The sequence below is a fragment of the Oncorhynchus nerka genome, linkage group LG3 (assembly GCF_034236695.1).
Source record: "Oncorhynchus nerka isolate Pitt River linkage group LG3, Oner_Uvic_2.0, whole genome shotgun sequence".
NCBI classification, from domain to species: domain Eukaryota; kingdom Metazoa; phylum Chordata; class Actinopteri; order Salmoniformes; family Salmonidae; genus Oncorhynchus; species Oncorhynchus nerka.
In genome coordinates, this window is record NC_088398.1 from 80,932,115 (window position 1) to 80,990,007 (window position 57,893).

Sequence of the window (57,893 nt, forward strand, 5' to 3'; positions counted from 1 at the left end):
TTAGAAGTAAATACAGGACTAAATGTTAGCAGTAACTGTTGTCCTGTTAGCCACCAGACTAAATGTTAGAAGTAACTGTTGTCCGGTTAGCTACAGGACTAAATGTTAGCAGTAACTGTTGTCCTGTTAGCTACAGGACTAAATGTTGGCAGTAACTGTTGTCCTGTTAGCCACCAGACTAAATGTTAGCAGTAACTGTTGTCCGGTTAGCTACAGGACTAAATGTTAGCAGTAACTGTTGTCTGGTTAGCTACAGGACTAAATGTTAGCAGTAACTGTTGTCTGGTTAGCTACAGGACTAAATGTTAGCAGTAACTGTTGTCCTGTTAGCCACCAGACTAAATGTTAGCAGTAACTGTCTCCTGACCCCTCCTGTCTCAGCCTCCAGTATTTATGCTGCAGTAGTTTATGTGTCGGGGGCTAGGGTCAGTTTGTTATATCTGGAGTACTTCTCCTGTCCTATTCAGTGTCCTGTGTGAATCTAAGTGTGCGTTCTCTAATTCTCTCCTTCTCGCTTTCTTTCTCTCTCTCGGAGGACCTGAGCCCTAGGACCATGCCCCAGGACTACCTGACATGATGATTCCTTGCTGTCCCCAGTCCACCTGGTCATGCTGCTGCTCCAGTTTCAACTGGCCTGGGCCCTAGGACCATGTCCCAGGACTACCTGACATGATGACTCCTTGATGTCCCCAGTCCACCTGGCCATGCTGCTGCTCCAGTTTCAACTGTTCTGCCTTACTATTATTCAACCATGCTGGTCATTTATGAACATTTGAACATCTTGGCCACGTTCTGTTATAATCTCCACCCGGCACAGCCAGAAGAGGACTGGCCACCCCACATATGCTCTCTCTAATTCTCTCTTTCTTTCTCTCTCTCGGAGGACCTGAGCCCTAGGACCGTGCCCCAGGACTACCTGACATGATGACTCCTTGCTGTCCCCAGTCCACCTGACTGTGCTGCTGCTCCAGTTTCAACTGTTCTGCCTTATTATTATTCGACCATGCTGGTCATTTATGAACATTTGAACATCTTGGTCATGTTCTGTTATAATCTCTACCCGGCACAGCCAGAAGAGGACTGGCCACCCCACATAGCCTGGTTCCTCTCTAGGTTTCTTCCTAGGTTTTGGCCTTTCTAGGGAGTTTTTCCTAGCCACCGTGCTTTTACACCTGCATTGTTTGCTGTTTGGGGTTTTAGGCTGGGTTTCTGTACAGCACTTTGAGATATCAGCTGATGTACGAAGGGCTATATAAATAAATTTGATTTGATTTGATTTGAACTGTTGTCCTGTTAGCCACCAGACTAAATGTTAGCAGTAACTGTTGTCCTGTTAGCCACCAGACTAAATGTTAGCAGTAACTGTTGTCCTGTTAGCTACAGGACTAAATGTTAGCGGTAACTGTTGTCCGGTTAGCTACAGGACTAAATGTTTAACTGTTGTCCTGTTAGCTACAGGACTAAATGTTAGCAGTAACTGTTGTCCGGTTAGCTACAGGACTAAATGTTAGCAGTAACTGTTGTCTGATTAGCTACAGGAATAAATGTTAGAAGTAACTGTTGTCCGGTTAGCTACAGGACTAAATGTTAGCAGTAACTATTGTCTGGTTAGCTACAGGACTAAATGTTGTAACTGTTGTCCGGTTAGCTACAGGACTAAATGTTAGCAGTAACTGTTGTCTGATTAGCTACAGGACTAAATGTTAGCAGTAACTGTTGTCCGGTTAGCTACAGGACTAAATGTTAGCAGTAACTGTTGTCTGATTAGCTACAGGACTAAATGTTAGCAGTAACTGTTGTCCGGTTAGCTACAGGACTAAATGTTAGCAGTAACTGTTGTCCTGTTAGCTACAGGACTAAATGTTAGTAACTGTTGTCCGGTTAGCTACAGGACTAAATGTTAGCAGTAACTGTTGTCTGATTAGCTACAGGACTAAATGTTAGCAGTAACTGTTGTCTGGTTAGCTACAGGACTAAATGTTAGAAGTAACTGTTGTCCGGTTAGCTACAGGACTAAATGTTAGTAACTGTTGTCCTGTTAGCCACCAGACTACATGTTAGCAGTAACTGTTGTCTGATTAGCCAGGACTAAATGTTTAACTGTTGTCCGGTTAGCAGGACTAAATGTTAGCAGTAACTGTTGTCTGATTAGCTACAGGACTAAATGTTAGCAGTAACTGTTGTCCGGTTAGCTACAGGACTAAATGTTAGCAGTAACTGTTGTCCTGTTAGCTACAGGACTAAATGTTAGCAGTAACTGTTGTCCAGTTAGCAACAGGACTAAATGTTAGCAGTAACTGTTGTCTGGATAGCTACGGGACTAAATGTTAGCAGTAACTGTTGTTTGGTTAGCTACGGGACTAAATGTTAGCAGTAACTGTTATCTGGTTAGCTACAGGACTAAATGTTAGCAGTAACTGTTGTCTGGTTAGCTACAGGACTAAATTTTAGCAGTAACTGTTTCCCAGTTAGCAACAGGACTAAATGTTACAGTTAGCTACAGGACTAAATGTTAGCAGTAACTGTTGTCCGGTTAGCTACAGGACTAAATGTTAGCAGTAACTGTTGTCCTGTTAGGACTAAATGTTAGAAGTAACTGTTGTCTGGTTAGCCACCAGACTAAATGTTAGCAGTAACTGTTGTCCTGTTAGCTACAGGACTAAATGTTAGCAGTAACTGTTGTCCAGTTAGCAACAGGACTAAATGTTAGCAGTAACTGTTGTCCGGTTAGCTACAGGACTAAATGTTAGCAGTAACTGTTGTCCGGTTAGCCACCAGACTAAATGTTAGCAGTAACTGTTGTCTGGTTAGCTACAGGACTAACTGTTAGCAGTAACGGTTAGCCACCAGACTACATGTTAGCAGTAACTGTTGTCCGGTTAGCCACCAGACTAAATGTTAGCAGTAACTGTTGTCTGGTTAGCTACGGGATTAAATGTTAGCATTAACTGTTGTCCGGTTAGCTACAGGACTAAATGTTAGCAGTAACTGTTGTCTGATTAGCTACAGGACTAAATGTTAGCAGTAACTGTTGTCCGGTTAGCTACAGGACTAAATGTTAGCAGTAACTGTTGTCCGGTTAGCTACAGGACTAAATGTTAGCAGTAACTGTTGTCTGATTAGCTACAGGACTAAATGTTAGCAGTAACTGTTGTCTGATTAGCTACAGGACTAAATGTTAGAAGTAACTGTTGTCCGGTTAGCTACAGGACTAAATGTTAGAAGTAACTGTTGTCCGGTTAGCTACAGGACTAAATGTTAGCAGTAACTATTGTCTGGTTAGCTACAGGACTAAATGTTAGAAGTAACTGTTGTCCGGTTAGCTACAGGACTAAATGTTAGCAGTAACTGTTGTCCTGTTAGCCACCAGACTACATGTTAGCAGTAACTGTTGTCTGATTAGCTACAGGACTAAATGTTAGCAGTAACTGTTGTCCGGTTAGCTACAGGACTAAATGTTAGCAGTAACTGTTGTCTGATTAGCTACAGGACTAAATGTTAGCAGTAACTGTTGTCCGGTTAGCTACAGGACTAAATGTTAGCAGTAACTGTTGTCCTGTTAGCTACAGGACTAAAAGTAACTGTTGTCCGGTTAGCTTAAATGTTAGCAGTAACTGTTGTCTGATTACTACAGGACTAAATGTCAGCAGTAACTGTTGTCTGATTAGCTACAGGACTAAATGTTAGTAACTGTTGTCCGGTTGCTACAGGACTAAATGTTAGAGGTAACTGTTGTCCGGTTAGCTACAGGACTAAATGTTAGCAGTAACTGTTGTCCTGTTAGCCACCAGACTACATGTTAGCAGTAACTGTTGTCTGATTAGCTACAGGACTAAATGTTAGCAGTAACTGTTGTCCGGTTAGCTACAGGACTAAATGTTAGCAGTAACTGTTGTCTGATTAGCTACAGGACTAAATGTTAGAAGTAACTGTTGTCCGGTTAGCTACAGGACTAAATGTTAGCAGTAACTGTTGTCCTGTTAGCCACCAGACTAAATGTTAGAAGTAACTGTTGTCCGGTTAGCTACAGGACTAAATGTTAGCAGTAACTGTTGTCCTGTTAGCTACAGGACTAAATGTTGGCAGTAACTGTTGTCCTGTTAGCCACCAGACTAAATGTTAGCAGTAACTGTTGTCCGGTTAGCTACAGGACTAAATGTTAGCAGTAACTGTTGTCTGGTTAGCTACAGGACTAAATGTTAGCAGTAACTGTTGTCTGGTTAGCTACAGGACTAAATGTTAGCAGTAACTGTTGTCCTGTTAGCCACCAGACTAAATGTTAGCAGTAACTGTCTCCTGACCCCTCCTGTCTCAGCCTCCAGTATTTATGCTGCAGTAGTTTATGTGTCGGGGGCTAGGGTCAGTTTGTTATATCTGGAGTACTTCTCCTGTCCTATTCAGTGTCCTGTGTGAATCTAAGTGTGCGTTCTCTAATTCTCTCCTTCTCGCTTTCTTTCTCTCTCGGAGGACCTGAGCCCTAGGACCATGCCCCAGGACTACCTGACATGATGATTCCTTGCTGTCCCCAGTCCACCTGGTCATGCTGCTGCTCCAGTTTCAACTGGCCTGGGCCCTAGGACCATGTCCCAGGACTACCTGACATGATGTTGATGTCCCCAGTCCACCTGGCCATGCTGCTGCTCCAGTTTCAACTGTTCTGCCTTACTATTATTCAACCATGCTGGTCATTTATGAACATTTGAACATCTTGTCCACGTTCTGTTATAATCTCCACCCGGCACAGCCAGAAGAGGACTGGCCACCCCACATATGCTCTCTAATTCTCTCTTTCTTTCTCTCTCTCGGAGGACCTGAGGCCTAGGACCGTGCCCCAGGACTACCTGACATGATGACTCCTTGCTGTCCCCAGTCCACCTGACTGTGCTGCTGCTCCAGTTTCAACTGTTCTGCCTTATTATTATTCGACCATGCTGGTCATTTATGAACATTTGAACATCTTGGTCATGTTCTGTTATAATCTCTACCCGGCACAGCCAGAAGAGGACTGGCCACCCCACATAGCCTGGTTCCTCTCTAGGTTTCTTCCTAGGTTTTGGCCTTTCTAGGGACTGCCACCGTGCTTTTACACCTGCATTGTTTGCTGTTTGGGGATTTAAGGCTGGGTTTCTGTACAGCACTTTGAGATATCAGCTGATGTACGAAGGGCTATATAAATAAATTTGATTTGATTTGATTTGAACTGTTGTCCTGTTAGCCACCAGACTAAATGTTAGCAGTAACTGTTGTCCTGTTAGCCACCAGACTAAATGTTAGCAGTAACTGTTGTCCTGTTAGCTACAGGACTAAATGTTAGCGGTAACTGTTGTCCGGTTAGCTACAGGACTAAATGTTAGCAGTAACTGTTGTCCTGTTAGCTACAGGACTAAATGTTAGCAGTAACTGTTGTCCGGTTAGCTACAGGACTAAATGTTAGCAGTAACTGTTGTCTGATTAGCTACAGGAATAAATGTTAGAAGTAACTGTTGTCCGGTTAGCTACAGGACTAAATGTTAGCAGTAACTATTGTCTGGTTAGCTACAGGACTAAATGTTAGAAGTAACTGTTGTCCGGTTAGCTACAGGACTAAATGTTAGCAGTAACTGTTGTCTGATTAGCTACAGGACTAAATGTTACAGTAACTGTTGTCCGGTTAGCTACAGGACTAAATGTTAGCAGTAACTGTTGTCTGATTAGCTACAGGACTAAATGTTAGCAGTAACTGTTGTCCGGTTAGCTACAGGACTAAATGTTAGCAGTAACTGTTGTCCTGTTAGCTACAGGACTAAATGTTAGCAGTAACTGTTGTCCGGTTAGCTACAGGACTAAATGTTAGCAGTAACTGTTGTCTGATTAGCTACAGGACTAAATGTTAGCAGTAACTGTTGTCTGGTTAGCTACAGGACTAAATGTTAGAAGTAACTGTTGTCCGGTTAGCTACAGGACTAAATGTTAGCAGTAACTGTTGTCCTGTTAGCCACCAGACTACATGTTAGCAGTAACTGTTGTCTGATTAGCTACAGGACTAAATGTTAGCAGTAACTGTTGTCCGGTTAGCTACAGGACTAAATGTTAGCAGTAACTGTTGTCTGATTAGCTACAGGACTAAATGTTAGCAGTAACTGTTGTCCTGTTAGCTACAGGACTAAATGTTAGCAGTAACTGTTGTCCAGTTAGCAACAGGACTAAATGTTAGCAGTAACTGTTGTCTGGATAGCTACGGGACTAAATGTTAGCAGTAACTGTTGTTTGGTTAGCTACGGGACTAAATGTTAGCAGTAACTGTTATCTGGTTAGCTACAGGACTAAATGTTAGCAGTAACTGTTGTCTGGTTAGCTACAGGACTAAATTTTAGCAGTAACTGTTTCCCAGTTAGCAACAGGACTAAATGTTAGCAGTAACTGTTGTCCTGTTAGCTACAGGACTAAATGTTAGCAGTAACTGTTGTCCGGTTAGCTACAGGACTAAATGTTAGCAGTAACTGTTGTCCTGTTAGCCACCAGACTAAATGTTAGCAGTAACTGTTGTCTGGTTAGCCACCAGACTAAATGTTAGCAGTAACTGTTGTCCTGTTAGCTACAGGACTAAATGTTAGCAGTAACTGTTGTCCAGTTAGCAACAGGACTAAATGTTAGCAGTAACTGTTGTCCGGTTAGCTACAGGACTAAATGTTAGCAGTAACTGTTGTCCGGTTAGCCACCAGACTAAATGTTAGCAGTAACTGTTGTCTGGTTAGCTACAGGACTAACTGTTAGCAGTAACTGTTGTCCGGTTAGCCACCAGACTACATGTTAGCAGTAACTGTTGTCCGGTTAGCCACCAGACTAAATGTTAGCAGTAACTGTTGTCTGGTTAGCTACGGGATTAAATGTTAGCATTAACTGTTGTCCGGTTAGCTACAGGACTAAATGTTAGCAGTAACTGTTGTCCGGTTAGCTACAGGACTAAATGTTAGCAGTAACTGTTGTCCGGTTAGCTACGGGATTAAATGTTAGCAGTAACTGTTGTAGTAGTCTGGGTACCATGCTACATCATAAAGTATACAGGAAGTTGTACGAGACTGAGATTGGGTAAAACTTTCAAACTAATTGCGAAATACATCTAGCCACAAACCACTCATTGATCAGAACATCGATTCACCTTTAATGAGGTGGGATTAATTAGATCATTTTATTAACAGAGAGCAAGCTCACACTTTCAAAACAAGACTTTATCAGAAAGGACCCTGTTGAGAACATTGTAGTATCTGGGATCTACATCTGTTTATATTAGTTACTGTGCTGTTACTAAGCAGTAATGCATTACGGCAGTGTTACGTTACTACACCTAATAGGAAATGCACATGAAAGCAGTGGAGTTTAACTATGCAGAACTGACTGAAACTCTTTCAAGGTATTTCAAGCCTAAGCCAATTGTCATTGCAGAACGTTTCAGATTTTACCAACGTCACCAGAGTCAAGGGGAAACCGTGGCTGACTACATCCTTGCTTTGAAAAGGCTGGCAAGTACATGTGAGTTTGCACGATTTCTTGATGATGCTCTCCGAGACAAGTTTGTATGTGGTCTCACAGGTGAAGCATATCACAGAAGGCTCCTGTCAGAGAAGGACCTGACCTTTAAGAAATCCTGTGATATAGCACCTGGACTCGAGCTTGCCCACAGGGATACTATTGAGCTATCGGGACATGCAGAACATCAGAAAGGTGTTCACAAGGTCAGTGATGCACGTGGTGGAAAAACCTCACAAAAGTCACACTTTTTTCAGTCCCGTCCTCAAGGTTACACAAGAACAAAGCAGCCCACATCTCAAAGGTCTAAGCCAAGTTGCTACAGATGTGGGGGAGATAATCATCAGCACAGTGAATGTCGATTCCAAAAGGAAAAGTGCCACAATTGTGGAAAGGTTGGACATTTGCAGAGAGTGTGTAAAGCCTCGAAACGCACGGCAAGAGCGCACAAAGTGTCAGACGCAGCACAAGAAGAGGAAGGTACAACTGAAACAGTAGTGGAACTGTTCACAGTGTACACAGCTCAACAATTAAAAGATGGAATCTATCTCAACATGGAGTTAGCAGGAAAACCAGTTAAAATGCAGCTGGACACCGGAGCGTCTGTATCCCTGGTTCCAGAGAGACTCTACAAAGAAAAACTGAAAGAGTGCCCTCTTCAGCCCGCGTCCATCCGCCTTTCTTCATACACTGGTGACACTATTTCTGTGTTAGGGCAGATCCAGGTACCAGTCCGGTATGAGGGGAAGGAGTGGACGCTACCGCTTGTCATTGTTAAAGGAGAAAAATCAGCCTTGCTAGGCAGAAACTGGCTACAAAAGATCAAGTTGAACTGGGGAGAAATCTTCAGTCTGAGAAATGACAAACCAGTGAGTCAGGCTACACTCACTAACATGCTCGAGAAGCACAAAGAACTTTTCAAAGATGGCTACGGTGAAATACAAGACTTCACAGCAAAAGTCAGAGTGCGTCCAGTTCCCTATGCTCTTAAGGAAGCAGTAGAGAAGGAACTGGACCGCCTACAGAAGAATAACATAATAACGAAAGTAGCGAGGAGCGACTGGGCCGCTCCGATTGTTGTAGTCCCAAAGAAAGACAAGACCGTCAGAATGATGCGGTGACTACAAGGTCACAGTAAATCGCTGCATACTACCAGAGGAATATCCACTACCAAACGCTGAAGATCTGTTTGCCACTCTAGCTGGTGGGAAGGTTTTCAGTAAGCTGGACCTGGCATTCGCTTATCAGCAACTGAAGCTGGATCCGGAGTCAGAACAGTATCTGACCATCAATACACACAAGGGGCTATTCAGATTCAATCGCTTGGCCTATGGAATCTCGACAGCTCCAGCGATATTCCAACAAACAATGGATCAGATCTTGGACGGTATAGACCATGTTGTGTGCTTCATGGACGACATCCTCGTGTCAGCACCAACCATTGGAGAGCACCTTGTAGTGCTGGACAAAGTGATGTCAAGACTGGAGAAATACGGAGTGAGAATGAAACGCAGCAAGTGTGAGTTCCTCCAGGACTCAGTGGAGTATCTCGGATACAAGATTGATGCACAAGGCCTGCACCCAACCAACAGCAAGGTGGAAGCAATCGTAAACGCTCCAGCACCCACAAGTATCTCAGAGCTGAGGTCATTTTTGGGGCTCCTGAACTATTACGGAAAGTTTGTGGCAAACTTGTCCACATTGTTGCATCCGCTTCACCAACTGCTGCAGGCCGATACAAAGTGGAATTGGTCCCCACAATGCGAAGGAGCATTCAAGACTTGCAAACAGCGTCTGCTAAAGAGCAAGTGGCTTGCCCACTATAACACAGAGATGAAGCTGAGACTCGCGTGTGATGCATCTCCATACGGAGTAGGAGCCGTCATCTCACATGTTCTACCGTCAGGTGAAGAACACCCTATTGCATTTGCATCAAATTATGCTCAAATTGAGAAGGAAATTGAGAAGGAAGCCCTGAGCATAATATTCGGAGTGAAGAAGTTTCACAAATACCTCTACGGAAGGAAGTTCCAACTGCTGACAGATCACAAGCCTCTGTTGGCCATCCTTGGACCAAAATCAGCTATACCAACCCTTGCGGCACTTCAAATGCAACGTTGGGCTCTGATATTGTTAGCCTACGACTACGAGATTGAGTACAGACGATCCAGTGATCACGCAAATGCCGATGCACTATCGAGACTACCGTGCAATAGTGACTCCGACAGTGAAGATGATAGAGCAGTCTTCCAGATCTCTCTCATTGATGAACTGCCCATATCTGCTTCTGACATAGCAGAGGAAACAAGGAAAGACCCAGTGCTTTCCAAAGTCTTGGACTTAACATTAGGCGGTTGGCCAACCTTCATAAATGACGATAACCTTCGTCCATTCATCGACAAGAAAGACCAGTTGTCCACTGATCAAGGGTGTGTTCTGTGGGGATCAAGGGTGGTGGTACCTCACAAATTCCAGAGGAGACTGCTATCTGACCTGCATGAGGGACATCCAGGGATCACTCGAATGAAAGCACTCGCTTGCAGTTATCTGTGGTGGCCTGGACTGGATCAGGACATTCAACAGCATGTAGGCCACTGCTCACCTTGTGAAGCTGTTCGCAACAAGCCTGCGGCTGCACCTCTTCATCCATGGTCCTGGGCTGCTACACCTTGGGAACGCATCCATGTGGATTACGCCGAAATTGACAAGCAACACTTCCTTGTTGTCGTCGATGTCCATTCCAAGTGGATGGAAGTGTTCCCTACTCAACTGACCACAGCTGAGAAGACCATCAATCTTCTCAGACACCTGTTTGCATCCTTTGGACTAGTCAAGGAGCTCGTATCGGACAATGGCCCCTCCGTTCACGTCAAACGATTTTGAAATGTTTCTCAAGAACAATGGGGTAAGGCACATCCTGTCACCACCTTACCATCCGGCATCAAACGGAGCAGCGGAGAGAGCCGTGCAAACCTTTAAGAAGGCCTGGACTAGACTCGAGGTTCAGTCTGTGCCCACCCACCAAAGGCTTCCCCGGTTCCTGTTTACTTACCGTAACACCCCACACACAGTAACGGAATGTACACCAGCTGAACTGTTTCTGAAACGCCAACCACGTACCCGCCTGACATTGTTGAAACCAGACTTGTCAAGCACTGTGGCAAAGCACCAGCTACAGCAGAAGAAAGCTCATGACAGACACTCAAAGACTGTCAGAGAATTCAAAGAGGGAGAGAGGGTGATGGTACGTGATTTCAGACACCCCAAGCGCCTGTGGAACTCAGGTGTGATCTTGCAACGCAGAGGACCTTTGACTTACCAAGTCCAAATTGGTCATCGCCAGGTCAACGTTCATGTGGATCATCTGCTACGGTCCAACGCCCCAGCAGAGATATGCCGAGAGAACAAGAACAATAACGACCCCCAGGACTATTCTCCTGACTGTGGACGTACGGGAGAGACAGAGCCTGACCTTCCACCCGAACCTGGCCCACCACAGGAAGCCCAGGAGGAGCGGAGATATCCTATTCGACAGCGAAGGGCACCTCAAAGGCTTGACCTGTGAGTTGAACTGGTTAAGGAGGTAACGGACAGTAAAACAAACACTTTTAATATGTCCTAGATAAAAGGGAAGAAAAAGGACATTACCTGGGTTAGTTATTAGGACACAAACTCCATCTTCGGGGCAGAATAATCCCCTGGATTTGTGCTGGGCTCTGAAAAGTCTGCTTCGACCCAGTAGTTGAAAAATGTTTAAGAATGCATTGTTCAGATATTGCATTAGTAGTTACCTAACATATTTACCTTGTTCTCTGGGAGTTAAACACTATGGTTGGAGGAGTGTAGTATCTGGGATCTACATCTGTTTATATTAGTTACTGTGCTGTTACTAAGCAGTAATGCATTACGGCAGTGTTACGTTACTACACCTAATAGGAAATGCACATGCGCACTGGAATGCCGGGAACTGTAGAGCACGAGGGGTTTTTGACTAAACGACAACTAACTGTACTCCCGTCTCCTGCCTGGTCATTTCTCCACAACACAAATATTACAAACATTAGGGGTCATGCTGAAGTACTAATTGCTCTATATTGTTGACGTTTGCGAAGATTAAACTGTGTTTTCACAGGCCACTCCTACAAAGGTTGGTCTTTGATTAGAATCAGCCAGCCAGTCAAGCTATATATCATCCTATGCAAAAGACCTGTGACTAATATAATTAAACAATATGAGAGACCGGCTAGCTTAATGAGAAACGCCAGGAAAATGAATGAGTCAGAAACAAATTCATTTGTAGTTTCCCGATGATGCACTGTGCTCATTTGGCCAGGAGACAGTGGCAAGCAGGCAGGGTACAAACAAACAAGTCCCTGTGTCCGCAAATCCCTGGGAGCCTTCTCGTCAACCACACCAAATCCCTGGGAGCCTTCTCGTCAACCACACCAAATCCCTGGGAGCCTCTCGTCAACCACACCAAATCCATGGGAGCCTTCTCGTCAACCACACCAAATCCCTGGGAGCCTCTCGTCAACCACACCAAATCCATGGGAGCCTTCTCGTCAACCACACCAAATCCCTGGGAGCCTCTCGTCAACCACACCAAATCCATGGGAGCCTTCTCGTCAACCACACCAAATCCCTGGGAGCCTCTCGTCAACCACATCAAATCCCTGGGAGCCTTCTCGTCAACCACACCAAATCCCTGGGAGCCTCTCGTCAACCACACCAAATCCCTGGGAGCCTTCTCGTCAACCACACCAAATCCCTGGGAGCCTCTCGTCAACCACACCGAATCCCTGGGAGCCTTCAACCGTCATCCCTGGGACCACACCAAATCCCTGGGAGCCACCTCCTGGGAGCCTTCTCGTCAACCACAAACCTGGGAGCCTCTCGTCAACCACACCGAATCCCTGGGAGCCTCTCTCACAACCACACCGAATCCCTGGGAGCCTCTCTGGGAGTCAACCACACCGAATCCCTGGGAGCCTCTCGTCAACCACACCAAATCCCTGGGAGCCTCGTCAACCACACCTCTGGGAGTCAACCACACCGAATCCCTGGGAGCCTTCACCGAATCCCTGGGAGCCTCTCGTCAACCACACCAAATCCCTGGGACAACCACACCGAATCCCTGGGAGCCTTCTCGTCAACCACACCAAATCCCTGGGAGCCTCTCGTCAACCACACCGAATCCCTGGGAGCCTTCTCGTCAACCACACCGAATCCCTGGGAGCCTCTCGTCAACCACACCGAATCCCTGGGAGCCTTCTCGTCAACCACACCGAATCCCTGGGAGCCTCTCGTTAACCACACCGAATCCCTGGGAGCCTCTCGTTAACCACACCAAATCCCTGGGAGCCTCTCGTCAACCACACCAAATCCCTGGGAGCCTCTCGTCAACCACACCAAATCCCTGGGAGCCTCTCGTCAACCACACCAAATCCCTGGGAGCCTCTCGTCAACCACACCAAATCCCTGGGAGCCTCTCGTCAACCACACCAAATCCCTGGGAGCCTTCTCGTCAACCACACCAAATCCCTGGGAGCTTTCTCGTCAACCACACCAAATCCCTGGGAGCCTCTCGTCAACCACACCGAATTATGATGGAAGTTACGCTACGCTACACTGCCCTTAGAGCCAAAACGTGAATAAATCAAAAAGTACACCTCCAATCTGGATGGTTTTTTTTTGCACGCTATGGGAGCTGAGAGGTGGGGAGCTGAGAGGTGGGGAGCTGAGTGGTGGGGAGCTGAGTGGTGGGGAGCCTTTTTTAATAATAGGGCTATGGCTTACTTTTTCGAACATTCTGTTAAAAATCGCATAACATTTCAGCGTCCTGCTACTCATGCCAGGAATATAGTATATGCATATGATTAGTATGTGTGGATAGAAAACACTCTGACGTTTCTGAAACTGGTTAAATCACGGCTGTGACTATAACAGAACGTGTGTTTCGTCGAAAAGCCCAAGGAAAACTGATCACCAAAAAGTGGAAAAAATATCAATGCGCCACTTGCATGTATTGTCTATGGCACAGCAAAATGCATGGCTCCGAGATTACAAGTCCTACAGCTTCCACACGATGTCGCCAGTCTTGGCAATTGCCTGGGGGTTGTTTCTTGGTCAAACGAAGAAGAGAGACCCCTTACCATCCGGTGTACGACAGGATGTTTTGGAAGAGATATTTCCGACCATGATTTGAAGACGTGGAGCTATTGAATACACATCGCCCCGTGATCAATTTGATAGATTATTAACGTTTACTAATACCTAAAGTTGGATTACAAAAGCATTTTGAAGTGTTTTGTGAAAGTTTATAGGGAACTTTTTTAATTAAAAAAAATGACGTTGCGTTTTGAAACTGTTTCTTTCTGGATCACACAGTTTTCATAGATGGATATTTTGGGTATATATGGACCGATTTAATCGAGAAAAAAAAAGGACCAATTGTGAGGTTTATGGGACATATAGGAGTGCCAACAAAGAAGCTCGTCAAAGGTAATGAATGTTTTATATTTTATTTCTGCGTTTTGTGTAGCGCCGGCTATGCTAATTCTTTTGTTTAGGTCCCCTTCAAGTATTTCGGGGTGTTGCATGCTATCAGATAATAGCTTCTCATGCTTTCGCCGAAAAGCATTTTAAAAATCTGACTTGTTGGCTAGATTCACAACGAGTGTAGCTTTAATTCAGTACCCTGCATGTGTTTTTTAATGAACGTTTGAGTTTTAACGAGTGCTATTAGCATTTGGCGTAGCGCATATACATTTCCTGATGGCTGGGTGGGATGCAGACGTCTCAGGGGACGCTAAGAGGTTTTAATAGAGGCCATCAAAACTCAATTTTCTCACACAATTACATCGCCTGTAGTGTAGCGCAACATGAGCTCATGGGCTCTCATTAAGTGTTTGATTACATTTTCCATTACATTTGCATTGATGTCAGAGTGATCAGAGGGACAATAGAGTGTTGTGTAGCAGACAGTTAGTAAGTTTGGTAGTCTACTTGTAGTGTCATAACACTTAGTACTTATTTATGTAATAAGAAAGACTCGGAATACAAGCAATTGAACTGGAGCTTCACATTTACTCAAACTAGTTAGTACCAGAATAACATAGAACAACACTGCGCATGACCAAGGGTGCTCCATCCTTAAAGGGGACATCAGTAATTAACAGAACATAACATTCCTTCTCTTATACAATCAGAGTTACTTTTACCAAACCACAACTGAAACATTTCCCAGAACTTGTTGTAGTTATTTTGCATCTTTTAATTTGAACTTGAACAGTTAGTTTTTGTTTGTTTGTTTATAAGTCTAGTCTGTCTGGTGGACGGTGCCTTCGTTCTGGGTAGCGCCTCGGATTGTCTGGAGGCTCCTGAACATCCTCAGTGCTTTTACCATTATAGCTTCTGCTATAGCAGCACCTTCATCAACACGTTCAGTTCTTTCAGCCTGGGGTCTCTTTACTGCCCCACCGTCCTCTACAGTTCCCTGTGTGTCACTCTCATGAGCTCTCTGTGCCTGTTCTCTCTCGATTGTTGTGCTGTTTTCCGTGGAATGCATTTGGTTAATGTGACGCCGCCAGATTATGTCTGGGCTCACTTGAACCTGGTAAGTTCTGGGTCCCGTTTGTGTGTGTACGGCCCCTCTTGTCCATTTCCCTCCTCTTCTGTAGTCTCGCACCATCACTTCCTGTCCTGTTTGGAGATGGCGCTCCCGGCCACTGGAGAGCATCTTGGCTTGTTTGTTCAGCACTTCATTACGCCTGTTTGGCTTCATGATGTCCAGCTGTGTGCGGAGAGGCCTCCCGAACATCAGTGCGGCTGGGCTTTCATTTGTTGTGGCATGTGGGGTGTTTCGGTAGGAGGCCAGGAACTTGGCCAGTTTTGTTTGCAAAGTCCCTTCGTCTCGTTTTGCTGCACGGAGTACTTACTTTAGGGTTTGCACAATGCGTTCTGCCAGCCCATTGGTGGCAGGGTGGTATGGAGCTGAGGTTGAGTGTTTGATTCCATTTACTGACATGAATCTTGTAAACTCGTCACTTACAAAAGCTTGCGCGTTGTCACTTACCAGCTGCAGTGGCAAACCGAACCATGCAAACGTTGTTCTGAGACACTCTATCGTCTGAGCTGAGGTGGAGGAGTCAGTGCAAAACACCTCTGGCCATTTGGAATGGGCATCCACTATAACCAGAAACATGTGCTTTTCAAAGGGACCAGCGTAGTCCACATGAATTCTCTGCCATGGCTCTGCGGGCCATTCCCATGGGGGGACTGGGACAGGAGCAGGCATGTGAAGGGTTTCCAAACATCCGCTACAGTTCTTCGCCATGTTTTCTATCTGTTGAAAGAAAGACTCGGAATAAAAGCAATTGAACTGGAGCTTCACATTTACTAAAACGAGTTAGTACCAGAATAACATAGAACAACACTGCGCATGACCAAGGGTGCTCCCGCCTTAAAGGGGACATCAGTAATTAACAGAACATAACACTACTAATGACCATCAGCAGAATCAGAGCTTAGAGAAGCCTAGTTACTGAGACTAAATGGTCACGTGGAATTTGACTCCGGTCATTTATGTATTTATTTATTTCACCTTTATTTAACCAGGTAGGCTAGTTGAGAACAAGTTCTCATTTGCAACTGCGACCTGGCCAAGATAAAGCATAGCAGTGCGACACATACAACAACACAGAGTTACACACGGAATAAACAAAACATACAGTCAATAACACTCGTGACTGCCGGTACGGCTGTAATATGTTCACCATAACAACTTTAGGTGCACCTTGTGCTGGGGACAATAAAAGGACACTAACCATTTTATAAATTGCAGTTACAGATGAAATCTCCAATAAGCCCCCTATGGTGAATGACTTGTGACGAGAGGCTTGTAGAATCATGATTCTTTGGAGTTCCTGTTCATCGTTTGTCGGTAGGGGTCCTGCATGCTATGGGCATCACTGACTGAAATGAACAAAATTTGTTTAAATATTTGCTCTATTGACTTAACAAGTCAAAAATATCACAGTCAGTGAAAAGAGCCAAACTCCCCATATTTACCAGTTGGTAGCTGGGGACTCCGGTCTCTTTCCTCAGCTACCCAGTGGGAAGCAACAGTGGCAAGCAACAGTGGGAAGCAACAGTGGGAAGCAACAGTGGCAAGCAACAGTGGCAAGCAACAGTGGGAAGCAACAGTGGGAAGCAACTCGATACAACACTGGTTACACTGGTCATTCAGGTTCCAGATGTTGACCAATAATACACATTTTTTCACCCTCACACATCGAAATATTATTTTACAAGTTTTTAACTAGCATCATGCTGCTGTTGTCAGCTAGCCAGCATAAACTAGCTAGCTGGGAAGGGCGCAACACGACGACTGACTAAACTGATTGAAACAAATGAATTCATCTCCACTAGACTCTCAGCTGTGCGACGTACTGTAAGTCATCAGTTTGGGCACAAGGCGTGTTCTTATAGCCTCTCCCCTTTTTATATCGTGCATTTTCTGCAGTTCTTACTTTTGCCACTAGATCTGCCAATTTCTAAGGGTCTGTATTCCCAAAGTGGGCTTTTGTGCAGTTAGCTGTCAGATCTCAGCTGTTAGCAGTTTCCTACTGCCGTTAAAAACGGATGACCGACATAATCTTTTTTTGAGTCATTACTGAATTATTTAATGTAACAAATTTAACATTTAACCTTGTAAAGAATTAGACCTGACATTTTGCGTGAAACGTTTCCCGTATTTTAGAGACTCGCCGTTTATAAATGTTACGGAAATATGTAAATCGTAGTTCTAGTCCGTACTGTACAACAACAGTGAGGTAAATCGTAGTTCTAGTCTGTACTGTACAACAACAGAGAGGTAAATCGTAGTTCTAGTCTGTAGTGTACAACAACAGAGAGGTAAATCATAGTTCTAGTCCGTACTGTACAACAACAGTGAGGTAAATCGTAGTTCTAGTCTGTACTGTACAACAACAGTGAGGTAAATCGTAGTTCTAGTCTGTACTGTATAACAACAGTGAGGTAAATCGTAGTTCTAGTCTTTACTGGACAACAACAGTGAGGTAAATCGTAGTTCTAGTCTTTAGTGGACAACAACAGTGAGGTAAATCGTAGTTCTAGTCTTTACTGGACAACAACAGTGAGGTAAATCGTAGTTCTAGTCTTTACTGGACAACAACAGTGAGGTAAATCGTAGTTCTAGTCTGTACTGTACAACAACAGAGAGGTAAATCGTAGTTCTAGTCTGTACTGTACAACAACAGTGAGGTACCTCGTAGTTCTAGTCTGTACTGTACAACAACAGAGGTAAATCGTAGTTCTAGACTGTACAACAACAGTGAGGTACCTCGTAGTTCTAGTCTGTACTGTACAACAACAGAGAGGTAAATCGTAGTTCTAGTCTGTAGTGTAAAACAACAGAGGTAAATCGTAGTTCTAGTCCGTACTGTACAAACTGTACAAACTGTACATTGTAGCATGGGACAGTAGCATGGGACAGTGGAGTTAACATTGTAGCATGGGACAGTAGAATGGGACAGTGGAGTTAACATTGTAGCATTGGACAGTAGAGTTAACATTGTAGCATGGGACAGTAGAGTTAACATTGTGGCATGGGACAGCAGCATGGGAAGTAGTATGGGACAGTAGAATGGGACAGTAGAATGGGACAGTAGCATGGGGCAGTATAGTTAACATTGTAGCATGGGGCAGTATAGTTAACATTGTAGCATTGGACAGTAGAGTTAACATTGTAGCATGGGACAGTAGCATGGGACAGTGGAGTTAACATTGTAGAGTCGGACAGTAGCATGGGACAGTGGAGTTCACATTGTAGCATGGGACAGTAGCATGGGACAGTGGAGTTAACATTGTAGCATGGGACAGTAGCATGGGACAGTGGAGTTAACATTGTAGCATTGGACAGTAGAGTTAACATTGTAGCATGGGACAGTAAAGTTAACATTGTAGCATTGGACAGTAAAGTTAACATTGTAGCATTGGACAGTGGAGTTAACATTGTAGCATGGGACAGTGGAGTTAACATTGTAGCATGGGACAGTGGAGTTAACATTGTAGCATTGGACAGTAGAGTTAACATTGTAGCATGGGACAGTGGAGTTAACATTGTAGCATTGGACAGTAGAGTTAACATTGTAGCATTGGACAGTAGAGTTAACATTGTAGCATGGGACAGTAGCATGGGATAATGGAGTTAACATTGTAGCATTGGACAGTGGAGTTAACATTGTAGCATTGGACAGTAGAGTTAACATTGTAGCATTGGACAGTAGAGTTAACATTGTAGCATTGGACAGTAGAGTTAACATTGTAGCATTGGACAGTAGAGTTAACATTGTAGCATTGGACAGTAGAGTTAACATTGTAGCATTGGACAGTGGAGTTAACATTGTAGCATTGGACAGTAGAGTTAACATTGTAGCATTGGACAGTAGAGTTAACATTGTAGCATGGGACAGTAGAATGGGACAGTGGAGTTAACATTGTAGCATTGGACAGTAGAGTTAACATTGTAGCATGGGACAGTAGAGTTAACATTGTGGCATGGGACAGCAGCATGGGAAGTAGTATGGGACAGTAGAATGGGACAGTAGAATGGGACAGTAGCATGGGGCAGTATAGTTAACATTGTAGCATGGGGCAGTATAGTTAACATTGTAGCACGGGGCAGTAGAGATAACATTGTAGCACGGGACAGTATAGTTAACATTGTAGCACGGGGCAGTATAGTTAACATTGTATTATGGGGCAGTATAGTTAACATTGTAGCATGGGGCAGTAGAGATAACATTGTAGCACGGGACAGTATAGTTAACATTGTAGCACGGGGCAGTATAGTTAACATTGTAGCACGGGGCAGTAGAGATAACATTGTAGCACGGGACAGTAGAGATAACATTGTAGCACGGGACAGTAGAGATAACATTGTAGCACGGGACAGTAGAGATAACATTGAAGTACGGGAAGTAGAATTAACATTGAAGCACAGGACAGTAGAGATAACATTGTAGCACGGGACAGTAGAGATAACATTGCAGGACAGGACAGTAGAGATAACATTGTAGCACGGGACAGTAGAGATAACATTGTAGGACAGGACAGTAGAGATAACATTGTAGCACAGGACAGTAGAGATAACATTGTAGCACGGGGCAGTAGAGATAACATTGTAGCATGGGACAGTAGAGATAACATTGTAGCACGGGACAGTAGAGATAACATTGTAGCACGGGACAGTAGAGATAACATTGAAGCACGGGAAGTAGAATTAACATTGAAGCACAGGACAGTAGAGATAACATTGAAGCACAGGACAGTAGAGATAACATTGTAGCACGGGACAGTAGAGATAACATTGTAGGACAGGACAGTAGAGATAACATTGTAGCACGGGACAGTAGAGATAACATTGTAGCACGGGACAGTAGAGATAACATTGTAGGACAGGACAGTAGAGATAACATTGTAGCACGGGACAGTAGAGATAACATTGTAGCACAGGACAGTAGAGATAACATTGTAGCACGGGACAGTAGAGATAACATTGTAGGACAGGGCAGTAGAGATAACATTGTAGCACGGGACAGTAGAGATAACATTGAAGCACGGGACAGTAGAGATAACATTGTAGCATGGGACAGTAGAGATAACATTGAAGCACGGGTGTCACGATCGCTGTCGTCGTGGAAATGACCCCACCAAGGTGCTGAGCGTACATTTATTTTTATTTACAAATGTCGCCAACAAAAACAAAGAACAAGGAAACGACCGTGAAGATAACTTAGGCCATAATGCCATTAGCAAAGACAACTACCCACAATTACAAAAGGAAAAAAGGCTGCCTAAGTATGATTCCCAATCAGAGACAACGATGGACAGCTGTCCCCGATTTGAGAACCATACCAGGCCAAAACATAGAAACAATGAACATAGAGTTTCCCACCAGAGTCACACCCTGACCAACCAGACATAGAGAATAAAAAGGATCTCTACGGTCGGGGCGTGACAACGGGACAGTAGTTTACAATGATACTTGTGAACTTGAACACTTCGGGGCAAGACAGAAAGGATGGAGAGACAGTTAACTACGTAGAACGGGACAGTATCATGGGACAGTAGTTTACAATGGGACTTATGAACTTGAACACAGAGTTGACAATGTTCCATTTCACTAATAACAACAGATAGAAGGGTTTAATCTGTACACCTGTGATATTTACAGGACTGGCTCAGTGGTGACAGATCATTTTATTGTTGGACTGGTAAACATGAAGACGGGTCAGAGCTTACCTCTATCAGAGGCCGGGGATCTCGGCAGGCTCGGGCTCCAGCAGGTTGTTTGATAGCTGGACTTCCTCGGTCTCACTCAGCAGCGCGTAGATGGGCTCGATCTGTTCGTTGAAACGGGTCACCAGACTCATCCTTCTCTACCTCTGTCTGACAGAACATACAGCGGAATGTCTCTGAACGGTGGGGGGGGGGGGGGGGAGAAAAAGAAAGATGGAGAGAAACTTAAAGAGAGAGGAGAGAAAGAGAGTGTGAAGGAAAGAGATGGAGAGAGCAACGTGAGTTTCAGGGGTAATGGTGTAGCTCAAAAGAACAGATACAATTTGCTCTCATTGTCGAGAGTGACATCTCTCCTCAGAGGGAAAGCTAGTCATTACTGCCGCAGGAGTGGAGAGAAAGGAGGGAGAGAAGAAGGGAGGGAGGGAGAACTAAAAGGATAGAGAGGAGAGCTGACATGAACCAACTCTGGCTGACAAACTGAAAGTCCCTGCAAAAAGAAAACAATTCAATTGAAAAGCTTAAAAGAACAACTTCCAAATTATGCATCAGGAGAGTATTCCTCACAGAGCCAGACAGACAGCAACACAGCCAGACAGTCTGACAGCCAGACAGCCTGACATCCAGACAGCCTGAGAGCCAGACAGCCTGACAGCAACACAGCCAGACAGCCTGACAGCAACACAGCCAGACAGCCAGCCAGACAGCAACACAGCAACACAGCCAGACAGCCAGCCAGACAGCCTGACAGCCAGACAGCCTGACAGCCTGACAGCCAGAGAGCCAGAGAGCCAGACAGCCTGACAGCCAGACAGCCTGACAGCAACACAGCCAGACAGCAACACAGTCAGACAGACAGCCAGACAGCAACACAGCCAGACAGCCAGACAGACAGCCAGACAGTCTGACAGCCAGACAGCCAGACAGCCTGACAGCAACACAGCCAGACAGACAGCCAGACAGCAACACAGCCAGACAGCAACACAGCCAGACAGCCACACAGCAACACAGCCAGACAGCAACACAGCCAGACAGCAACACAGCCAGACAGCCAGACAGACAGCAACACAGCCTGACAGCCTGACAGCAACACAGCCAGACAGCCAGACAGCAACACAGCCAGACAGCCTGACAGCAACACAGCCAGACAGCAACACAGCCAGACAGACAGACACACAGCCAGACAGACAGACAGCAACACAGCCAGACAGACAGACAGCCTGACAGCAACACACACAGACAGTGAGACAGCAACACAGCCAGACAGCCAGACAGCAACACAGCCTGACAGCCAGACAGCAACACAACCAGACAGCCTGACAGCAACACAGCCAGACAGCCAGACAGCCTGACAGCAACACAGCCAGACAGCCTGACAGCAACACAGCCAGACAGCAACACAGCCAGACAGCAACACAGCCAGACAGCCAGACAGCAACACAGCCAGACAGCCAGACAGCAACACAGCCAGACAGCAACACAGCCAGACAGCCAGACAGCAGCACAGCCAGAAAGTTATCAGCCTTTCTCCAATAAGTGTAGTTCACAGGCCCACTCAAGCACCAGGGTAAATCGAATCAAATCCAATTGTATTCGTCACATGCACTGAATACAACAGGTGTAGACTTTACCGTGAAATGCCCTTCCCTGCCAGCCAGCCCTTCCCAGCCTGCCCTTCCTTGCCAGCCCTTCCCTGCCAGCCAGCCCTTCTCTACCAGCCAGCCCTTCCCAGCCAGCCAGCCCTTCCCTGCCAGCCCTTCTCTACCAGCCAGCCCTTCCCTGCCAGCCAGCCCTTCCCTGCCAGCCAGCCCTTCCCAGCCTGCCCTTCCTTGCCAGCCCTTCTCTACCAGCCAGCCCTTCCCAGCCAGACAACCCTTGGCCAGACGCTGGCCTATCCCACTTTAACCTCCCTTTAATGTCAAGTACAAGGAGAGTGAAAGAGAGAGACAGAGAGAGGGGGTGGAGAGAGGAGTGACCTCAGAGACCAGAAAGAGAGAACCCAGAGAGAGAGAACCCAGGGATAGAGAGAGAGAGCAGAGAGAGAGAGATACCAGCGATAGAGAGAGACATCAGGAGAGACCAGAGAGAGAGAGAGAGAGAGAGAGAGAGAGCAGAGAGAGTGAGAGACCGGAGAGAGATACCAGAGATATGGAGAGACATCAGAAGGAGAGACCAGAGAGAGACCAGAGAGAGAGATACCAGAGAGAGACATTAGAAGGAGAGACCAGAGAGAGACATCAGAAGGCGAGACCAGAGACCATACTTTAGTACAGAGGTCTACATCTAGAGAAGGACTATAGAATGCTTTTGTGAAGGGCCACATTCCTTTGTTGTCCCCCCCCCCTTTTTGTACTTCCTGTTTACATACAGAGGGAGCTTAGCTCAAAAACTGTTGTCCAAACCAGTTGCTCGACCTCTTTGCCCAAGCTGTACATGTTTATTGATGTTATCCCTAGTTTTCCTATTGTTTATTTTTCACTACACAACATATTCACACAAGTATTATATAGTAGTGGTCACATATAATTACACCTAAAAAAAAGTAGCTGAAAAAAAGGTTTTCCAATTGTTGTTTACTGATTTCACTTCTCTATTTCAACACCAGGTGGAGACATTGACCACAGAGCACTACGCATCCTGTATGGTCGACCACACTGTCTCTCATTAACACCACCAGCTGAAGAGAGTTTACTTCCAAACTGCCACCGACTGTCACCAACTGTCACCGACTGTCACCGACTGTCTTTCCGCACTGCGTATCCTAAAAACAGCTCCGGTTCGGTTGTCACACACACACACACACACACACACACACACACACACACTACACACACACTACACACACACTACACACACACACACACACACACACACACACACACACACACACACACACACACACACACACACACACACACACACACACACGAGAATGGCTAGCTTCCAGTGCAGCGGGCGGAAAACATAATCCATTTTGCATTAGTGCTCCCTGGATAGGTGCCAGTCCTCCAGGAGAACAAAGGAATGAGAGAAGAAGTTAATAAACATTGAATAGATAAATCAACCTCTCCCTCTCTCCGTCACCGAGCCTCAGCCACCCTGTCAGCACAGAGGAGGACCTTTCCTCGGGCCGTATGGCCACAGACAGACAGAGCATCACTGGTGTTGTGTACGACTGTGTGACATTAGTTACTTTGGGAGCCAAGTTTCTCAGTTAGCTTATTACTAGCTTGTTATCGTTGCACAAATGAACTCTAGCATAACCTTTTTGGGATAGGGGGCAGCATTTTCACATTTGGATGAGTAGGGTGCCCAGAGTGAACTGCCTCCTACTCTGTCCCAGATGCTAATATAAGAATGTTATTATTGATATTGGATAGAAAACACTCTGACGTTTCTAAAACTGTTTGAATGATGTCTGTGAGTATAACAGAACTCATATGGCAGGCAAAAACCTGAGAAAAAATCCAACCAGGAAGTGGGACATCTGAGGTTTGTAGTTTTTCAAAGCTTGGCCTACCGAATACACATTGAGATATGGATGAGCATGCTGCACTTCCTAAGGCTTCCACTAGATGTCAACCGTCTTTAGAAACTGGTTTGAGGATTCTACTTTAAAGGAGGGGCTCATGAGATCTCTTTGAGTCAGTGGTCTGGCAGAGAGCCTTGGTCTCATGACGCGCTCCCGACAGAGTTACATCTCTTTCCAGTGCTTTTCTGAAGACAAAGGAATTAGGAACATTATTGATGTTTTATGTTAAAAACATCATAACGATTGATTCCATACATCGTTTTACATGTTTCTAAAGGACTGTAACGGAACTTTTGGAGTCTTTGTCTGGACGAAGTGCCTGCGCCTCATGAAAATCGATTACTGGGCTGAACACGCTAACAACAAGTGGCTATTTGGACATAAATGATGGAACTTTATGGAACAAATCAGTCATTTACTGTAGAACTGGGATTCCTGGGAGTGCCTTCTGATAAAGATCATCAAAGGTAAGTGAATAAAATGGCGGATATTGCTCTGGCTGTTTTGGGCTCTGAGCGCCGTTCTCAGATTATGCTTTTTCTGTAAAGTTTTTAAAAAATCGGACACAGCGGTTGCATTAAGGGTCACATGATTTCCTAGAAAGTAAAATGAAACCAATGTTGTTTCTCAAAGTGCATACTAACACAGATCGACACAAAAACAGATTAAATCCCACTGTGGATGTAATAGACTTTACAATGGGGGGAATGTTTCCACTGTACAGCCTAACCTATGGATTGTGTCCCCATGAAATGGGATATCTCCTCAGTGACATTCACAGGACACAACTGTGTAGAGTTTACACAAATTCTAGCGTTTTAGCTGCAGGACTTTATGAGAAATCAGTTCACTACACAGCCCAATGTGCATATTGAACATACAGATTGGACTGTACAGTTTAAACTAGAGATTGTGCTCCCATGAAATGGGTATCAGCTACTCAGTGACACTCACAGAACTATGTAGTTTACACACATATTAGCATCTTAGCTCCTATTGTGTCCCTCCGCCCACTTCACTTCCCTTCATTAAATGGGGCTCTGTTGTTTCATCGCCCCCTGAATGAAAAGCCTTATACTTATTGACCAACTACAGTTTGGAATTTATAATGTTCTTGTTCCTGTTGAGGTCCTGACAGGGACTTGAATGATATGAGTGACATTCTAAAGAGACATATGGATGATGTACTTTGTTTTAAAAGGTGCTTTTTGGTATGAATCATCTGAGGCCACTTACAACCTACTTAAAATGTGTGATATTTCCACTCCATCTCACCTGCTCATCTGGGAGGACTTTGTCCTGACTTCAGCACACTGCTTAAGGAAGTGAGTTTTCTTTGTCGTAGACAACAAATTAATCCAGATGCTGTTTGTTTTGTTGCATCTTGTTAGGCCTCTTGAGGAATTCTTCTATTTCATTCTATGTCTTGTGACCCGTTTTGATGATCTGTTAGTGCTTATCCTTTAACGGTGGTGCTTGGAGCCCACGACTTAAAGAAGTGGAAGAAGAGTTGTCAGAAGATTCAGGTGTCCCATTACCTTCGGCATCCATTACATGAGAATGCAACGCAGAACAGTTATGACGTCATGCTACTGAAGGTAATCTACATGAGAATGCAACCCAGATCAGTTATGACGTCATGCTACTGAAGGTAATCTACATGAGAATGCAACGCAGATCAGTTATGTCGTCATGCTACTGAAGGTAATCTACATGAGAATGCAACGCAGATCAGTTATGACGTCATGCTACTAAAGGTAATCTTCAAGACACCTCTAATGTCTCCTTTCTACAGTATATAGTACTTATTTCGAATGAACTTTAACTTCTTCGAGATAGGGGGCGCTCTTTTAATTTTTGGATAAAAAACGTTCCCGTTTTAAACAAGATATTTTGTCACGAAAAGATGCTCGACTATGAATGTAATGGACAGCTTTGGAAAAAAAAAACTCTGACGTTTCCAAAACTGCAAAGATATTATCTGTGAGTGCCCCAGAACTAATGCTACAGGCGAAACCAAGATGAAGTTTCATACAGGAAATGCCCCAGATTCTGAAGGCGCTGTGTTCCAATGTCTCCTTATATGGCTGTGAATGCGCCAGGAATGAGCCTGCCCTTTCTGTCGTTTCCCCAAGGTGTCTGCAGCATTGTGAGGTATTTGTAGGCATATCATTGGAAGATTGACCATAAGAGACTACATTTACCAGGTGTCCGCCCGGTGTCCTGCGTCGAAATTATTGCGTATTCTCCAGGTCCATGCGCGTTCCATTTCTTCAGAGAAGAAACTAAACTGCCACGAATGATTTATCATCGAATAGATATGTGAAAAAAACCTTGAGGATTGATTCTAAACAACGTTTGCCATGTTTCTGTCGATATTATGGAGTTAATTTGGAAAAAAGTTAGCTTTTTAATGACTTCATTTTCGGGTTTTTCTTACCCAGACGTGATGAAGAAAACTGAGCGATTTGTCTACACAAATAATCTTTTTGTAAAAACTGAACATTTGCTATCTAACTGAGAGTCTCCTCATTGAAAACATCTGAAGTTCTTCAAAGGTAAAATATTTTTATTTGAATGCTTTTTTTGTTTTTGTGAAAATGTTGCATGCTGAATGCCAGGCTTAATCCTATGCTAGGCTATCAATACTGTTACACAAATGCTTGTTTAGCTATGGTTCAAAAGCATATTTTGAAAATCTGAGATGACAGTGTTGTTAACAAAAGGCTAAGCTTGAGAGCTAATATATTTATTTCATTTCATTTGCGATATTCATGAATAGTTAACGTTGTGTTATGCTAATGAGCTTGCCTAGAGAATTACACTCCTGGATTCAGGTTTTTTTCGCAGCCAAACGCGATGAACAAAACGGAGCGATTTGTCCTACACAAATAATATTTTTGTAAAAACTGAACATTTGCTATCTAACTGAGAGTCTCCTCATTGAAAATATCTGAAGTTCTTCAAAGGTAAATGATTTTATTTGAATGCTTTTTCTTGTTTTTGTGAAAATGTTGCATGCTGAATGCTACGCTAAATGCTATGCTAGCTATCAATAATCTTACACAAATGCTTGTTTTGCTATGGTTGAAAAGCATATTTTGAAAATCTTGACATGAATATTTATAGAGTTTAATTCAAGGTTTATTCTGAATTATACAAATAGAATATAATAATTTTATCTCATTTTATTTTATTTTTATTTCCTCTTATAGTTAAGGACCACAGCTCATCTAACCAAGACTTTGGACTCCCAAAGGAGGATGAACATCTCCCAGCATCCCCTAAATGCTCCGTAGCTGGTTGGGGCAAGACTAACTCGAACAACAACCAGGGTTCCAGCGTTTTGATGGAAGTGGCAGTGACGGTGGAGGATGACTCTGAATGCAAGAAGGTGTGGGAGAAATACTTTGACAAAAAACAAATGATGTGACATTAACATGAAAATGAAGTGTTTACATTTAAACCTGTATATTAATTTGTTTTAATGTTAGGCCAATAGTACAAAATTAAATAAGAAAGAAAAACAATAAAATAACCATAAATATCCATAATATGAAATAATAACATGACTACACAGATACAGGATCAGAAAATAATGAATAGATTCATTTGAAGAAACAACAAGAATAACCTAAGGAAAGGAAAGTTTGATCCAGCATTAACATGGAGAACAAAACCTCATCCAAATCCTCTGCCCTTTCACACAATCTCCTCTATTACAGAGAGTAGGATACACAACTAAGACTCAACTCATTCACTCAATTAAACTCTGCTCCTCCACCTCACTTACTTAACTCAACCACCAGAGGGCAACACAACCACATTGCATTTCTATACTACCATACTTGTGGAAGTGTGTATAGTGGGTGCGTGCACCACTCACACAGGATGGCTAATCCTGAATGTTTGAAGTGTACATGAGTGTTTGAAGTGTACCTTTGTCCTCGAAGGCTATATTTGTTCTATCAGAGTGGCTGGCTAATGACAGAGCCACCATAACACTGATTATTAGGAACACGGGGAGATGTTTATCTGCTTCCCAAATGGCATCCCTTTTCCTATACAGGGATTCATTATATACTGGCCGTGGCAATGTTCCAGAACGATATGGTTATAATGGAGCTGATAGTGACAACAAACCCCACATTCCATGTCACAACATTCTTATCAAAACATCATGATATGTAAATAATGTTACCTAAAAAAATCTAATTAAAAAAGTGTTTTTACAGCAAAATGACAGTTTAAATGTGCATGTTCTGTAAAACTAAAATATAAAATGTTTCCTTAAATTAAAGTACAGCTTTTTTCCAAAGTACAATCCACATGGGTACTAAAAAGCTGATTTACTATCATTTGATTGTAGTACCTTTTAGATTTAAGAATTGTTCAATCTAACTGCCTGTAGCTCTGACCTGAAGCAAGGATATGCATATTATTGATACCATTTGAAAGGAACATTTTTGTGTAAATGTGAAATTAATGTAATAGAATATAACACATTAGATCTGGTAAAAGATAATACAAACAAAAAACAATTTTTTCGAATTAGACTTTTTTTCATCATCTCAGAAAGGCCATAACATGATATGAATCTAGGCGCAATTTAGATTTGCGCCACCAGATGGCAGCGGTATGTGTGCAAATTTTCAAGTACGTATAGAGAACATACAAAAATGATATGGTAATAAAAATAATGTTTACAGACTACAAGGAACGTCATACATGCCCTTTCTCACCTGGAAAAAAGGAACACTTATCTATCCCTCAACGTAACCAAGACTAACGAGATGATTGTGGACTTGAGGAAAAGGAGGACCGAGCACGCCCCCATTCTCATCGACAGGGCAACAGTGGAGCAAGTGGAAAGCTTCAAGTTCCTTGGTGTCCACATCACCAACAAACTAGAATGGTCCAAACACACCAAGACAGTCGTGAAGAGGGCACGACAAAGCCTATTCCCCCTCAGGAAACTAAAAAGATTTGGCATGGGTCCTGAGATACTCAAAAGGTTCTACAGCTTAGGGTTAGGGTTAGCTGCCAGCAGCATACCACCCTGCATACCACTGCTGGCTTGCTTCTGAAGCTAAGCAGGGTTGGTCCTGGGTTGGTCCTGGTCAGTCTGTGGATGGGAGACCAGATTCCGTTGGAAGTGGTGTTGAAGGGCCATTAGGAGGCACTCTTTCCTCTGGTCTAAAAAAATATCCCTCTGCCCCAGGGCAGTGATTGATTGACTGTGTAGGGTGCAGTCTATTGGATGGGACAATAAATGGATGTCTTGACTCTCTGAGGTCATTGAAGATCCCATGGCACTTATTGTAAGAGTAGGGGTGTTATCCCTGGGGTACTTGCTAAATTCCCAATCTAACCATCACGGGCACTTAATAATCCCCAGTTTACAATTGGCTCCTTCATCTCCTCTCCACTGTAACTATTCCCCAGGTCATTGCTGTAAATGAGAATGTGTTCTGTCAACTTACCTGGCAAAATAATGAATATATAAATTAAAATCAAGAGCATCACTGCCTGGTACGGCACTTGCTTGTCCTCTGACCGCAAGGCACTTCAGAGGGAAGTGCGTACGGCTCAGTACATCACTGGGGCTAAGCTGCCTGCCATCCAGGAACTCTACACCAGGTGGTGTCAGAGGAGGCCTTAAAAATTGTCAAAGACCCCAGGCAGTCATAGACTGTTCTCTCTACTACCACATGGCAAGCAGTACCGGAGTGACAAGTCTAGGACAAAAAGGCTTCTCAACAGTTTTTACCCCCAAGCCATAAGACTCCTGAACAGGTAATCAAATGGCTACCCGGACTATTTGCATTGTGTGCCTCCCCCCAACCCCTCTTTTTACGCTGCTGCTACTCTCTGTTTATCATATATGCATAGTCACTTTAACTATACATTCATGTACATATGTACATACTACCTCAAGTAGCCCGACCAACCAGTGCTCCCGCTGATTGGCTAGCCGGGAAATCTGCATTGTGTCCCTCCACCCACCTCCTGCCAACCCCTCTTTTATGCTGCTGCTGCTCTCTGTTCATTATATATGCATAGTCACTTGAACCATTTCTATACATACAGTTGAAGTCGGAAGTTTACATACACTTAGGTTGGAGTGATTGAAACTCATTTTTCAACCACTCCAACAATTTCTTGTTTACAAACTATAGTTTTGGCAAGTCGGTTAGGACATCTACTTTGTGCATGACATGGGGTGGTTAGAGCGTTGGACTACTAACCGGAAGGTTGCAAGTTCAAATCCCTGAGCTGACAAGGTACAAATCTGTCGTTCTGCCCCTCAACAGGCAGTTAACCCACTGTTCCTAGGCCGTCATTGAAAATAAGAATTTGTTCTTAACTGACTTGCCTAGTAAAATAAAGGTTAAATTAAATTAAAATTAAATTAAAAAACACAAGTAATTTTTCTAACAATTGTTTACAGACGGATTATTTCACTTATAATTATTATTGTATCACAATTCCAGTGGGTCAGATGTTTGCATACACTAAGTTGACTGTGCCTTTAAACAGCTTGGAAAATTCATGGCTTTAGAAACTTCTGATATCTTCTGATATCTTTCTGGTAAGAAGAGTGGCGGGGGCGTATGCCTCATGACTAACGAGACATGGTGTGATGAAGGAAACATACAGGAACTCAAATCCTCTGTTCACCTGATTTAGAATTCCTCACAATCAAATGTAGACCGCATTATCTTCCAAGAGAATTCTCTTTGATTATAATCACTCCATTTTGTTGATCCCTGCCTACAGACAGAAACTAAAACAAGAGGCTCCCACGCTGAGGTCTGTCCAACGCTGGTCCGACCAAGCTGACTCCACACTCCAAGACTGCTTCCATCACGTGGACTGGGAAATGTTTCGTATTGCGTCAGATAACAATATTGACGAATACGCTGATTCGGTGTGCGAGTTCATTAGAACGTGCGTTGAAGATGTCGTTCCCATAGCAACGATAAAAACATTCCCTAACCAGAAACCGTGGATTGATGGCAGCATTCGCGTGAAACTGAAAGCGCGAACCACTGCTTTTAATCAGGGCAAGGTGTCTGGTAACATGACCGAATACAAACAGTGCAGCTATTCCCTCCGCAAGGCTATCAAACAAGCTAAGCGTCAGTACAGAGACAAATTAGAATCTCAATACAACGGCTCAGACACAAGAGGCATGTGGCAGGGTCTACAGTCAATCACGGACGACAAGAAGAAACCCAGCCCAGTCACGGACCAGGATGTCTTGCTCCCAGGCAGACTAAATAATTTTTTTGCCCGCTTTGAGGACAATACAGTGCCACTGACACGGCCTGCAACGAAAACATGCGGTCTCTCCTTCACTGCAGCCGAGGTGAGTAAGAGGTGAGTAAGACATTTAAAAGTGTTAACCCTCGCAAGGCTGCAGGCCCAGACGGCATCCCCAGCCGCGCCCTCAGAGCATGCGCAGACCAGCTGGCCGGTGTGTTTACGGACATATTCAATCAATCCCTATACCAGTCTGCTGTTCCCACATGCTTCAAGAGGGCCACCATTGTTCCTGTTCCCAAGAAAGCTAAGGTAACTGAGCTAAACGACTACCGCCCCGTAGCACTCACTTCCGTCATCATGAAGTGCTTTGAGAGACTAGTCAAGGACCATATCACCTCCGCCCTACCTGACACCCTAGACCCACTCCAATTTGCTTACCGCCCAAATAGGTCCACAGACGATGCAATCTCAACCACACTGCACACTGCCCTAATCCATCTGGACAAGAGGAATACCTATGTGAGAATGCTGTTCATCGACTACAGCTCGGCATTCAACACCATAGTACCCTCCAAGCTCGTCATCAAGCTCGAGACCCTGGGTCTCGACCCCGCCCTGTGCAACTGGGTACAGGTGCAATGTGTGCTGTGCAATTTGGAATAAAGTTTGCGTTGTAATGACTGAATTTTCGGGGTTTTTTCTTAGCCAAACGTGATGAACAAAACTGAGCGATTTGTCTACACAAATAATATTTTTGTAAAAACTGAACATTTGCTATCTAACTGAGAGCTTGAGGCTATAATTACGCTCCCGGATTGCTCGTCGCAACAGGTTAAATGATATGAACAAAAAATATTCAATTATATATGGAACAGCAAGCCAGACAAAATTAAAACGGCCTATTTATATACAGAATATGAATTCAGAGGGCAGAAATTATTAAATATTAATGCATTAGACTTCTTACAAAAGGCATCAGTAATACAAAAGTTATACCTAAATCCAAGCTAGTTCTCTAGTCAATTGGTAAGAAGGTCTCATCCTATGTTCAAGAAGGGCCTTTTCCCCTTTATTCAGATTACAACAGCTCACTTTCGGTTGTTTGAAAAGGAAATCATCTCCAAAACATAGTTATTTTTTAAACAAGCCTTAGAAAGTTGGTTGCAATTTCAGTTGAATCCACCTGAAAAGCTAAGGACCCTGGGACTAAAAACCTCCTTCTGCAACTTAGACCAGGACTTATTGAAGAAGAACCTGACATCATCACCACCACACATTGTGCCTTCAAAACGCATCACTAAGCTAAGGACCCTGGGACTAAACACCTCCCTCTCCATCTTGGATCCTGGACTTCCTGACGGGCCGCCCCCAGGTGGTAAGGGTACTGGGACTAAACACCTCCCTCTCCATCTTGGATCCTGGACTTCCTGACGGGCCGCCCCCAGGTGGTAAGGGTACTGGGACTAAACACCTCCCTCTGCATCTTGGATCCTGGACTTCGTGACGGGCCGCCCCCAGGTGGTAAGGGTACTGGGACTAAACACCTCCCTCTGCATCTTGGATCCTGGACTTCCTGACGGGCCGCCCCCAGGTGGTAAGGGTACTGGGACTAAACACCTCCCTCTGCATCTTGGATCCTGGACTTCCTGATGGTCCGCCCCCAGGTGGTAAGGGTACTGGGACTAAACACCTCCCTCTGCATCTTGGATCCTGGACTTCCTGACGGGCCGTCCCCAGGTGGTAAGGGTACTGGGACTAAACACCTCCCTCTGCATCTTGGATCCTGGACTTCCTGACGGGCCGCCCCCAGGTGGTAAGGGTACTGGGACTAAACACCTCCCTCTGCATCTTGGATCCTGGACTTCCTGACGGGCCGCCCCCAGGTGGTAAGGGTACTGGGACTAAACACCTCCCTCTGCATCTTGGATCCTGGACTTCCTGATGGTCCGCCCCCAGGTGGTAAGGGTAGGTAACAACACAACCGCCATGCTGATCCTCAACACGTTTAAAAAAACAGCTATCAAGTTATTATAATGCCATTATACAATTATTCTCAACATTAATGCGCTCTGACCAATCAGAAAATGGATACACCATTGATTTAATTTGTCACTTTATATAATGTTATCAACCATCTTCACATATTTCCTCAGTAAATTTTGAGATGAAAACATATAACACAATGCAGATATGTGATGATACAACTGTCACATCATTTTATTTTAAACACATTTTTGATCAAATGTAGAGATGCCCAACATATAGAATGTTCTGTATGCTGATCAAATGTAGGTATAATTATTGCAGGCTTTGTTGGCTACATCTCAGAATTTCTGCATTGACAAATTGTCAACCCTAGTCTACTAATTAAGGCGATCCGCTTGTCATTGGCCAGTCAAAGACGATCCTCTTGTCATTGGCCAGTCAAAGACGATCCTCTTGTCATTGGCCAGTCAAAGACGATCCTCTTGTCATTGGCCAGTCAAAGACGATCCTCTTGTCATTGGCCAGTCAAAGACGATCCTCTTGTCATTGGCCAGTCAAAGACGATCTGCTTGGTCCCACAACCTTTTACGTTTCCGGCCGACTTCTGGTTCCTCCTGTAGGATTTCACTGGGGTCGTCTCTACAGCATCTCACTGATCTTAGCCGTTCTTATACATTTGTTGAAGACAAATATACAAAATACATCTTATTTTACTCCTTATTTAAAATAAATAGCATTTAGCCGAAAGTGACCTTTCCAACAATCTGGTTATACTTCTATAAATCGGTTTCATTTTCAAGATCTCTGAATATTGTAACTGACAAGACATCACCTACTCAGAGGCTGCTGATTTTGTCATTGGCCAGTAGAAGGCGATCCGCTTGGGCCTGCAACTTTGCACGATACTGTCCGATCTCTGAATCCTCCTGAAGGATGTTATCAGTGTCGTCTCTGTGTAGCAGATCCAGCATTTCACTGCACACAATCTTGGCTGACTGCTTCAGGATGAAGTAACAGATCATCATGGGCACCTGGTCAGCCAGTCTTTGCACCACAATCTGCGAGAGAGGTGAGGTGGGATGGAGAGTCAGGGCTAGAAGTGATGAGATGGCCACAAGGCAACCAAAAGATTACCAAATGACAACAAAGACTCAGCAAGGTGAACATATAGACTTCACAGTTGGATTGGTCTGCAAAATGCAATATACCATAATGCAACCCTGCCACAACAATGTATGTTGGAAACAATTGTCTTAAAGTATTAATTAGAGATCTCATTGATGATGTCATGGGTTCATTGAACAGGCTGGAGCAGAGCTATATAATGGACACTACCGTTGAAAAGTTTGGAGACACTTAGAAATGTCCTTGTTTTTGACATTTTTTGTCCATTAAAATAACATCAGGTTGATCAGAAATACAGTGTAGACATTGTTAATGTTGTAAGTGACTATTGTAGGTGGAAATATCTACAGAGGCCCATTATCAGCAACCATCACTCCTGGATTCCAATGGCACGTTTTGTTAGCTAATCCAAGTTTATCATTTTAAAAGGATAATTGATCATTAGAAAACCATTTTGCAATGATGTTAGCACAGCTGAAAACTGTTGTCCTGATTAAAGAAGCAATAAATCTGGCCTTCTTTAGACTAGTTGAGTATCTGGAGCATCAACATTTGTGGGTTTGATTCCACAAATTTGTGGAAGGCCCTGATGAGAAAGTGTGTGAGTTTGTCGATAAGCAAGCTACATAACATTCCAGTTTTATGTTAGCTGCAGGTTTAGTAAATTAGATTTTATTTCTGGAACATTCTATACATACTGCACAGTAGATGTGTTGCATTGTACCTCATAGTATGCCTTGAGCAGCCCAGGGTACTTGCTCCTGGTGTCTTGCTCTTTGTCTTCTGCTATTTCCCCCTCCTCTAGAATATGTGTTTCCGCCTCTAGCATAACTTTGTTGAAGATTTCATCCTGTGTGTAGACCTGCATCTCCATCTCAAACTGCTCCACGATCCTCTCCTTCACTATGTTTGACTGCTTTTCCTGGATTGTTTCAATGTTTTTCTGAGTTCAAACAAAGATGAAGATTCCATGAAGACATAAAGAATCTTGGATGCAGGGAGGCAGTGAAATATTGTTACTGTTTCAGAACTAAGTTCAGTTCGACATGATCTAAGTGTCTGTTGATGTTTTCTTTTGAACAGTTCATGCTACAATCCAACATGGGACAACATGTCCATTGTAATTCTTCATAAACATATATTGTGATTTTTAAGTGCTGCTTTGCCTCAAGTTTCTCTCTCTTCTTGCTAGTGCCAATAACTAAGAATTTAATTTCAGCCTAAAATCACAACGTAGAGAATTGTATGATTATCATGTCAGAGCGCTTAACAGTTTACAATTGTCATTACCTTTGAGACCAGATGAAGATAAGGATAGTTCTTAAAGCTCTCTCTGGACAAATGATCAAATTGCTTTTGCACCATGTCTGAAAAACCAAAACAAATGTATTTGGTAAAGAGATGTTAAAAGACAAATGTATTTGGGAAAGAGATGTTAAAAGAGACAAATGTATTTGGTAAAGAGATGTTCAGAGACAAATGTATTGGTAAAGAGATGTTAAACGAGACAAATGTATTGGTAAAGAGATGTTAAAAGAGACAAATGTATTTGGTAAAGAGATGTTCAGAGACAAATGTATTGGTAAAGAGATGTTAAACGAGACAAATGTATTGGTAAAGAGATGTTAAACGAGACAAATGTATTGGTAAAGAGATGTTAAACGAGACAAATGTATTGGTAAAGAGATGTTAAACGAGACAAATGTATTGGTAAAGAGATGTTAAAAGAGACAAATGTATTTGGTAAAGAGATGTTAAAAGAGACAAATGTATTGGTAAAGAGATGTTAAAAGAGACAAATGTATTTGGCAAAGAGATGTTAAAAGAGACAAATGTATTTGGCAAAGAGATGTTAAAAGAGACAAATGTATTTGGTAAAGAGATGTTCAGAGACAAATGTATTTGGTAAATATATTCCACAAAATGTTTTTATTTAAAGGGATAGTTCAGCCAAATTACAAGTCAATAGTCCCAATATTATAATTTGTTTGTGCTTCATGTCCAAACAATCATTGAGTAACTTCATTGAGCTACACAATCAATTTGAGATACACTAGGATCATTTGGACATGAAGAGTGAAAAATGGAAACAGGTAGATTAAACCAAAGCATGGATTGATGTCACACATTGTCCATAGACTGCTTCCAGGGAAAGGAAACCAATATGTCATTTTGTCATTTGAGTGAACTATCCCTTTTACATGTCCTATTAAGTCAATTAAAGTTCAAATGTCACGTGCAAAAGTACAATGAAATGCCGTTCTTGCAAACTAAACCCAACAATGAAGCCCTAAAAATAACATCAAGTAGGACAAAAACACTAGAGAAATAAGAACACAAGTAAGTATATATAGGGACAGTTCCAGGTTCAGTAGCTATATACAGGTACAGTTCCAGGGTCAGTAGCTATATACAGGTACAGTTCCAGGGTCAGTAGCTATATACAGGTACAGTTTCAGGGTCAGTAGCTATATACAGGGACAGTTCCAGGATCAGTAGCTATATACAGGGACAGTTCCAGGATCAGTAGCTATATACAGGGACAGTTCCAGGTTCAGTAGCTATATACATGTACACTTCCAGGGTCAGTAGCTATATACAGGGACAGTTCCTGGGTAAGTTCCAGGGTCAGTAGCTATATACAGATAGAGTTCCTGGGACAGTAGTTATGTACAGGGACAGTTCCAGGTTCAGTAGCTATATACAGGGTCAGTTCCAGGTTCAGTAGCTATATACAGGGACAGTTCCTGGGTCAGTAGCTATATACAGGGACAGTTCCCGGGTCAGTAGTTATATATAGGGACAGTTCCAGGGACAGTTCCAGTGTCAGTAGCTATATACAGGGACAGATCCAGGGACAGTTCCAGGGTCAGTAGCTGTATAAATGGTCAGTTCCTGGGTCAGTAGCTATATACAGGGACAGTTCCAGGGTCAGTAGCTATATACATGGTCAGTTCCAGGGTCAGTAGCTATATACAGGGACAGTTCCAGCGTCAGTAGCTATAAACAGGGACAGTTCCTGGGTCAGTTCCAGGGTCAGTAGCTATATACATTGACAGTTCCAGGGTCAGTAGCTATATACAGGGACAGTTCCAGGGTCAGTAGTTATATACAGGGACTGTTCCAGGGTCAGTAGCTATATACAGGTACAGTTCCAGGGTCAGTAGCTATATACATGGACAGTTCCAGGATCAGTAATTATATATAGTGACAGTTCCAGGGTCAGTTCCAGGGTCAGTAGTTATATACATGGACAGTTCCAGGGTCAGTAATTATATATAGTGACAGTATCAGGGTCAGTTTCAGGGTCAGTAGTTATATACATGGACAGTTCCAGGGTCAGTAGATATATACAGGGACAGTTCCAGGGTCAGTAGATATATACAGGGACAGTTCCAGGGTCAGTAGTTATATACATGGACAGTTCCAGGGTCAGTAGTTATATACATGGACAGTTCCAGGGTCAGTAGTTATATACAGGGACAGTTCCAGGGTCAGTAGTTATATACATGGACAGTTCCAGGGTCAGTAGTTATATACAGGGACAGTTCCAGGGTCAGTAGTTATATATAGTGACAGTTCCAGGGTCAGTTCCAGGGTCAGTAGTTATAGACATGGACAGTTCCAGGGTCAGTAGTTATAGACATGGACAGTTTCAGGGTCAGTAGTTATATACATGGACAGTTCCAGGGTCAGTAGCTATATACATGGACAGTTCCAGGGTCAGTAGTTATATACATGGACAGTTCCAGGGTCAGTTCCAATACCATATGTACAATGTGAATGGATACTGAATTGGTATAGTTAGATACTGTATGTATAGTGGTAAGTTGACTAGGCATCAGGGTATATGATAAACAGAGTAGCATCTGTTTGTGTGTGTTTAGAGTCACTATACATGTGTGTAGATGTTACGTGGTTGAGAAAATGAAGTGTGTGTGTGTTGGAGTGACAGTGTGTGCGTGTGTTTGATGGAATGACCGTGTGTGTGTGCATCTGTAGAGTTCTGACAGTGTGTGTGTGTGTGTGTGTGTGCGTGTGTGTGTTGGCGTGACAATGTGCATAGAGATGGTGCAAAGATACAAATAAATAAAGGGGTCAACTCATAGTCCGGTAGCCATTTTGTTTGCTAGTTAGCAGTCTCATGGCTTGGGGATAGAAGCTGTTCTGTAGCCTGTTCAGGAACCGTTTGTCGTGCAGAAGCAGAGAGAACAGTCTATGGCTTGGGGATAGAAGCTGTTCTGGAGCCTGTTCAGGAACCGTTTGTCATGCAGAAGCAGAGAGAACAGTCTATGGCTTGGGGATAGAAGCTGTTCTGTAGCCGGTTCGGGAACCGTTTGTCGTGCAGAAGCAGAGAGAACAGTCTATGTCTTGGGTGGCTGTGGACTTTAACCATTTTCCGGGCTGCAGCTGGTCAAGATGCTCTCAATGGTGCAGCTGTATAACTTTGTTGAGGATTTGAGGGCCCATGACAAAGCTTTTCAACCTCCTGAGGGGGTACTGTCTCGCCTTCCTCATTACTGTGGGCATGTGTGGACCACTTTAACTCATTAGCCTTTTTGGACACGGAGGAACTTAATGCTCTCGACCTGCTCCACTTCAGCCCTGATGATGTGGATGGGGTTCTGATTCACCAATACCTGCTTTCTTGGGTGTTAATGCTTAATATAATAGGCATGTTTGCCTTGTCATTACTACCATAAGAGACCCATGAATGATGTTCGATAAAGGGGCTTTTGGAAAAACACATCGGCCCTAGAGCTGTAACGTGTACACTGATAAACAGGAAGCAAGTACAGGGGGTGAATTTAATGAATAAACGAACATGAAACAAAACAAGACACATGAGTAGAGTACAGACATGAAACACAGAACAGAAACAATAACGCCTGAGGAAAGAACCAAAGGGAGTGACAGAAATAAGGGAGGAAATCAGGAAGGTGATGGAGTCCAGGTGAGTTTCATGAGGCGCAGGTGCGCGTAACGATGGTGACAGGTGTTCGTAATAATGAATAAACTGGTGACAACAAGTGCCAGAGGGGGAGAGATGGAGTAGACATGACCATGGGTTTTGGTCACTTACCTCTGATTTTCTGTAGTGTCGTCATGGCTGGTGTCTTAAGTTCAGCCACTAGTTTCTGAACAACATGTTGAAATACCCTGTAGTTACTGAATCCTGGCAGCTCACTTCCCCTGTGCTCCTTATCATATTCATCCACCACTTGTTGCACTACTTTGTGGTCTAAATTCAGGAAAACAATGTTAATCATTTATTGGAGATTATAATCACTGTTGTATGACATAACTATTAGTAGTATAATAATTATATCAGTAAATATTAGGGATATTTAGAAACGTAAATATTTATTGGTTATACAAGGTATTATGATGAGCAATACTTGGGCTATTCAAATTCTACCTACAGTTTGATTTGTCATTTTCCAAGCATTTCATCCACTGTGTAAATTCCTTTCGCATGAGAACAAACAGATTCTCCTCAACGATAATATCCCCTTTGGACAGTTGGGTAATCTGCTCATTGAAATCTGTTATGACCTGAAGGAGGAAACATAACAATGAAACCTGTTAAAATGTTTAATATTTAGGTATTTTAGATGACTGTTTAATAAAATGTCTCCACAAGACCCATCCAACCTTACGTCTTCTACAGATATTAAAACTTCTTACGGCTGCGATCCCGGATCGATATGACAACAGCCAGTGAAAGTGCAGGGCACCAAATTCAAAACAACAGAAATCCCATAATTAAAATTCCTCAAACATACCAGTATTTCACACCAATTTAAATATACACTTCTTGTTAATCCCACCAGTGTCCGATTTCAAATAGGCTTTACAGAAATGCACCACAAACGATTACGTTTGGTGAGTGCCTATTCACAGAAAAACACAGCCATTTTTTCAGCCAAAGAGAGGAGTCACAAAAAGCAGAAATAGAGATAAATTAATCACTAACCTTTGATGATCTTCATCAGATGACACTCATAGGACTTCATGTTATACAATATGTATGTTTTGTTCGATAAAGTTCATATTTATATCAAAAAATCTCAGTATACATTGGCGCGTTGTGTTCAGAAGTTCCAAAAAGATCCAGTGATTTTGCAGAGAGCCATCAATTTACAGAAAAACTCATCATAAATGTTGATGAAAATACAAGAATTATACATGGACATTTAGATAAACTTCTCCTTAATGCTGTGTCAGATTTAAAAAAAACTTTTACGAAAAAGCAAACCATGCAATAATCTGAGTACAGCGCTCAGTGCCCAAACAAGCCATTCAGATATTGGCCATGTTGTGGAGTCAACAGAAGTCAGAAATAACATTATAAATATTCACTTACCTTTGATGATCTTCATCATAATGCACTCCCAGGAATCCCAGTTCCACAATAAATGTTTGTTTTGTTCGATAATGTCCATTATTTATGTCAAAATATCTCCTTTTGTTAGCGCGTTTGGTAAACAAATCTAAATTCATGACGCGCGTTCACTAAGAGCAGACAAAAAGTCAAAAAGGTCCGTAGAAACATGTCAAACGATGTATAGAATCAATCTTTAGGATGTTTTTAACATATATTTTCAATAATGTTCCAACCGGAGAATTCCTTTCTCAGTCTCGCTATCACGTGAACGCGCGAGACTGATCTCGTGGCTCTCCGGCAGACCTCTGACCCATTCCACTCTCATTCGCCCCCACCTCACAGAAGAAGCATCAAACACGGTTCTAAAGACTGTTGACATCTAGTGGAAGCCTTAGTGCAACATGACCAATATCCCACTGAATCTTCAATAGGGAATGAGTTGAAAAACGACAAACCTCAGATTTCCCACATCCTGGTTAGATTTCATTTCAGGTTTTTGCCTGCCATATGAGTTCTGTTATACTCACAGACATCATTCAAACAGTTTTCAAAACTTCAGAGTGTTATATATTCAAATATACTAATCATATGTATATCTTAGCTTCTGGAACTGAGTAGCAGGGAGTTTACTCTGGGCACCTTATTCATCCAAGCTACTCAATACTGCCCCCTACTGACATAAGACGTTTCAACAAGAACTATCTTACAGTGACTTGTCCAAGTGTTTTTGTAAAATCAGCTGTCAAGGTAAAGTATTGTTTAACCTGGTGACAAACATAATCAGGGGAAATTAAGGAAGGAGAGTGGAGGAAGTGGAAGTGGAGAACATTTAAATGCTGCTTTATTTATCTTTCTGGACAGTATGTTTACTCTTACACTTGTGTTGCAAATCTGATCAATCCAAATGGCAGAGGATGTGCAACAGAACTGATGCCTTTACACCAAGTACCATTGCCCAAATTCTCTATAGAACATTCTACTGACAATTTACCAAACCATGACAATAACACACCTGGACTACTGTGCAACAGTATGGCTTCCAACCCTACATCATACATTTTTATAGAAATGTTGTACAAAAGAAGAAGTTTACGAAGCTGAAAGACGGAAAGGTGAAAGATGGACTCACCTGAATGAGGTACTTCCTCTTCTCTTCAGGTTCAAGGGGAGGCCCGCCCTCTAATTTACTCAATGAATTCTTTACCTCCCCCAGCTGCTCCTTTATCTTATCTGACATCTGGGGCAGATATGTCTGACCAGGAGCAAACATACAAGTGAACTATTAATAGGTACCAGACCACATGTTTTCCAGTGTGCACTGGGTGTAGGGGGAACAGATAACCATAGGGTATGTGGTTGGACTAACCTTGATCTGTTTGAACAGGGCATTGGTGAGCTTTTTGGCTAGGCACTTGGTGGTTGCCTTCTCCTCATGCACGAGGGATCTATACATTGTAAGGGAGAGAAATATAACAAACACAGTATTTCATCCCAACAATTGGCCATAACCTGGTATGGTATAACCTTTGGCCTACAATGGTCACGCCCCCACATATATCTAATTAACATAATACAAAAAACCATCAATATCCTTCTGTTTAAGCTAGAGATATGTGCTAAGCTAACATATGGATTTGTTTTATTATAATTATACCAAGGATAATTTAGCCATTTTAATTTTGAATGTTAAAAAGTACAATATGCAGAAATGTAAGAGAAGGGAGGGGAGGGACTCTCATTCATCGACACTATATGGAACTACTCTCAAAGGATATCTGGAAAAATATTATTTTTCATAAAATCCTGAAACCCACAGTTTGGGGCCCTGAACATTTTCAGATGTAAAAGCCATCAAAAACAAAGATGCAAGTTTACTTAACACATGGCAAGAACACATTTTACCTGAAGTGCTCATGATTTCGGAAGAATTCCAACTCCTCCTCAATCGCACGGGTTATTGACATGTTTTCATCAATTTGCTTTTGACCACGACATTTCACAATGACATAGCCCATGCTGAGAAAGATGACTCTATTGTGGACAATTTCCAACACATTCTTCTCTGCTCCCGGGTCTATCAGGTCTGGCTTTGTCAGAATGGCTTGAAGACAAATTAAAAGGATTATGATAACTGCTTATATAAAAACACTATAAAAAATATACATGAATCTATATAATTTCTTTACCCAGAGTTCTTGTGCCTTCAGGATCCATTTCTTGTGCCATTTTCAGGGCCTCTGTTGTTGCTATGTCAACATTACATGGTACCACCACCAAAATAATGGTTCTCTTATTCTTTATGAATTTCGTAATGAGATTATTGATCTAGTAAAAAAGTAAGAAGAATGTGACAAAGCAGTCAGGATTCAAGCCTTTGATCGAGTTATGTGATTAATCCACGAGAGGGTATCAGACCGCTTGTTACCGGGATATCGCCCTGTGTGGGGCACTCTGTTCTTTATGGTTCTGACGCTCAACCTTCCTCAACGTCAACACATTCAAAGTGCCTTTCACCAGAATCAACCATCATAGCTACATGTACCTTGCTAGCAATTATGGTATAAAATCTGCACACGTGGCTAAAACAATTCATCCTTAGTGAATCATGAGATGAGAACCAAGAGTCAACAACGTACTGGACCAAGTCCAACAGCTATACGCTCTAACGACAGACTTACTTGGACTCCAATGTCTTCTGGTTGTCCTTTCACTGCCACCCTGGTGATCCCTGGTAAGTCAATCAGACTGAGATCACACACCGTGGAGGATGTGATCTTTAGAGTGATCAGGTCTTCACATATCCCCACTCCCTTTCCAGCTAACGTGTTCTGAGCTGTTAAATCAATGGGAAAATATTCATGAGTTTATTGTTTGTTTGTCTGTCTGTCTTATACCCAGATAGAACTAATCTTATTATAATATATATTCCGTAGTTCTCTATGGTAAATGCCATACAATATTTTCCACAATAAATTATAATGGATTTGTCAATGGCGGTTGGTACCGTTTAAGATTAAGGACAATAATGTATTTTTTATGAGCATGGCCTTATTTCTATTACTATTACAGCGTATGACTGTCATTCATATTCCATTCACCCAGTTCAATGTAACAGTGACAGGTTTAGGTTACTGTCATTCATATTCACCCAGTTCAATGTAACAGTGACAGGTTTAGGTTACTGTCATTCATATTCACCCAGTTCAATGTAACAGTGACAGGTTTAGGTTACTGTCATTCATATTCACCCAGTTCAATGTAACAGTGATAGGTTTAGGTTACTGTCATTCATATTCACCCAGCACAATGTAACAGTGACAGGTTTAGGTTACTGTCATTCATATTCACCCAGTTCAATGTAACAGTGATGAGTTTAGGTTACTGTCATTCATATTCACCCAGTTCAATGTAACAGTGACAGGTTTAGGTTACTGTCATTCATATTCACCCAGTTCAATGTAACAGTGATGAGTTTAGGTTACTGTCATTCTTATTCCATTCACCCAGCTCATTGTAACTCTGATAGGTTTAGGCTACTACATGATACTACAACCTAGCCTATGAATGAAAGTTAACAATGCAGGTGCAAAAGTTGAGAGAATTTTTAGTAATCAAGGTGACAGACACCGACACATCCAATACATTCAATTTGTCTGTAGCAAACAAGAGTTTCTATTGGACAAATTCAGGTATGTTTATGCCTGTTTTGTTCTGTTTGCTTCCAAAAAGTCTGATGTTTTTGATCATTGTATATATAATTCCTCCTCCCATCTACGTGCTCCCCTCCTATCATGTTTTCCCTTGTGGATTCAGTGCTGTGACGGCTGTCTGTGACCAGCCGAAAAAACCTTTCCAAGCCAAACCTTCATATCAGCGCTACACACAGCCGACATCGTTGTCACCATATTATACCATCATGGTCAACCTAGCTACTAGAGCTACTAACCCTAACCCTAACCCCTAACCCTAACCCTATCCCTGACCCTAACCCTAACCCTAACCCCTAACCCCTAACCCTAACCCTAACCCTAACCCTATCCCTGACCCTGACCCTAACCCTAACCCCTAACCCCTAAACCCTAACCCTAACCCTAACCCCTAACCCATCCCTGACCCTAACCCTAACCCTAACCCCTAACCCTAACCCATCCCTGACCCTAACCCTAACCCTAACCCCTAACCCCTAACCCTATCCCCTAACCCTAACCCATCCCTGACCCTAACCCTAACCCTAACCCCTAACCCTAACCCTATCCCTAACCCTAACCCTAACCCCTAACCCTAACCCTAACCCATCCCTGACCCTAACCCTAACCCATCCCTGACCCTAACCCTTAACCCTAACCCCTAACCCCAACCCTAACCCCTAACCCCTAACCCCTAACCCTAACCCTAACCCTAACACGTTAGTAAACCTGATACAATCATGCAGTACAGTGTTCAGTCAGCAGCAAGCAGTTTAGCAGTTACATCGGGAGGGCATCAGTGGCTAACAATTTATAAAACCTAAAAACTTACCTTGACTTGGAAGAGTTCCTTTGTTGGATAGTCATACCCAGCTAGCTAACATAAGATCCCTCTCTGTTTGAGCCTGGTGTCTGAGTAGGCTAAACTAGCTAGCTAACTTCACTAGCTCAGTAACTGAAAGTGTCCTTAACCATTGTCCTCTTGTCTTTCTCTCTATTTGGGTAAGCTACTCACCAAATGTTATGTATTGCAGTGCTAGCTAGCTGTAGCTTATGCTTTCTGTAATAGATTTGTTCTCTGATCCTTTGACTGGGTGGCCAACATCTCAGTTCATATTTCAAGAGCTCTGATAGGATGGAGGACGTCCTCCAGAAGTTGTCATACTTTCTGTGTAAGTCTATGGAAGGCAGGGAGAACCACGAGCCTCCAAGATTTTGTATTGAAGTCAATATAACCAGAAGAAGATGGAAACTAGCTGTCGTCTGGCTACACCATGGTTCCACCCTACAGAGTGCTGTTGAGGCTACTGTAGGGTTTCATTGCAAAACAGTGTGTATTATTCAATGATTTGGTGATGTAAATATTTTAAGTATAACTTTATTAAAAATATATATTTAAAAATATATATTTTTACATTTTGTTTTATTCATTGAGGAGGATTGGTCCTCCCCTTCCTCCTCTGAGCAGCCTCCACTGGTTAATGTACAGTATCGAATAATATGTCTGTGTGTTTGTGTGTGTGTCTGTGTGTGTGTGTTTGTGTGTCTGTGTGTGTGTCTGTGTGTGTCTGTGTGTTTGTGTGTGCTCGTTCCCATCTCACCTTGTTCAACTTGTCTCACGACTTCTGAAGGTTCGTCAAACTCAAAGACTTTCCCTCCGTATGAGATGACAGCCTCCCATTTCACTGTCCTGTCGTTACAGAGTTTAAGTAGCAGTGGGCACCTGGTGACAATACCTGGAAACAAGGAAGTACCAATGACAGATCATTATACTGTATTACAGAACAATCAATACAATACAATATGACAGTACAGTCAACATTGGACCGGGACATGAATTTCATGATAAATATTTAACTTCTGCAGGCTACAGACAACAAGGTTGCTCTAATGTTCAGACAGCATGTCAGACATTTACAGTGTCTGACTAAACGGTTAGAAAACTCATGTACAGTTAACATTTTCTGTAAAGTTTTGCTGTGGTAATCTAGAACAGTTCTAAACATTTCAGTAATGTCCGTGTCTCTGTGGTCCCATTGTACTGTCTGTTTCCTGACCTCGTCTATGGACAAGGACAGTGTGAAAACCTGCTTCAGGGTTGTTTACCTAGCCACGGGCATCAATCGCCAACTTCAGCATCTTCAAACCAAAAACGAGTCAATTCCCAAATCATGTCTAAGTTACACAACCACTTTTAGAGACTTTGGGTGATTTAGGAATGACATTTAAAATGCTAATATTGATTTTAATTGTTTTTTTTGTATGTTCAGAAAACAATACAGAATCTCACCAGTTCCTCTGGGCAGCGCCACCCCAGAAAGAGTCTCAAGCACAGAGCTCTTTCCTGAACTCTGGTCTCCCACCACAGCAATGGTTGGCAGTGGCAGCTCCTTATCTATCCCTATGGATCTCATGTAGTCTATTAAGTCTATGAAGGGCCGGACCTTCTCGGCCAGCTGGTCTTGGAACATACTGAGGGTATGTGAGGGGTACAAAACAATGCAATTCTTAATGGTTAGTTTGTTGATAGACATGCAATGCTGAATTCATTATTTTACACAGTTTTTCTAGATAGTAGATACTATCATTTGAACAACACGGGACGAGAAAATGTAACCCCCCCCAAAAAATATATATACTGCACCATGTGTAACAACATTTCACACAATTTACTGTATAAATAATCACCATCAACATAAAATTGAGAATATTAGGATCATAGTATTGTGGTAGAGTGTAATACTGAGTAGTACTGCAAGGGTGCAATAACAAGTGGAAAATGAATTCATGTCCCACCTCGGTCCATCATCATGAGCCATTTCTTTCTCCCCCTGAAATAAAAGAGAATGAAAGCTAAAGCATTTAGTTGAAAATACAGAATAACAGCAATGCATTTGTATTTTGAACTAAAGTTATTAGAATCTAAATCATAACATAACATAAATATAACATAAGAGGAGATACAGTCTCACATGCCCAGTTCGGAACCTCACCATTTGGCCAACTAAAACACCATTTAAGCCAACTGCTCTCCCAGGAAAAACTGTGATTTTACTGTAAAACACTGGGTATACCAAACATTAAGAACACCTTCCTGAATGATACACTGCTCTCCCAGGAACAGGCCCAGATCCCTGTGATTTTACTGTAAAACACTGGGTATACCAAACATTAAGAACACCTTCCTGAATGATATACAGAATGATACACTGCTCTCCCAGGAACAGGCCCAGATCCCTGTGATTTTACTGACATGCTCTCCCAGGAACAGGCCCAGATCCCTGTGATTTTACTGAATGATATACTGCTCTCCCAGGAACAGGCCCAGATCCCTGTGATTTTTTACTGTAAAACATCCCTGGAATGATATATACCAAACTGAATGATATACTGCTCTCCCAGGAACAGATCCCTGTGATTTTACTGAATGATATACTGCTCTCCCAGGAACAGGCCCAGATCCCTGTGAATGATACACTGCTCTCCCAGGAACAGGCCCAGATCCCTGTGATTTTCCCAGGAACAGGACCAGATCCCTGTGATTTTACTGAATGATACACTGCTCTCCCAGGAACAGGCCCAGATCCCTGTGATTTTACTGTAAAACACTGGGTATACCAAACATTAAGAACACCTTCCTGAATGATATATACACTGCTCTCCCAGGAACAGGCCCAGATCCCTGTGGAACAGGCCCAGATCCCTGTGATTTTACTGAATGATATACTGCTCTCCCAGGAACAGGACCAGATCCCTGTGATTTTACTGAATGATATACTGCTCTCCCAGGAACAGGCCCAGATCCCTGTGATTTTACTGAATGATATACTGCTCTCCCAGGAACAGGACCAGATCCCTGTGATTTTACTGAATGATATACTGCTCTCCCAGGAACAGGCCCAGATCCCAGGAACAGGCCCAGTGATTTTACTGAATGATATACTGCTCTCCCAGGAACAGGACCAGATCCCTGTGATTTTACTGAATGATATACTGCTCTCCCAGGAACAGGCCCAGATCCCTGTGATTTTACTGAATGATATACTGCTCTCCAGCAGAACAGGCCCAGATCCCTGTGAACTGAATGATATACTGCTCTCCCAGGAACAGGCCCAGATCCCTGTGATTTTACTGAATGATATACTGCTCTGATGTTGAGTTGCAGGAACAGGACCAGATCCCTGTGATTTTACTGTAAAACACTGACTACCAGATTAGGAACATTAAGAACACCTTCAATGTCTATACAGAAATATACCTAATCTCCCAGGAACAGGCCCAGATCTGCCCCACTTTTACTGTAGAATGAAACACTTCTCCCCAACACATTAAGATCACCCTTCCTGAATTATACAAACCAATACACTGCTCTCCCAGGAACATTTCCTGATCCCTGTGATTAATTAATCATAATGAACACTGCTCTCCCAGGAACAGGAATGATTTGATTTATAAAGATCCAATAGTGATTTTCGGAACATGAATGATAAACTGCTCTAGCCCAGTACAGGCTAATTCCAGATCCCTGAATTGATTTTACTGAATGATATACTTATCTCCCAGGAACAGGACCAGATCCCTGTGATTTTACTGAATGATAACACTGCTCTGACCCAGGAACAGTAGGCCCAGATCCCTGATTTTACTGAATGATATACTAACTCTGACCAGGAACAGGACCAGACCTCCCTGATTTTACTGAATGATACCTACTCCCTATCCCTAACCCACCCCTAAACCTAACCAATCCCTGTGATTTTAAGTAAAACACAGGCCCAGGTCTGTAAAACACCTAAGATGTTTTAACATTGTTTAATGATAGATCCTCAGTATTTGAAAAGTAATTGTTGTTGTTGTTGCAGTAATTAAGTAAAACCTTATATGATTCTCCCAGTTGAAGAACCAGATCCCTGTTGATTTTCCAGAGGCGAGGTCAGTACAGGTGCACTGGGACTACCAAACATATCTCAAGGCTATCAGACTGTTAAACTTTGAGTGGCTGCTGCCAAACACTGTCATTGAGACCCAACTCCAGCCACTTTAATAATGGGAATTGATGGGAAATGATTGTATCCCTTAGCCACTTTAAACAATGCTACCTGTATATAAAATGAAAGAGTAGTATATACTGTACTGACATAAGTACTGCATCCTTATGTAATACATGTATCACTAGCCCTTTAACTATGCCACTTTGTTTACTTTGTCTACATACTCATCTCATATTGATTTTACTGTACTCGATACCATCTACTGTATGCTGCTTGTACCAGAATGTCATATATCCTTATGTACATATTCTTTATCCCCTTACACTGTGTATAAGACAGTAGTTTTAGAATTTTAGTTAGAATTATCACTGCATTGTCGGAACTAGAAGCCAAGCATTTCGCTTCAACCATGTGTATGTGACCAATCAATTTGATGTTGAGTTGCTAGGTGAATCTAGTAAAAATGAAAGAGTGGGCAGTAACTGAATAAGTAAAATCCTTATATGATTTTAAACATTAGACTAGACTATTAGATTAGAATGTATTTATAGGTCAATGTCTATCAGAGCATAACTTGGTACACTATATATGCCTGTACAAAGGTTTGTGGACACCCCTTCAAATTCGTGGATTCAGCTATTTCAGCCCCACCCGTTGCTGACAGGTTTATAAAATCAAGCACACCGCCATGCAATCTCCATAGACAAACATCGGCAGTAGAATGACCTTACTGAAGTGCTCAATGACTTTCAACGTGGCACCGTCATAGAAAGTCACCTTTCCAGCAAGTCAAGAACAAACCAGTTCGTCAAAGATGTGTCCTAAGAACAGCCAATAGCCGTTGTATATTTGCCATATACCACACCTAAATCGGGCCTTATTACTTAATCATAGCAGTCAAAAAAACTAAAATGGACATTGATGGAAAATGATTTGATTTAATAAAGTCTAATTATATTTTCTATCGGAACATAACAAGTATTATTATTTTGATGGAAATTGATCTTCTTAGCCTTCAGTACATCGTTGCTAATTCCGTCAATATTCCTTCTGAATTCGCTCAATAACATTCTGAAAAAAATGTTTAAACTATTTTATTACCTATATTTATATTATTATTACCTATATTTATATTATTATTACCTATATTTATATTATTATTACCTATATTTAACAACAAATTCTTATTTTCAATGACAGCCTAGGAACAGTAGGTAAACTGCTGTGTTCGGTGCCAGAATGACAGATTTGGGGCCTATCCCTAACCCTAACCCTACCCCTAACCCCTAACCCTAACCCTAACCCCTAACCCTAACCCTAACCTGACCCCTGATCCTCACCCTGACCCTGACCTGACCCTAACCCTAATTCACAACTAGAATGACAGATTTGGGAGTTTTATCCCTATCCCTAACCCTAACCCCTAAACTAGCCCTAACCCTAACCCTATTCACAACCAGAATGACAGATTGGGACTAGACTGAAAAACAGCTTCTATCTCAAGGTTTTAACATTGTTTGCGAATGATAGATCCTCAGTATTTGAAAAGTAATTGTTGTTGTTGTTGGTTAAGCCACAGAAAAAGTAAAAGACCTTCCCACTAGCCATTATTGGCTGAAGTAATGAATGGGCTGGACATGCCGAGAGAGGAGTTCAGATTAGTCTGCCATATTGAAGGCATATGTGTCACGCCCTGGTCTAAGTATTTAGTGTTTTCTTCATGTATTGGGTCAGGCCAGGGTGTGGCATAGAGTTTTTGTATTGTGGTGTGTTTTGTCTTGGGATTTTGGAATGTGTGTATAGTGGGATTGTAGCTTAGTGGGGTGTTCTAGGAGAGTCTATGGCTGTCTGAAGTGGTTCTCAATCAGAGGCAGGTGTTTACCGTTGTCTCTGATTGGGAACCATATTTAGGCAGCCATATTCTTTGGTTGTATTGTGGGTGATTGTCCTGTGTGTCTTGATGTCCTGGTTAGAGGTTAGTAGACACTTGTATAGGCTGTTTTCGGTTTGTAGTGTTAGTGTTTTGTTGTGTGTTACGTTTGTTTATTAAAGATGAATCACAATAGACACGCTGCAGTTTGGTCCGACTCTCCTTCACCATTAGAAAGCCGTTACAATATGTCTATTTGAGTTTGTCAGTCTGTTAGTAATCCTGTCCAACGCAGCTATTTTTATGTATTGTGTTGTGGAGCTGCATAAGCTCTCCACGTTCTGGAGTTTTGAAATCAGTGGAATTAGATTATTTTTATGTATTGTGGAGCTGCATAAGCTCTCCACGTTCTGGAGTTTTGAAATCAGTGGAATTAGATTATTTTTATGTATTGTGGAGCTGCATAAGCTCTCCACGTTCTGGAGTTTTGAAATCAGTGGAATTAGAGAATTTTTATGTATTGTGGATTAGCATCCACTTCTGGAGTTTTGAAATCAGTGGAATTAGATTATTTTTATGTATTGTGGAGCTGCATAAGCTCTCCACGTTCTGAGTTTTGAAATCAGTGGAATTAGATTATTTTTATGTATTGTGGAGCTGCATAAGCTCTCCACGTTCTGGAGTTTTGAAATCAGTGGAATTAGATTATTTTTATGTATTGTGTAGTGGAGCTGTGATAGCTAAAGAGATGGAGAAAACACCTGTGTCTGGATTACATCTTCAAACTAAGAGCAACCGTGGTATTGCATTCCTGACAGGGAGATGCGTCCATCTTGCATCATGATGTATACACCTATTTGAGATATTATGTTTCTAATTTTGACAGAAAAGTGGTTTCATTTCACGCTAAAGTGTACTTCAGCTAGCTAGCTAAAGTTAGCTGGCTGGCTCCCTTGCAGACTTTATTTTTTGTTTCCCAGAGCCGCTTGCTATTCTAGTTAGAGCCTAATGTTAGCTAGCTAACATTGAACATGGTTGGTTAGCTGCCAGCAATGTGGCATTGTTGGCACTTTGTACATTGTTGTATAATTAGCTAACGTTATCTGGCTGGCTCGTTAGCTAACATTACGTGTGTACAACACCCATTGAATATGGCCGGTGTCAGTAAAAGTCTGCTTAAAAGAGTAATGCAATTGTTGACAGCAGAGCTGGTTAGGCTGTTTTCATGTTATCCAGAGGTAAAGAAATCATCGGCCAGAGCGTCAAGGCCACGAAAACTAAACGAGATGCGTGGGACTAAAGCTTAAGAGGATGTGAACGATGCTGAATGGGTGTAGACAAAGAAGAGCTGTTCATTAGATACCAAAATATTCCAAGGGGATTTTTCAAAAAATGTAGATTACAAGTTGATCAACTGTCACGTTCTGACAATAGTTATTTTGTATTTTCTTTGTTTTAGTGTGGTCAGGGTGTGAGTTGGTTGGGCAGTCTATGTTTTCTGTTTCTATGTGGGGTTTCTTGTTTGGCCTGATATGGTTCTCAATCAGAGGCAGGTGTTAGTTTGTGTGGCTGCACCAGATAGAACTGTTTCGGTTGTCACTTTGTTTTGTAATTTGAAGTGTTCAGTTTTTTTAATTATTATTAAATTAAGATGAACACTAACCACGCTGCGCTTTGCTCCACTCCTTCTTTCACCGTCTACAACCGTTACATCAACTTTCAAAGCAGAATTACTTTCGCATTGTTCCTCAAATGCAGTGTATGTTATACCATTTTGTAGCTCTGAGTCTGATTCAATGTAAAAAACACAATTTCACATTTTACTACATAAGACCGAATCCAGGCGGTTGAGTCACATTTGTCGGTTTTAGGCCTATGTATTTTACTTAGTTACTTAGCAGTTCTGTCCCAAGTCTGTGTTACTCCATCCCTACTGACAGATACAACAGTAGTTCTGTCCCCGGTCTATTTAATTTTGACTCATTTACCCTAGAAATGACATATAAGTTGGTTGTCATAAAATATGGTGTCTCTAGCTCTATCGATTTCTGTGTAATTAGGAAAATAACTTAAGTGTTACTTTCGTCCCGGTACTCCCCTACCTCATTTTCCAATGTATTGAGAATAGCAAATCAAACCTTTTTAGACTTCAATAATACAACCACTTGTTTAAGGATTCAAGGCAACAGAAGATTCACTTAGAGCTCAACGACCTTTCAGAATGCGAATATAGTAACTGACTTGATTGAAACTCCTGTTGATACAATTAATAAAGGTAAAACTATTTAATGATAACTATGGTAGAGATAATAAAGGTTAAGCTATTTAATGATAACTATGGTAGACATATTAAAGGTTAAACTATTTAACGATAACTATGGTAGAGATAATTTAAGGGTCCTCTAAAATTAATTTGGATAGGATAACCACATTAATTACAATAAATTAGATCAATTAATTACTCCAGTAATAACTTCATCAATTATATTGAATATCCATAGTCAAGGGAGCAACTTTGTTTTAAGTTTTTTATCCAATTGGATAATCACTCCAAACAGTCTAGCGACCGCTCGGAGCAGTCCGCATTTTCCTGAAGCACACCGTTGCCTAGTTATGTATCACATTCCAATGATGTGCTCCGAGTGCAGCGTTCTAAGGCACTGCATCACAGTGTAAGAGGAGTCACTTCAGGCCCTGGTTAGAAAATAGGCTACATCACATCCGGCCGTGATTGGGAGTCCCATGGGGTGGCACACAATTGGCCCAGCGTCGTCCGGGGAAGGCCATCATTGTAAATACGATTTTGTTCATAACCGACTTGCCTCGTTAATTAAAGTTTAAATAATGTGGGGGATGTAGGGGATGTCCCCCCATCCCCAGTGACAGGTCTGCCCCTGTCCATTGCCAAAGACCCACAACCAAGGTCCCAAACGTGGTTCAGGAATACTGAGTATTGATGGAGAAAAGTGGGGAAGACTCACTTTAACATGCATTGGCCGATCTAAACCTAATATAGGCGTGACTATAATAACAAGGCTTATAGAAGGGCAATGGGTTTCACTGAATTTCAGACAGACAGCAAATGTTCTGCATCATAACACTGTCATAACACTGTCATAACACTGTCACAACACTGTCACAACACTGTCACTGGTACAACACTGGTACAACACTGGTACAACACTGGTACAACACTGGTACAACACTGGTATAACACTATCATAACACTGTCATAACACTATCATAACACTATCACAACACTGTCACAACACTGTCATAACACTGGTACAACACTGGTACAACACTGGTACAACACTGGTACAACACTGTCACAACACTGTCACAACACTGTCACAACACTGTCACAACACTGTCACAACACTGTCACAACACTGTCACAACACTGTCACAACACTGTCACAACACTGGTACAACACTGGTACAACACTGGTACAACACTGGTACAACACTGGTACAACACTGGTACAACACTATCATAACACTATCTATTATGCTCCGTTATAAGGTATCAGGCTGTGGGTGTGTCATAGGCTGTCATAAGGCTAGAAAATACAGCAATATCTTTGTCATAACACGATCATGACATATTTATGACAGCTTATGACATGTGTTATGAACCTTTATGACATGTTCAAATAACCTGTACCCCAAAAGGTTGGCAAGCAATTCCCCCAATTACCAATAATCAAATGTACAGCAATGGACCAATCAGATCTCATTATTAAGTATTACAGAGCTTCGATTATTCTAAAGAAATGCCTTTGATATTTGAAAACAGACCTCAGCTCTCTTGTTCAGAAAATGATTTCTCAGATAAAAAAAAAAAAAAAAAAAATATTCAGTACATGGGCTAGTTTATCTGGACATTTCTGACAAGTTATAAATGGCTCTCTAAGGTATAAAATGACTGAGATGACAAGAGTAAAACTGGAGATGCACTCTCTATTATTATTCTATTACAACATTCAAGAATAAGTTGAAAGCCAGACTGAGTTAATAAACGTAAATGAACTCCTCCACCGCCCGCCCCGCCCCACTGTTTGGAATCCACCAGTGGTGGAATAAGTACCTCATCGTCCTACTTGAGTCAAAGTTTAGATACCTTAATAGAACGTTACTCAGTGGAAAGTAACTCACCCAGTAAAATACTACTTGAGTAAAAGTCTAAAAGAATTTGGTTTTGTATATACTTAAGAATCAAAAGTAAATGTAATTGCTGAAAAATACTTAAGTATCAAAAGTAAAAGTATGAATAATTTTAAATTCCTTATTTTAAGCACAGCAGATACAACCATTTTCTTGATTTTTAAATGTATGGATAGCCAGTGTGACGACCCTCCCACTCTGTCTGCCGTATTCTCTCTTTGTTCTTGTTTCCTTATTAGGATGCCGGTGGGCGGAGTTGGGAGGGTCGTCAGCTACATGGGAAACACCTGGGACAGGTGTCTCCCAGGATAACTAGACCTCTTCCACATTCATGGAGGAGACTCTCTCCATGCAGACACCTTTATAGATTTGGTTGTTTTCTTGGTGGTTTTTTGGTTGTTTGTTTTAGCATCTTTCAACACCCTGCATTATCATATTCATGCATGCAAAACACTCACTTACACTACTGATTACTGATTACAGACACCATTGTATATTATACTTAGTTACCTATTTAATAAATATATATTTTATTACTCCTTATCTTCACGTTGTCTCCCTTTTGTTACGGGCTTTGAGCCGGTTCGTGACACCAGGGGTACACTCCAACACTCAGACATCATTTACAAAAGATGCATTTGTGTTTAGTCAGTCTGACAGATCAGAGGCAGAAGGGAGGACCACGTGTTGTCTTGATAAGTGCGTGAATTGGACCATTTTACTGTCCTGCTAAGCTTTCAAAACGTAACGAGTACTTTTGGGTTGTCAGGCAAAATGTATGGAGTCAAAAGTACATTATTTTCTATAGGAATGTAGTGAAGTAAAAGTAAAAGTTGTCAAAAATACAAATAGTGAAGTACAGATACCCAAACAGCAACTAAAGTACTATTTTGAAGTAGTTTTACTTAAGTACTGGAAATCACTGGAATAAATGTGGTCCATTATTTCTACAGTTTCATTTGGTTTTATTCCTTTCAATGTAGATTGAGGTAACCCTGCCTTAGATGATAACAACACCACCTTCAATGGAACTGAACAGAGTTAAGGATTCTTAGGGGTTCTTAAACATTTCCAGCTAGAGACCCAAATTAGAAACTGACCGTCATCCCATGACCCAAATCATCCTCCAGAGACCCAAATTAGAAACTGACCGTCATCCCATGACCCAAATCATCCTCCAGAGACCCAAATTAGAAACTGACCGTCATCCCATGACCCAAATCATCCTCCAGAGACCCAAATTAGAAACTGACCGTCATCCCATGACCCAAATCATCCTCCAGAGACGCAAATTAGAAACTGACCGTCATCCCATGACCCAAATCATCCTCCAGAGACCCAAATTAGAAACTGACCGTCATCCCATGACCCAAATCATCCTCCAGAGACCCAAATTAGAAACTGACCGTCATCCCATGACCCAAATCATCCTCCAGAGACTCAAATTAGAAACTGACCATCATCCCATGACCCAAATCATCCTCCAGAGACTCAAATTAGAAACTGACCGTCATCCTATGACCCGAATTATCCTCCAGAGACCCAAATTAGGAAATGACCATCATCCTCCAAAGACTCAAATTAGGAAGAAATAGTGTGCGATTATATATTTATTTTATATAACTTGCGACTCACCTCTCACTCGCTCACGGCCCACTTTGGATCCCGACCTATAGTTTAAGAAACCCTGATCTTGTCCATTTAAATGCACACTTACTTTGAAATCGTTGCCACTTTCAGACAAGCAGGCTGTGCGTTGAGCCAGGGTCACAGAGCAGTACAGGTCTACAGCTTGAGTCTATCACCTTTCATGTAAAGCAAAATGAAAGTGAAACGTTTTGATGGTCCATTCTGGGAAATCACACCATTATTCTGAATCTGTTACACAGTGCCTAATCACATCTCAGATACAACCTCATTGGTTCTTAAGGGTCACATGATTTCCCAGAAAGTCAAATGAAGTCCAGGTAGTTTCTCAAAGTACAAACTAACACAGATAGACACAATAAAACGGATGACATCCCACTGTGGATGTAATAGACTTTACAATGGG

General features: G+C 42.4%; 1 protein-coding gene and 1 long non-coding RNA gene across 4 annotated transcripts; both read right to left on the bottom strand.

The window, feature by feature from the left end:
• Window positions 1-14,572: 14,572 nt before the first annotated feature.
• LOC115137605 (uncharacterized) lies at window positions 14,573-31,839 on the bottom strand. Its single transcript, XR_003864816.2, has 3 exons — window positions 20,833-31,839; window positions 16,332-16,479; window positions 14,573-15,850 (listed from the first exon to the last, which is right to left on the bottom strand). It is a non-coding gene; the product is annotated as an uncharacterized LOC115137605 (long non-coding RNA).
• A 1,884-nt stretch (window positions 31,840-33,723) lies between these two features.
• On the bottom strand, window positions 33,724-57,637 carry LOC115137606 (interferon-induced GTP-binding protein Mx2-like). Of its 3 annotated transcripts, none has more exons than XM_065016089.1 (15): window positions 57,558-57,637; window positions 47,609-47,643; window positions 47,103-47,284; window positions 46,414-46,548; window positions 43,805-43,959; window positions 43,313-43,451; window positions 43,029-43,227; window positions 42,493-42,571; window positions 42,256-42,378; window positions 40,162-40,294; window positions 39,822-39,980; window positions 36,029-36,105; window positions 35,463-35,681; window positions 34,450-34,671; window positions 33,724-34,227 (listed from the first exon to the last, which is right to left on the bottom strand). In XM_065016089.1, the coding sequence occupies exons 2-14, from the start codon at window positions 47,629-47,631 to the stop codon at window positions 34,450-34,452; spliced, it is 1,845 nt and encodes a 614-aa protein (XP_064872161.1). In that variant the 5' UTR covers window positions 47,632-47,643; window positions 57,558-57,637; the 3' UTR covers window positions 33,724-34,227. The 3 variants fall into 3 exon arrangements, with proteins under 3 accessions (XP_064872161.1, XP_064872160.1, XP_064872159.1); XM_065016088.1 differs by having other exon boundaries at window positions 33,724-34,280; XM_065016087.1 differs by lacking the exon at window positions 57,558-57,637 and adding an exon at window positions 57,476-57,546 and having other exon boundaries at window positions 33,724-34,671.
• Window positions 57,638-57,893: the final 256 nt, after the last annotated feature.

Coding starts and splice junctions, on each gene's coding strand:
- LOC115137606 (XM_065016089.1), bottom strand. CDS start 47,631: ATGGCTCATGATGATGGACCGAG. Junction 43,452..43,804: donor CAGAAGACATTGGAGTCCAA/GTAAGTCTGTCG, acceptor CTTTTTTACTAG/ATCAATAATCTCATTACGAA. Junction 39,981..40,161: donor GGAAAATGACAAATCAAACT/GTAGGTAGAATT, acceptor TCCTGAATTTAG/ACCACAAAGTAGTGCAACAA.